The 72,089-nt window shown below is 43.1% G+C and overlaps 9 protein-coding genes across 9 annotated transcripts in view; 6 read left to right on the forward strand and 3 right to left on the reverse strand.

Annotated features, from left to right (window-relative positions):
- Positions 1-845, forward strand: part of LOC311051601 (glutamyl-tRNA(Gln) amidotransferase subunit A, mitochondrial-like) — a gene marked incomplete at its 3' end in the record, with an annotated part of 1,574 nt that extends 729 nt beyond the window's left edge. The window contains 1 exon segment of the mRNA XM_084066181.1: positions 1-845. This exon segment is cut by the window's left edge and continues 523 nt beyond it. Coding sequence (XP_083922307.1) covers positions 1-845 — 845 coding nt within the window.
- A 5,740-nt stretch (positions 846-6,585) lies between these two features.
- LOC311051602 (1-phosphatidylinositol 4,5-bisphosphate phosphodiesterase delta-4-like) lies at positions 6,586-8,892 on the forward strand (the record flags this gene model as incomplete). Its single annotated transcript, XM_084066182.1, has 1 exon — positions 6,586-8,892. The coding sequence occupies one exon, from the start codon at positions 6,586-6,588 to the stop codon at positions 8,890-8,892; it is 2,307 nt and encodes a 768-aa protein (XP_083922308.1).
- Positions 8,893-9,332: 440 nt separating this feature from the next.
- On the reverse strand, positions 9,333-9,608 carry cox19 (cytochrome c oxidase assembly factor COX19; the record flags this gene model as incomplete). Its single annotated transcript, XM_084066183.1, has 1 exon — positions 9,333-9,608. The coding sequence occupies one exon, from the start codon at positions 9,606-9,608 to the stop codon at positions 9,333-9,335; it is 276 nt and encodes a 91-aa protein (XP_083922309.1).
- A 1,285-nt stretch (positions 9,609-10,893) lies between these two features.
- LOC311051604 (phosphomevalonate kinase-like) lies at positions 10,894-11,490 on the reverse strand (the record flags this gene model as incomplete). Its single annotated transcript, XM_084066184.1, has 1 exon — positions 10,894-11,490. One exon carries the CDS (start codon positions 11,488-11,490, stop codon positions 10,894-10,896), a length of 597 nt encoding a protein of 198 aa, XP_083922310.1.
- A 19,583-nt stretch (positions 11,491-31,073) lies between these two features.
- Positions 31,074-31,847, forward strand: LOC311051605 (large ribosomal subunit protein uL29m-like; the record flags this gene model as incomplete). Its single annotated transcript, XM_084066185.1, has 1 exon — positions 31,074-31,847. One exon carries the CDS (start codon positions 31,074-31,076, stop codon positions 31,845-31,847), a length of 774 nt encoding a protein of 257 aa, XP_083922311.1.
- Positions 31,848-33,343: 1,496 nt separating this feature from the next.
- Positions 33,344-34,480, reverse strand: LOC311051947 (1-acyl-sn-glycerol-3-phosphate acyltransferase gamma-like; the record flags this gene model as incomplete). The annotated part of the gene is made up of 1 exon (XM_084066683.1): positions 33,344-34,480. The coding sequence occupies exon 1, from the start codon at positions 34,475-34,477 to the stop codon at positions 33,344-33,346; it is 1,134 nt and encodes a 377-aa protein (XP_083922809.1). The 5' UTR covers positions 34,478-34,480.
- Positions 34,481-40,987: 6,507 nt separating this feature from the next.
- LOC311052111 (uncharacterized protein) lies at positions 40,988-45,888 on the forward strand. Its single transcript, XM_084066922.1, has 4 exons — positions 40,988-41,081; positions 43,386-43,451; positions 43,999-44,130; positions 44,644-45,888. Exons 1-4 carry the CDS (start codon positions 41,048-41,050, stop codon positions 45,615-45,617), a joined length of 1,206 nt encoding a protein of 401 aa, XP_083923048.1. The 5' UTR covers positions 40,988-41,047; the 3' UTR covers positions 45,618-45,888.
- Positions 45,889-65,831: 19,943 nt separating this feature from the next.
- LOC311051606 (peptide chain release factor 1-like, mitochondrial) lies at positions 65,832-67,194 on the forward strand (the record flags this gene model as incomplete). Its single annotated transcript, XM_084066186.1, has 1 exon — positions 65,832-67,194. Exon 1 carries the CDS (start codon positions 65,884-65,886, stop codon positions 67,192-67,194), a length of 1,311 nt encoding a protein of 436 aa, XP_083922312.1. The 5' UTR covers positions 65,832-65,883.
- A 1,030-nt stretch (positions 67,195-68,224) lies between these two features.
- Positions 68,225-68,925, forward strand: LOC311051607 (superoxide dismutase [Mn], mitochondrial-like; the record flags this gene model as incomplete). The annotated part of the gene is made up of 1 exon (XM_084066187.1): positions 68,225-68,925. The coding sequence occupies exon 1, from the start codon at positions 68,242-68,244 to the stop codon at positions 68,923-68,925; it is 684 nt and encodes a 227-aa protein (XP_083922313.1). The 5' UTR covers positions 68,225-68,241.
- Positions 68,926-72,089: the final 3,164 nt, after the last annotated feature.

The raw sequence follows: 72,089 nt of genomic DNA on the forward strand, positions 1-72,089 counted from the left end.
CCACTGTATTAAGCATCCTCCAAGGCCTTGATGTCAGAGACTCCACAACGGTCCACAGCCCTTCATCATCTACAGCGCTAACAGATGACTTTGATGTGAAGAGCATCTGCATAGGCATTCCTAAGGAATATCACGCCCCAGGACTGTCCCAGGAGACACTAGAACAGTGGAGTCGTGTTGCGGACATGTTTGAGAGTGCGGGGGCAATGGTGCGGCAGGTCTCTCTCCCCCACACCCAGCACTCCATTGTGTGCTACCATGTGCTGTGCCACGCTGAGGTGGCGTCAAACATGGCTCGATTTGATGGCCTGGAGTACGGTCACCGAAGCGAGGTGGACAGCTCCACGGAGGCCATGTACGCCACCACCCGTCACGAGGGCTTCAACGACGTGGTGAGAGGAAGAATACTATCAGGGAACTACTTCCTGCTTAAACAGAACTACGAGCACTACTTTGTGAAGGCGCAGAAGGTCCGCCGGCTGATCGCTGAGGATTTCAAGCGCGTGTTCAGTTCGGGCGTTGACGTGCTTCTGACGCCCACCACTCTGTCTGACGCAGCACACTACACTGACTTCGCTCAGGAGGACAACCGCACGCGTAGCACACAAGAAGACGTCTTCACACAGCCGGTCAACATGGCAGGCCTCCCTGCTGTTTCCATACCAACCGCCTTGTCAAGTCGGGGCCTTCCCATTGGCTTACAGCTTATAAGCCCCGCCCTGCAGGACAGGAAGTTGTTGACTATAGCCAGGTGGATGGAGCAGAGAGTCAAGTTTCCTCCCATCAGCTTCCATGAAGACTGTGACACGGAGATGATTAAAAGAAAGCAGACTTCACCTGCATGAGGCAAAATCATTGAGCTGTGGAGAAAAGCACTACAGGGTCATTATATTTTAAGATAGTTAGAGTACATGGTATCTACAAAATCAGCTGTTGATGCTTTTTAAATAAATCAATGTTATTTGATACCCTATAGGAAACATAATTAGTTTTTCTCATTAATCGGACGTCTGTGGTCGGAGATGCTTATTGTTGGTATCAGCCACACCCAAGCCGTGCTACTCAATCGCTGTGTTGGCGGTGCCCGGGATCGAACCCATGACCTTGTGGCCGTAGCTCTACCGACTGAGCTACCCGAACACATTGTTCGTTTGCCACCAAAAAATTAATTTGATTTGTATGACGTTCAAAGGCAAGATCATCCCTAACATAAAATTGAAGGCTGTTATCAATAGCCTATACATTGACACACCACCTCCCACTCTCTGATCTATAGGAGTGCACAACATTATATACAGACATATTATATAGCATTTCTGTTGATTCTGAAAGCCATGTTTCGGGAAGAGCAATGATTGAAAATTCATGACTCAGTGAAAATAGATAATTCATACTTATTATGGCTATTAAGGCTACATACATTCAAGTGAAAAGTATAGAAAACAAATGTGAATGGGACTTTACTCTCATGTTTCAACATTGCAATATTCACTAGTGATCGAATAGTTTGTATATTTTAAACAATTCGGGTCAGGATCAATGCAGGCGTTGCATTAATCATTAACATCAATTTCAATAGGGTTGAATATGTTATTACAAAAAAAACATAAAAACATATTAATGACCCCCTTGGATCAATGTACTCAAAAAATTGAACATCCACCTTCTGCTCAGTGTGTAACTAGGGGGAAAAAACGCATCTGTGTCATTTTAGATTTTAGCTATATAAATTTATATACTGTAGCAACATAGGTTTTTCAGAAAACTCTTAAAATTTAGAACAGTAATTCAGAACAGTGGCTCTCAAGAATAGAATACAAGCTCACAGCGCACTGCAAGCTTGTACATTTGCTATTTTTTAACATTGTTTATATTATTTACATCCTCCTATAATTTGACAAACCTCTGTAGTGCATGGGTGCGTGGTGTAGTGGTGAGACCAAAATTGTTTTGCCCGGTTCTCCTCAGCAATTGATCTGAATTTGCACACAGCACCCTTACCATGTGCACCTAACTGCACCTAACTAAAATCTCAGCTGTTTATTAGCGTTTTTTTGTTTGCTGGCTCCCGGGTTGCCAGATCATGTGCGCATATCCACCCACGGGTATGGTCTAGTTGTATATAATTTTGGGGATCCTTGGCACGAAGTTTGAGAACTTCTGATTTAGAACACACACACACACACACACACACACACACACACACACACACACACACACACACACACACACACACACACACACACACACACACACACACACACACACAGGGAACTCCATATTTGGGCATGGTGACATCATAGTAATGCCGTGAGAGCCTACGGAGCTTGCCTTAAAGCCGGACTACACAGAGTGCAAATTGACAGTATCGAGAGAGGCACTGAATGTTCATCATAGTCTATAAGAGCTACCTTTCATGGACCTTTCAGAGATTGAAGGTCAGTAAACGTGTAATCACACTATAATAATAACTGGATTCCTGGATTGCAAGTTCAGACACTGTTAATTAAAGGCTTGCTAGACCCTGCAGTGTTGCCCTTCACAGTGAAGAGAAGAAGCTTTTACGAGGAACAAAGAAAGTACCAATCTTCCCAGACTCAGGGCTGCTGTTGTGAGTCCATGTCTCGGACCTTCCCCTATAAACACATGAAGAGCAGCCACATGGACGTCTACTACAGAATGGTGAGGAACGGACAAACCCCCTCAGCAGTCTGTCGGAAGACCGTCAGCCCTGTAACCAGCCAGAAACAAGGTGACATTGTCACTGACCAACCAAGATCTTACAGTCCTCAACAGTTGACCAGGACCGTATCTCATCCGAGAGAAGCAAAGACACGTCGGCCGACTTACACAGGAAAGAAACCCCACACTGGAGCGAAGGCTTTCCACTGTAAACAGTGTGGCAAGAGTTTCACCAAGTTGGCTAATCTGAAGGCTCACCTGCGTATCCACACGGGAGAAAAACCATTCCAATGTAGCCAATGTGGAAAGTGCTTCAACGAGTCACGCAATCTGAAGGCACACGGGCGTATTCACACTGGAGAAAAACCTTTCTACTGTAAAACATGCGACAAGAGTTTCAATGAGTTGGGTAATTTGAAGGCACACCTGCGTATCCACACGGGAGAAAAACCTTTCCAGTGTAGCCAGTGTGACAAGAGTTTTAACGAGTCAGGCACTTTGAAGGCACACCAGCGTATCCACACTGGGGAGAAACCTTTCTATTGCACACGGTGCGGCAAGACCTTCCGTCAGTTAGGTTCTCTGAAGAGACACCAGCGTATCCACACTGGAGAAAAACCTTTCCGCTGTAACCGCTGTGGCAAGAGTTTCAATTCAATGGATCACCTGACGACACACCAGCACATTCACACTGGAGAAAAACCTTGCCACTGTAAACAGTGTGAAGTTTCAGTCAGTTACACCTGTGTAATCCGTATAAGACCAAGGAGCTGACTGTGGACCGATACAGCAGGCAGAGAAGAGAAAGTGCCCCTGTGTACATCGACGGTGTCAGTGTGAAAATGTATCAGGCGCGAATTGGCCTCTTTTGACATCAGACACAACAAAGCGGCTTTTCAAGGAAAGATCAGGATAAGTGAAGAGAAGTGTGAAGAGGTCAGATGTCTGTATAAGACAATTTCTGCTGCTTTGAGATTTATTATTTATTTTTTGGAGTTAAATCAGCTGTTTTCCTCTTTCTGAGCTGAAAATAAATATTTGGTGCTACTCATTTTTTGCTCACTTGGTAAGTTTGCCTCACAGTGATGTAGGCATGTTTTGTATTATAATTTTTATTTTATTTATATTTTTTTATTGATAGGCTGTGGTTTCACTGTTCTTACGGGGCTCCGTCAGCAGTGCAGTGGCACTTCAATTCCTGGTGGTTGTTCGCTCTGTGCTAAAAACACAGGCTACAAAGAACAGAGACTCCTCGTCTCTCGGTCGTCACACAAGATGTATGACATCTTGTGTTTGAAAAGAGACTTTTAGTCTAGTTTTAGTTGACTAAATATCATAAGATTTCGGTCACAAAATCTACAGTTGATTTAGTCAACTAAAATGGATTTTGGAAGGCCTTGATGGCATAATGTCGGGGGGTGACACCTGCGCACAACCAAGCATAACATGTCTTAGTTTTACTGGATCTCTTCTCCACTAGTCCCTTCCTAATATGTTAGTCTAGTTTTTATTTGAATACATTGACAATATATTTAGTCATAGTTTTAGTCATCATAGCTGAGTTTTTATTTTGTTTTTGTTTAGTTTTCATCAGCTGATAAAGGTAGTAGACACATTTTTTTCGTCATAGTTTTAGTCGTCAAAATGAACACTGGGAGCACCAGTAACACCACTGTAAATCAGCACACACGGTTGCATAAGCCGACTCGGAGCTCCGCTTCAACCCACTGAGGCGCACAGCTTTGCTTGCATCTGATCTCTTCACACTTCCCTGAACTTGCCCTGATCCTTCCCAGTAATTAATGTCCCCCCATTGTCGTGACTGGTGTGAAATGAGACCATTTCACACCTGACAAATGCCCCCCTTTCTCTCTGACGAGGCTTGAGCTATCCACTGTCTTTCCACTGAAGTGCCAATGGCAGACTCTTTGAAACTTTGGAGCGTCACATCTGTAGTTGCTCAGTCTATATTGATTTCCCACCTTCAACTGCTGGTTAAAAATGTTCATATCAGAATGTATATCTTCCGCCATACAGTCTTTCTGGGCTGTTGAGTGTGTGTCTAATTATATGCCTAGTCCACACTCCGCTCCGCCCCCTTCCCCTCCCTCACATGGCTGACCACACATACAATTCATGTTTCTTTTTATAACTGAATTAGGATTATTAAAAAAGCCAGATCAGGCAGAGGGTCTGATAAGCAAATCAGAGAATCAATCAAGCCGAGAGTCTGATCACTGATCGAGGTGGTGTAAGATGCCTAAAACGTAGCCAGAGCTCTGATCAACAGTCTTCTGTGTCTGTGGCGGGTCTTGGAGGCATGTGGAGTGATCCTGTGCTTGCGAATCCCGGACGAACTTTCTGAGCTTTTGTCAATTATATAGTAGTTGTAAGATAGTAAGATGAGAACAATAGGTTTGGCTCAGAGCTGTCTGGGGGACTTGTTTTGGTTCACACCTAGACCTGAGTCCTCCAACTTGACACAATGGCCAGGAACCCTTGAAGTGTTAACTCATTAAATCAAAATGCAGACACCAGTCAACCCAATAAACCTGTTTGGTTGCTATCTCCCATGGCTCCACTATGTCTCTCTCCCTTCAAATATAATCAATTAAAATGAGTTGGTATTAGTTTAGACTTCATAGTTCATGTTTCACAAACACATCAAGGACCCGAATACACGACAATTAGTCAGCATTTTGATTCAAAATAAAGCACAGCTTACCTTTAGTTATGATAAACTTGTTAAAAAAAAAAGTCCTACTCACTGTGTCTCATAGGAGGGCTGTGGACAGAAATAGAAAACCCATCGATGATGTCACTGGTAGGCAGGTTTCTGAACTGTCCACAGCCCTACTTTGAGACACAGACGAGAAGAATGTCTTTTTACCATATTATAATGAGCATTAGTGAGGACCAATTATGTGAAGATTATTTGACAATGGGTGTAGTCGGGCTTTAGCGATAATACAAACAAGTGGAAAGTTGATGACAACTCCACACATTGTGCAGCCAAAAAAGTGCGATTACAATTTTCTAGAAAATATGGAAGTGCTGAATTATCGATGATCGATTTAAATTGGATTGAAAATTCTTCCGTAAAATTAAAGACGATCACATTTTATTTTATTAACAAGTTGTCTCAAGACACTTTACATGTAGAGCAAAGACCCACTATTGTCCCACCCTGAGCAAGCCATTTGCAACAGTGGCAACGAAAAACTCCCCATTAACTGGAAGAAACGTCAGGCAGACCCAGGCTCTGTACTTGGGACTGCTTTTTCCGTATACACTGACATTTTTTTACCAATGTACCCCAATGCCCCCCCCCCCCTCCCCCCAGAATATGGATACTGGGGTTAGGTTTTTGGTCTTCAGGCAGAGGCCCAAGCGAACTGTTAATTTAACTGTGATTGTTCAAATTGGACCCTTACCACACATGGACCCCAACCACACAAAAGACATTCTCTGCCACAAGGTATTGCCATTGATATGTCACTCACACTCACACACGCACACACGCACGCACGCACGCACGCACGCACGCACACACGCACGCACGCACGCACACACACACACACACACACACACACACACACACACACACACACACACACACACACACGTCCAGTTGATATGTACCTTCGTCTACTGTGTCTTGTGAAACCAAATCATTGTTTGACTTTACTTGACCTATACTTACTTTTGAACTGTAATAAAACTACACTATTTTAAGTACAAATATGACGTAAGCATCCGTTGTCAGAGTACTTAAGGGTCATGGCCGTCATTCACCGGCAGTGAAAAGCCACAGACAGTAAAGCGGCCAATGACAGGCCAAACATCTGTTTAGTTTCAGTCGTTCCCTCAGGGAATTCCCATTGGCACAAGTGAAGGACAACGATGGATTCACCAATTTTAACTCTCCAAGACGATGAAGATATCAAGGTGATGATGGCGGGGTCCACCCTGACCAAAGTCAGGTTAAACTGGAAGAAGAAGAGACATTTCCGCCTCCTTGAAGACATCATGACCATCTTGTGCCGGTCCAGAAAGGGCTTCTTGGGAAGAGGCCATACCACCATCTCTGCGACTGACGTGGAGTCGGTACGGGAGGGTCACCAGTCTGAGCTGCTGGCGACGGCGGAGATCGTGGCAGAGTTTCCCGCCGACCTCTGCTTCACCTTGGTTCTCCATGGTCGCCAAGGCACTCTGAACCTGGTGGCAGAGTCGCCTGAGGAGGCCCAGTCTTGGATCTGTGGCATGCGCAAGCTAATCCACAAGAACGAAAACATGGACGAGAACGAGAGGCTCAACCAGTGGGTGTGGGATTGGTTTCAGAAGGCTGACAGGAATAATGAAGGGCGGATAGAGTTCAAGGAGACGTGTAAACTGCTCAATATGATGAACATGGACATGGACGAGGACCATGCTTACCGCCTCTTTACGATGGTGGACAGATCGGCCAGCACCGGCCTGGACCTTGATGAGTTTGTCAATTTCTATGGGATGCTGACCCAAAGAGACGAAGTGTGGAAGGTGTTCCAGGACAATTCTGAAGATGGAGAATATTTAACCCCGGAGGAGCTGGAGAGCTTCCTTAAACTGGAGCAGCAGGAAGGGGAATGCAGTGCAAAGTACGCCCAGGAACTGATTGACCGCTACGAGCCATCCGATACAACAAAGCAGCTGGGAGCCCTGTCTCTAGATGGCTTCCAGATGTACCTATGCTCCCAGGATGATGGCTCTATCTTTATATCTGGCCATCGGGACCTCTACCAGGACATGAGCCAACCACTGAGCCACTACTTCATCTCCACCTCCCATAACACCTACCTCATGGAAGACCAACTCGTCGGGCCAAGCAGCCAAGAGGCCTACATCCAGGCTTTCAAACGCGGCTGCCGCTGTATAGAAGTGGACTGCTGGGACGGCAGCGATGGGCAGCCAGTGGTTTATCACGGTTTCACCCTGACGTCTAAGATCCCCTACAGAGATGTTATCGTCACAATCGGGGAGTACGCCTTCATGGCGTCAAACTTCCCCGTCATTATATCAATAGAGAACCACTGCAGCGTGGAGCAACAGACCATCATGGCTCAATATCTAGACCAAATCCTAGGTGATGCGCTTCTGAGGAGCCCACTGGATGGGGAGATCCCTGAGAAGCTACCCTCACCACAGGAGCTCCAAGGTAAGATTCTGGTGAAAGCCAAGAAGATCGGTCGCCTGGAGCCCAGTTCGGATGATACGGCGTCAGGCGAAGGTAGTGACGAGGAAGAAGACGATGACACCTCTGAGGACGGAGACAGTGAGAGCGAAGATAGAAGGAAAAGTGACAATAGGGACACGGCTACATTGTCCAGCGAGCTGTCAGACCTGGTGGTGTACTGCAAGAGCGTCAGCTTCCACGGTTTTGAGTACGCTCGCCTGCATTCCAAATGCTATGAGATGTCATCTTACTCAGAGAACAAGGCCAGTAAGCTCATCAAGAACGAGGGGGCAGACTTTGTACGACACAACTCAAGGCAGCTGAGCAGGATCTACCCCAAGGGCATAAGGACAGACTCCTCTAACTACAAGCCACATGAAATGTGGAACGCGGGATGTCAGCTTGTGGCACTCAACTACCAGACGCCCGGGCTCTCGATGGATCTGAACGACGGCCTGTTCGGTCAGAACGGCGGCTCCGGCTACATCCTCAAACCTGATTTCATGAGGAACAGTGGCACACCGTTCGATCCAGAAAGACCAGACGACCGCCCGGGTTACCAGCCACTCAACCTGTCCATCCGGGTGATCAGTGGACAGCAGCTTCCCAAGGTGAAACAACGCTCCATAGTAGACCCGCTGGTCAGAGTGGAGGTGTACGGAGTGCCACTGGACGAGGCGCAGCAGCAGACCCGTACCCTGAAGAACAATGGTTTTAACCCGGTGTGGAACGATACTCTGGACTTTGTCATCCACACCCGCGAGTTGGCCCTGGTTCGCTTCGTAGTGGAGGACTATGATATGGCGGGCATGAACAACAACTTCATTGGACAATTCACCCTTCCGTTTGATTGCATTCGAATGGGATATCGTCACATAAGTCTACTGTCCGAAGATGGAACGCCCATCCCTCAAGCCAGCCTGTTTGTCAATGTCCTCATCTCAAAATACACAGTGGAGAGTGAGGGAGGGAGAAACGGTGACGAATGCAGTAGCTAAGCAATGGAATGTCGGTGCTTGAGACTTGAGTCTTGGAATTGAAATAGAAAGAAAGAAGATAGATTTATAATAAGTCTCTTGTCTGTCATCTTGAAGATACCAGGGATACTGTATCAGCATATTTCTTTGTGTACATCCTGGGTTGAAGTTATATTGTGTTTTAACTTGTATTTATTTAACCAAAATCAAGAGAACTTGTGTAGGGTTTTGTATTATTATTATTATTATTATTATTATCATTATTATTATTATTATGTTTTGAATGCACCAGTCACTTGTTTTATTTGTGAATTCTTTTTTTATGGAGTCATACGTGTTTACTGTATATTTATTATATTGTTATTACTTACTTATTTCATCCACGTATGGCATTGCTTTTATTAGCACAGCCCGTGCTGCCGAGTTTTTCACAATGGGTTCCCCACAAGGTCATCGTACCATTACTTGACCTCTTGGCTGGCAGGTGGGTCCATCAGGTCCTTGAAGCCTAGCTTCTCAAGAGGCTCCCTGGCCATCAGCTGGTTATCCATTCTGCATTCCAGGAACTCTTTGGATTGCAGTCGGCACTTGCCGTTGTCAAAGCTGTTGTCTCGTAGGCATCTCATGAACTTCTCTTTGAAGGCTGTACATTCCCCAAAATGGTCCAGAGGGAAAGACCCTTTGTCCGGTGGCCGAGGCTTAAAGGACTTTGATCCGAAATGCATAGCAGTGGACATGTCAACATTAAGAGTTATTTGACTTTTTCTGATAAATCGTTATGGACGAGACTGGTTAGATATTCTCCGCTACTCCCACGTCGGCAGATGAAGTGACGACCTCATACTGCCTTTGGTGCATTATATAGCATCTTCTGTTCGTTGCTATGACAACGTATGTATGTCATATGACAACTCAGACCCTCATGGGTCCATTTGGGTCCGTGTGTATACACTCTTATGAGTTTAATTAACCACCGAGGATGTGTAGATAGGGGATAAACAAAAATGTGTTGACCCTTTTGGAGTTACAGACCTGTAAGGGTCCATGTGGCTCTTAACTGTTTAGCTGTGGACCCCTGGGGGTCCCTGAACCCCACTTTTGAGAATCGCTGACCGGAGACAGGTAAAGCGTTTTGCTGACTGCACTGACGTCAACGTCCTTTAGCCTGGCGACCCCCCCTTTCTTACAGTCATCCCTCCTCTGCGCCGCGGCATAGATATCAGTTATGTTGTCCATCGAGTGGAGTGGAGCGGTACGGCACACGTTGACGCCAAACAGCAGCGCTACCAGGACCGCCAATGCAACCAGAAGGTAGATCGGTACCACAAGGGCCCAGTGTTTCTGGGGCAAGAAGGTAATGCCTATTGCACTAAGCCACTGGTCTGGAATGTATGCCCATAGACAATACAAAAAGAAAGCCAACTGGGAACAAAGATAAAGAACAAAGCCATAGATTGCCCTCTCGGGAAGGGGAGAGGGAGAATTATCCGCCAACGTCCACATAGCTTTCGAAAGAAGTCCCACGATTTCTTCCCAGATGTCCAGTTGGTAGACAGCTTCACTAAACTGATGTGTACCGTTTACAGTACTCACAGTAATCACAACCAATCTCGTACAAGATCATATTCTGCTGGTGATGCCCTTCATCGGTATCTTGATGACCAGAGTTTTATGTATGTACGTATGTCAAGATACTTTACCAACTCGTATCCCTCCCAGAGGAAAGTGCACCAGATAGCGGAAACTGTACAGCACGCTGGACCACTTGGAAATCTTGATTATAGGCTAATCCCAAATGAAAATACCTTCCCTAGAATAATGTTCCATTATTCCTTTGATGAAATGATGGCCTCATGTGTCTGCACTATAATATATAGCACCTCTTTTCCATAATTTACATTATCGCCGTCATTATCATCATCACTTGGAGGCGAGTCTGGAGCTTTATGGAACTCCTTATTTGGCCATATCCGGGCACAGACAAACAGACTTAAGACCTAAAATGGTTTCAGCCCCCACGGTTCAGCGATGTCCTGCTGCTGCCGTTGCAGCCAGAGACAAAATGGGCTGAAGCTGTTCGCTCAGCGTCGGCTGAGCGTCCGCCTCGTTCCTGATCGTCCAATCGAATTCTGCGCCGCCGTCCAAGCCGCATTCCGATTCCACGTCGTCTATCCCGGCGGTAAAGACCCAGCCACGGCCCGCCCTGGTCTTCTGCGAGGCGTGCACCCTGACACACCGGGTGCGACCCGGGTACTCCCTCCGGAACCACTGCAGGTCCGACGGCCGACGGGCGTCGCTGACCACCCACACGGGCTGCCGCCGAGCAGCAGAGCCTCTAGTGGCCGGCCGGCAGAAGAACCCCGGATCCTGCTCCCTCCGTCTCTCCCCCCATCGGATCATGTCGGCCCGGTGACTCTCTTTGTACTCGCCCGCTCCCAGGAGCTCCCCGAGGTCCAGGCCGTGTTCCTGGGCGTATTGTAGCTTGAGAGGGCCGGAGAGGCGCAGGACGCAGCACGCATCGGGGCCGAGTCGCTCCAGGATCAAATTGCCCACGTAATCCTTCCCGGATTTGCGTTTCCCGCTGAGCAGGAGAATCAGTTTGGGTTCTGCTGCCTCCATTGTGTCAAGTGACCACACATAATAAGATTAATTATAAAGATACACTTTGCCTGGAGCCTCTCTCTCTCTCTCTCTCTCTCTCTCTCTCTCTCTCTCTCTCTCGCACCCATTATGAGTTGTATAGTGGTTGGTCTGGAGCCATTTGTAACTCCATAGTAAAGAATAACATTGTATTGATGACATCATATTTTTGACATCAGTGCGGAAACCCATATTTGGGCAAGTAGCAAAGGACAGATGTATTGTATTGTGTACAGGCCAGGGATGTGTGGAATGTATAGATATATACAGAACACTGTTTCAACGTCAAGTCAACATTGAGGATTTTACAGTGTACATTGTGGTTCCATAGTTTGGTTAAGTGAGTCTCTACCCCCCCCCCCCCCCCCACTGTATATCCCCCACTGTATATCAAACATACCAGATGTACAAGCTCACCTGTTTTCCTCAGTTCCACTGGATAGTGGATGAAGCTGCCCGAAGGGCATGCTGTTCCCTACAAGTTTGGTGGCTCATTGACCTCAAATTACACACACTCACACACACACCTATTATACGCAAGTGCGAGTGCTGGCCAGGCATGTAGTTAATTAACCCATTTAGACCGATTCTACTAACGCCTTCTAAATCCTGACCTAAGTTTTCTGAAAAACTGATTTTAACCCTTCCATAGTGTTAAGGTCTTTTTTGACCCGTTTTCAAGTTTGAATAGGTAAAAAGTACCCTTTACATTTCTTTATTGGAACGAGGCTTCATGATATCCTCAGAAATAGACCCGGCAAAGAAGTGTGGCTCAGTTCCCCCCCAAATTGTCAATATTCAATGCTTACATATTTGAGAGTGAGACACACGCATGCATGCAGACACACACACACACACGCACGCACAAACGCACGCACGCACGCTCGCACACGCACACACACACACGCACACGCACACGCACACACACAGACACACAGACAGACAGACAGACAGACAGACAGACAGACTGTGTTGTTGTGGTATACATACATATTTGTACTTATGTAAAAACAAATCTGAGTGATTGTTCCACCACTGATTGCAATCACACTTCACTGTGCCTCCCATTGCCTTCTGCACACCCTTACACACACACCCTTAGAATTCTGCTGGCAGCCCATTATTCACCAGGTGCTATTTGTAGTTAATTACTTAGCTTAACACTCAATGCAGCCCCCAACCAGGTTACCTCCACTTTGTGTGTGTGTGTGTGTGTGTGTGTGTGTGTGTGTGTGTGTGTGTGTGTGTGTGTGTGTGTGTGTGTGTGTGTGTGTGTGTGTGTGTGTGTGTGTGTGTGTGTGTGTGTGTGTGTGTGTTTTGTCAGGCTGCGGGGTCCCCAGTTCAACTCTGATTATTTTGGGGGTTCGTTTTATGTTGTGATTTATGTTGTGTTGTGTACATATGTACATATCTTAGATTTAAGCCTCTCCTTGACGTGTTTTTGTTCTTTACTGCTAGATTTTCTTCCTTTTCTCAGCTTTTCCTGGCCAGCAATGTGTCGAATATGACTGGTCGAAGTGTCCTTGAGCAAGACACTTACTTAACCCCAAACTGTTCCGTGCCCCTCTTTGGAATTCCCCCCGTGGGAGCAAGTAGGTCAACGTTAATTTAAAATGTTTAGAATCACTTGGTTGAATGGTTAAAGGAGTAGTTCACCCAATTTATTTGTATTGATTTATTTTGATTTATTTTTTGTCGCATTCCTGAGCCAATAATTATTTATTTTTTTAGATTTGTTTTTGGTTTTCTGCCTTTATTGATAGATGTTTTTAAAGTGAAGATTGACAGGAAAGAGGGAGAGAGACACAGGAGTCGAACCCTCGACACACTGTCAGGCTATTTTAGAGCCCAATTATTGATGATAATCGGTCAATAGGAGACTCAGTAGGAGACTCTTACCGGAGACTTCGCCGGTCATTAAATTATTGGCTTTAAGGAATACGACAAAAACTAAAAAAATCTCCATGAATTCAAGTCTCCATTGGGTGTGTAATTGATAGCAAATAAGTCATGTTTTGGGTGAACTAGTCCTTTACACTGTTGGCCCACAGACTTGCAGTGATGTAAAGTAACTAAGTACATTTACTCAAGTACTGTAGTTAGTTATTAGTTACTTTGCAGATATAAATTATTATATTATAAAACATACATTAACCACTTTAGCCCTATTTTATACGTAGGCTATTTGAAAATACAAGCTACAAGCTACAAGCTCACTGCACGTCGCATTAATACGCATTCTGAGCTTGTAGGCTATTTTCAAACACTTTATTACTTTTACTTTTGGTACTTTAAGTATATTTTGATAACAATAATGGACAATACTTTTGTACTTTTTACTCAAATAACATTTTGAACACAGGCCTTTTACTTGTAACAGAGTATTTCTACATTGTGGTACTGATACTTTTACTTCAAATATCTGAATACTTCTTCCACCACTGCAGAAATGCCATGGTCATTTTCAGCCAGTACAGTTTCCATTATTCTCCCAGTGCAGGCTATGATAATAAAGCACCGGGTTTGACGCGAGTATGGACTGTATCTTGTCACATGATGTCACTCGTACCAGCTGCTCCCGTCATTACAGCAGCTTGACATCGTAATAAACACATCAAATAAACAACGACTGTTGTACGGTCTCCTGGGAGCTTCTCATCTAGCTGGGAGCAGAGTGACATTTTAATCATGCCCTCTACATGTAAACATCCATGACGGATGGTTTGTTAAACACACATCATTCAGAGGCAGTTTTATGGTTTCATCACAGATTTGCAGTTGAAAAGAAGCGAGTGAAATGTATTTTTGCGCAAGCTCCATCGTTCGTAGTTTTCAGAAAAGAAAGAAAGTGGGGTGACAGAGAGAGGGAGAACAAGGAGAAAAACTGAAAAGATATCTAAGATAATCAAAGCCTTAATGATGGTTATTACGTTGTTATTACTGTATGCATAGGCCTATTTGATATGATACTGTAGGTAACCCTACATGCAAAGTAACATTCAAAGTTAAGTGCTGTGAATATATGTCCCCTGACTGAGGGATGTTGGGCAGAAACCTTGCATCTCCATACTTCAACAAATGCCCTACTTAATGCCCTACGATTTCATCATACAAGAGTGTCGCACAGAAGTAAATGCAATAGCAGCTCTACAAGCTCACAACGTGCCGCGATGTGACGCGTTGTGTGAGCTTGTAGATCATCCTTTTGCACTATTTGAAACAATGAAAAATGATGGACATGTTTTCCACCCGACAGCACCGAGAAAGCCTCTGTGTCATTTTGTGTCTGCTCATTTGATTGGATAAAATTGGTAACCCAACCTGAAAATGCATTCGCTGTTTAATAAAGAGCTGGAGAGACATATCTTTTAAATTTTTCAATATCTTTTAAATCACTCTTAAAAAACGCACATGTTCCAGAAAGCATACCTGTAAATAACCTTTTCTTTCATTCATTAATGCATTATTATTATTATCATTATACGTGTATCTATCTAAATTGCATTTATCAGCGTCATTTGTGTAGTCTAATGTGACAGCCATGCATGAAAGGAAGAAGCGTTGACATTATAAGCCACGGTGGTGGAGACTGCGTTTGTACTTGAAAAGATTGGCCAATTTATCATGATTATGTTCTGTTTAATCGCGTCGCTTTGTCATTATGTCACATACATCATGGTGTGTATTAGTGTTACGTTGGAGCGCCACAAGAAGCACATTGAGGAAGATACAGTAGGCATGTGAGATGAACATGAAGCGTATTGTAAATACACTACAGACTAGCGTTGTACATGGGAACATGTAAAGTGTCTTGAGACAACTTGTTGTGATTTGACACTTTAATAAAATTGAATTGAATTGAATTGAATAGCGTTTTAGCTTGAGACCCCAAATAAAGATGTTAGGTCTCCCCGGGACCCAAACTAGCAAAATTTGCCGATCTACAAGCTCACTACACGTTGTGAGCTCATACTGTAAATTTGCTATTTTCACTACTTTTTTTTTTTTTCTCATGAAATTATTTTGAAAAAATATTATATAATGTTATATTATATGTTTTTGGGTTGGATTTGTTTTTGTTTTTTTCAAATTTTTGAAATAATAATCATGAAAAACTAAATGCAGGACCCAGTGCTTGGGAAATTCGGGCCCTATCTTACCTAGCCTTACTCCTTATCCCTATTTCTTTTTGCCATTAACTATTTTGAAAAAATTGTTCAAATAGCCGATCTAATGTACAAGCTCACAACGAGTCAATGTAGATCGTCTAGTTGAACTATTTTAAAAGGTTTTTCAAAATAGCAAAATATGGCTAATAAGTTTAGGGATAAGGGGTAAGGCGGCACGAAAGATAGGGCCCTATACCTCCTCACATTAAAACAATGGCATTTAGGTTCGAATTTGACTCCATTTACGTTTAACAGTGAGGCTCTGTGAACAACACACATTATGACTTTATTTGTCTCGGTTCTGTGCAGTGGAAACCCGGAACATATCCCCCTGTAAAGCCTTGGTTTTAACTTTTTCAGTTTACCTCATTTTCACTGGGATTTTGAGATTATGTTGGACTTTTCCTAGACTTCGGGGAATAATAACAAGTAAGAAGCGCGAACGCTGGAAGCGAACGCAGTTCTATATTTCAGCCACACTGTAGTAGTGAACTCTGGCGCACTCTAGCGGCTGCACACAGGTAGTGCAGCTGCTATATTTCAGTCACGGAGTTTTGAGTCACATGGGGGCACGAGCCAATGAGAGCGTGAGTCACATGGGGGCGCGGCTGCACACATACTGCACACAGACAGACACACAAGCCGAGCCGAGTTACATAGTAGTAGGCTCCACTTGGGCGGAGTCGCGGCTTCGCCGTGCCTCCTTCCGCGTTCGCAATAATATAGGCATATATATATATATATATATATATATATATATATATATATATATATATATATATATATATATATATATATATATATATATAGTCAGCCTGTCTTCCAAGCTGCTGACTATGGCCAAACCGAAGTACAGACAACTGTGAATGCTACTGATTGACCATAATACCTCATAACACACACACACACACACACACGCACGCACGCACACGCACACGCGCACACGCACACGCACACACACACGTACTTCTTTTATTGAGACAGATTACTGGGTATAAGCAGAAAGGGAAAACGATGTAGGATAGATAAGGAGAGAGAGAGAGAGAGAGAGAGAGAAAGAGAGAGAGAAAAAAAGAGAATCCAAAAGGGTGTTAACCTCCATCTGTGCTATATTACATTTGAAATGCTCTGCAACCTTATCTCACATCGCAGTTTTCCTCTAGGAGCCTTTTGTGGAGATACAACACAATATAATACACAACATGATGCAGCATGGTCATTGTGGTCAAACATTTAACATGATGGTCATTGTGGTCAAACATTTAACATGATGGTCATTTGTGGTCAAATATTTAACATGATGGTCATTGTGGTCAAACATTTAACATGATGGTCATTGTGGTCAAATATTTAACATGATGGTCATTTGTGGTCAAATATTTAACATGATGCAGTATTTTTAGCCTGAGGCACAACAATGTGCAAGTCAAAATCTATAATAACCGATCTACAAGCTCACCATGCGTTGCAACGCGGCACATTCTGAGCTTGTAGATCGGCTATTTTCACAACATTTGACAATGCGTGGAAATGTAATAAATAGAATAGAGACGCCACATTTAAAGTAGTTAACATATGTTATGTATTTGTCACTGTATTGGAAAAAGATGTATGTATTGCATATAAAATAAAAGTTAAATTAAATTGCATGAAAGCATGTGAGCAAGTATGTTAACGTGTGGCAGTCAACGGCCCTTTTATTGCTGTTGTAGTGCGTGCGTGCGTGCGTGCGTGGTTGTGTGTATTGCAATAATAATTCTGAGAACCACTGCTATTACATTTAAATACCCACTATCCTCATCTCACGTCCCTATTTTCCTCAGTGTGTCTTTTATGGAGCCACAACGTAACACAAATACACACCATGATGTATGACATGTGAAATATGACAAAGCAACGTGATCAAATAGAACGTAATTATGATAAATTGGCTGATCTTTTCATGTACAAACGCAGGCTCCACTCTGGCTTATAATGTCAATCCATGCATGGCTGTCACATTGGACTATGCTAATGACGCTGATAAAGGCAATTCAGATAGATCACCAGAATAGTAAATTGCCTGATTACCGCACTCGAAGAGCACTAGTGCTTTAGCCTTATTTGTCTCTCTGTCTATTTTGTCGTATTGTTTTACTGGCAAATAATGACCCGGTCAAATGTAAATGTTGTCAAAGCTATTCCACCATTATTCATTTGTAGTCTATTATCTAAATATATTTATTCAAAGCAAAACTTTTTTTTTTTTTAAAAGATGCATGTTCAGTTGAGCCGAAATCCTTGTCAAATCTTTGAAGGCCTTTTTTCTCTCAGTTTTTCAACGTATGTGACTCTGAAAAGTGTAAGGGATATTTTCACTTTCAAACAGGTTTGGGGACATTTTAACGTCTACTCTGGCTTTTGATTAATTAATAAAATGTCTAAATACTGAATCAAGCAACTTAAAAACTGTCTGGTTTGCTCACAGAAGCTTGAGTAGACTTTAAAATCAGCCCAAACGTGTGAAATTAAATATCCCTTTAGTGCTTCCCAAGTTCTTGTCTGGTTCATTGATTCTAAACCTCTTTTTCATTTCACGTTCCCCCGGTTTGATATTAGGCCACATGCCGCAATTTGTTTCTCTGGGTCCCCGATCTACACACTGTATAAAATCCTCAGTGTTTATGTGACTCTGAGAGCGCACACATGGAACCAAATGGACCCGCAAGGCGGCAGGGGTGGAAAAAATACTCAAATGTTTTACTCAAGTAAAAGTATCAATGCTGCAATGTAGAAGTACTCTGTCAAGTTCTTTCACAGTTCAGCTCCAAACCCAAGACAAGGACACAACTCAGTCTTAAACTCAATCAACTTCTTTATTTTTTCCAACTCTTTCATTTCATTTTGGTTGGTTTCTTTTCGTTGATTGGTCAATCAGTCAGTCAGTCAGGTTGTAAACCTTAAAGACAGAAAGAAAATTGCCGTTTTACAACAAAATGAGGGTATTTTTTAAACAACTCATATCTCCAACTTAGGGTTTCAAACAATAAATGTTTCAAACATTAAATGTTTTAAAACAATAAATGTCCCAAAACAATAAATGCTTTAAAACAATAAATGCTCCAAAACAATAAATGCTCTAAAACAATAAATGCTTTAAAACAATTAAATGCCTTAAAACAATAAATGCTTTAAAACAATGACAGCCCTTAGACAAACAAAAGTGTCTTTAACCAATCAATGCCTTAAAACAAGTTATTTAAAGTAAATTATTTTAAACATTTTAAATGAATTAAACATTTAAAATGAATAAACCATTTTAAGTCCTTTAAATGGAATAAAGACGCATTTTAGGAAATAGCAGACCCACAAGCTTGTAGATGGCTATTTTTCACTTAGCATTTTAAGCATTTTTTAAACATGGCAAATTCATGAATTCCAAATTTTAGTAGTCTTAACTCAAATAAACCATAACATGGTCATTTCATGAATTTTCTACATTTTAGTAGTTTTAAAACATAAACAGAATTTTAACCTGTTTAACTTTGTATTATTCTTCTGTATTTCATACTTTTCTTTCCAAACACAAAATGAGGACAATGCTACTTAATGTGTGTGCAATGCTGCAATGCTGCAATGTGTTCCTTAATTTAAATTAGCCAGTTAAACATGAACACATAACAAGCCACATTTCAAACACATAAGCAGTATAAAAAAACAAAATAAAATATAGCTGCAAGCAGCGATAATACGGGGCCAGTGAATAGAGAGAGAGAGAGACATGGAAACGGAATAGATTGAAGAGAGAGAGAGTTTTGACAACAATACTTTTGAATAAGCATTTCATGTTATCTTTAACATGAAATACTCTCAAATTAGCATTTCATGTTATCTTTAACAATTGCACATGCATTATTTGATGCAGTTATGTTTTGTGCAATGCAATTGAAAAGTGGAATGACCCACCCACAGACAGACAGACAGACAAAAAGCAAAGTGCAATAATAGCACAATAAGACATGGAAAGGGAATAGATTGAAATTGAGACAAAGCAAATGATTCCAACAGGCGAATATTCTTTTCAGCCCAACCCAGCTGAGGTGGTCATATATAGGACGCAGGGGGGCAATCCCAGGTGAAAAACCTCACCCATTGACATCTCAACCTATTGCCATTGACAGGAATCAAACTCTCGACCTTTGGATTCACAGGCTGAGACACTACCTATAGGGCTATAGCTTTGTCCAGGCTGAGGTCATCTGTTGAAGATAAAAGTGAACCAGTGAAAGCAGCCGATCTACAAGCTCAGAAATATGTTGCTATCTGAAAAGTTTTGAGATTGTAGATCGGTTATTTTCACAATGAAGTTTGTCATACATTGCAAAAACATACTCTCTCCAAGAAGCATTTCATCATTACCTTTAACAGTTGCACATGTATTCAATGATACAGTCATGTTGTTTGCAATTCAACTTAAATTAAGTCTGCATCAAGTGAGGCTTGAACTGGCGACCCTGAGATTGTGAGGCCTTCATTTAAGGGAGACGCCATTGGCCCAACAGATAAGTAACTGTGAAAAAGGAGATCACACAGATGATACAGTTTCACGCAAATAGCTGAAAAATCCTGGGTTTAAGTGTTTTTCAAACTGCTCAAAATTGCGGACAATCTAAGGACGGAGCTTACTGGTCAAGGCGATAGATGTGTTCCTCATGAGTCAAGGCACATGTGTAAGCAAGTTTCACGACTTTCGGCCAAACGAGGCATGACTTATGCCTGTTTAAAGTCTGCCTTTTCAAAAGATTGCTGTAGCGCCCCCTTTTGGCCAATTGGAGTAAGATTGGTTTCAGTGATATTTGGAATGACCCTGTACATTTCTGCAAAGTTTCAAAGAAATGTGAGTCTGCATGTATGTTTTAGGCACAGATGAATAATTTTCTTTAAACTGTAATAGTTAAAATCTATCTCCTCCTGGGATTTTTGAGCAATCTGCACGAAACGTTTAGCACTTGAACCTTGGACCACTGCCTACAAAAATTTCCAACGGATTTTCCATAAGTGAAAAAATGCAGAAGTTAGGAGCCAATGACTGTTTTTCATATAATTCAAAATGGTGGGAGATCTAAAGGTCAGAGGTCAAAAGTCAGAGTGTGAAAGTTGTTCAGCATGAGGAGACGCATATGTGTATCCAAGTTTCATGGCTGTAGGTCAAACAGGGCATGAGTTGTACCTGGTCAAAGTTGGCATTTTCAATTGAGTGCTATAGCGCCACCTTTGGACGAAAGATTGTGAGAATTATTTTTTGATCGTTTTTCATGACCATCTACCATATGGCCGAGTTTCGTAAAAAGCGACAGCGCGGTTCAGCCAGAACTGCGAAAAGTGGCAGAAGTGACAGAATACTGCCAATAACAATACGGTTACAGAGCAGAGCTCTGTCCCCGTAATAAAACCAGTTCACCGACCATTGGCGTCTTTGGGCTGAACTTCTGGTAGAACTTGGAGTTCCTTCTCTCCTCTCTGAAGTGTGTTTGTATGACTGAGCACCTCCATTCCTTTTCAGGTGCTTCTGATCAGGTAATGAGCGGCCATTTTGCTGTTGCATTCCGGGAAATGTAGTGTGGAGCAGGGCAGTAGTAGAGCAGGGGTGTAGTTCAGTTCTGACTATACATGGGCCAGTAGGAAGAGGATTTGCCCTAGGCTCTCACCACTAAGTCAAAGCTCCGGCCCGTTCTGAGTCTTGACTTGACATACTCTGTTACAAGTAAACGTCCGGAATTCAAAATGTACTTGAGTAAATAATAACAATTGTAGTGGAGTACAATATTTGACTCTGAGATAGTAGTGGAGTGGAAGTAAAAGTATAAACAATTGGAAATACTCCGGTAAAGTAAAAGTACCTCAAAATTGTACTTAAGTAAAGTATTTGAGTGAATGTACTTACTTTACACCACTGCAAGGCGGGTCCACTTGGTTCCATTTGTACGAGTCACAGACCCAAAAGGGGCCGTAAGGACATGGTGAGATATAGTTCATTGTTGAAGGGGAATTGTCAGAATGACAAAATTGGGGACGGATGGGGGAAGAAAAAATGCTCTGAATCTGTTCTTCTGCCAAAAAGCTAGTGCTGTGGAAAGAATAGGGGGGGGGGGGGGGCATAACAAAGGCTGCAAGGCGTACTGTATGCCCAGCATTGGATTGCAGGCTGCATTGCAAAGAGGCTCTGTCTAATAGAGCCGTATTTTCAAGTTTTCCGGTCTACAAATTCAGCCTTCACACAGGACAGGACACCACCTCCCCACGCCTCTCCACCAGACACACTGTGTGTGTGTGTGTGTGTGTGTGTGAGAGAGAGAGAGAGAGAGAGAGACAGAAAGCAAAGAGAGACAGAAAGCAAAGAGAGAGAAAGCAAAGAGAGAGACAGAGAGATGGGAGCTCAGTAGCGGCTTTGAGTGAGCATTTCTCTTGTACACACACACACACACACACATGCACGCACGCGCACGCACGCACGCACGCACGCACGCACGCACGCACGCACGCACGCACGCACGCACGCACGCACACACACACACACACACACACACACACACACACACACACACACATGCTCTCATGCGCATGCGCATGCGCACACGCCCACACACACACACACACACACACACACAGACTCCAGATCACAAAGGCACAGTAGCACACCATGTGTACAGTGTTATTATACTACAATGGTCACTGTATTGCCATTACTGCGGCCTATTTATGTGCTTACACAGCACGCGTGCACGCGCACGCGCGCGCACGCACACACACACACACACACACACACACACACACACACACACACACACACACACACACACACACGCGCCCGCAGTCTCCCCATCGCACAGACATAGTGGCACATCACACCTACTGTACTGTATTGGATTATTATTATACTGCTGTTACAAGTACGGACGTACACTTGTCCCGTGTTTTTTTTCTTCTGTTTTCATCCCCTCTGCTTTTGGCCCTCCATCTGTCTCATCACCCAATCATCATTCAACTCCGCCTCTCACCACCCGATTGGTTCTCCAGATCATCGGTTGAATTATGCATGCAAGAGGTGACTGCGTTCTTGTCCTAATTATTGTTTGTGTCACAATAAAATGTATTTTTCACCTTCAAAGCACTTTGTTTGCGACCTCTATCTTCCGTTCTTTAGTTATCGGCAGTTGAATATGGCTTGTTTTCACCAAAAATGCAATCTGGGGAAATAAATCAGAATCATGTATCACCACCACCGGTGGAACCGGCCCTCTCTCCTGATCCCACAAATAGCTGATCTATTTTACAATATCACAACGCTTCGCAATACAACGCGTTGTGAGCTTGTAGATTGGTTATTTTTGGCTAATGCCCCCCACCCCCCCCCCAGAATATGGATGCTGGGTTTCAAGTGGTTAAAGCCTGTTATTTTTTGTTCAGTTTCATCTTCATGGGTTTACTTTCGTTTCACTGTTGTGTTCGACATGTGTTTTTGAAGATACTCCCTGCCTCAGCTTACTTTTGAGAAACCTTTGCTAAGTTTGTTTGCTTTTAGATTTGTTTTTGTTAGATTCTCCGGGGCGTTTGACTTACACAGTAGTTTATTCTATAGACTGGACTTCTCGCTTGAATAAAACAGTTGTTTTTCTCTGCACCTGAGCTTCAACACGTTTTGTAAATAGAGGGTATTGACGACCCTGACAAGGCTATACGGTTCATGTGTTTACGCCTAATAAACCGGTCTTGTGGTCGACCTCAATGTGGGACATTTTATGGTGGAGACAGCAAAACACTGTTTCTCACACACACACACACACACACACACACACACGCTGTCTGAAGAAACAGCGCTGTAATCTCATGGTGCGATGTAGAGCTGTGCGGATGCTGAATACATTTTCTTTTTATGCTTTGCTGCAGTTTTCCTTTTTTCGTTTGCCATTGCAGAGAAGTCGTGCTTTTCCACAGACAGCAAGGCTTTTGAGAGTCTGTATGTGCTTGATGTCGTTTCGTCTGAAAGGCTTTGGCTGAGGACAGAGCTGGGGCTATCAAAGAAGTTCTGTAACGAAACCAGAGAACTTTAATTAATGTTTCAGTTTACCAAGAGGCAGCTTGTATGTGTTGGAGAGTTGAGTGTTGCTTTAACCCATTCAAACCGGGAACACATCTGTGTAACCACTTTAACCATTTTATACTTTGGCTATTTAAAATTAGCAGATATACAAGCTCATAGCACTCTGAGCTTGTAGATCTGCTATTTTCTAAAACTCGTATATTTTTGTTACTAAGATCCTTGCTACTCGGGGGTCCCTGGAACAACATATTTTGAGATGGGAGTCCGCAGCCAAATACATATCATTTTGGGGCTTGACATGAAAAAGATTGAGAACCACTGACATAGAAACATAGGTTTTTTTCATGAAACTGTTAGGATTTAGGAGACATCTTTTGAATTGTCTTCAGGTCTTAACGGTTTAAATTGATGGACTGAGAGTGCTCCGACTTGCGCTTGGAGCTACAAGTGACACACTGTTCTGTTGGCACTTGATTTCCAGGCTACAGAAGAACAGGGAACAAAGGCCTCTGAGGCAACCTTCAACATGCACTGTGAAAGGCACTGCTGGAATAAAGTACCCAGATGTTGTATTATACTGCTGTGGGTAAATGTATCAATGCCACAATGTAGCAATAACTTGTTACAAGTAAAAAGCTAGTATTCAAAATGTAACTTGAGTAAAAGTTGTGAATGATTTTAATGACTTGATGTTGCTGTAGATTAACCTTTACTAATATGTCATCATTTATTACTTAGTATAATTCTGCAAAGTAACCGGTAACTATAGCTGTCAAATAAGTAATAGAAATGTAAAGTATAACAAAAAAGTAGTAAGGTTAGGGTTAGGGTACAGTTAACCCTAGGGGTACCCTAACCCCAACCCAAGTACAGTAATAGTACCTCAAAAAGTTATTTAAGTACTTCAGTAATTGTACCTAGTTACTTTCCACCACTAACCTTGAAGAGCATGACCAAAAAGTTAAGTTTTCCATCCCATGCATTTTGCTCTTCCATTATCCTCTCGCTTCTGTGTGTGCGTGTGTGCGTGCGTGCGTGTGCGCCTTGCTTAAGGCTCATACAAGTGGTCCCTCAGATCAACCCAAAATATAGAGTAACCTCTCTCTGTGAAGAAGGGACAGACCAGTGGGTGAAGGACTGTCCTGTAATTGAAAGGTTGCGGGTTCAATCCCCGCTGTGTCCGTGGGTCTCGTCCTTAAATTAAGCAAGTGCCTAGAATCCCTCCTGTCGTCTAAGTTTAGCTTGCCCTGGATAAAAGACACAGCTTGCTGCCTCAAAATGTATTAGAAGAGGACAGCTTTAGGTGTCATGGCACAGATCCGACTATAAATTGCTCTTCAGAGATGCCTCCATGCTGTTTTTCAGGTCAAGTGGCTATTTATACGTATTCACCCTGGGTCCAAGAGTGTTAAACTTTAACCCTTATCTGAGTGGATCTGAATTTTATTTTGGGTAGTTCAAAACCATAAAAACACAGTATTGGGATCACTGTTAAAGGGATAGATAAGATAGCTAATTTGATGACCAGCGGACCGCTACCGGTCATCAAATTATTGGTTTAGGAATGCCACAAAAACTAAAACATAACCGTGAAGTGCAGACTCAAAACACTCAGGCAGAATAAATGCAAAAGCTGAGTTTTATTGCCAAGCACAATAACACAAATGGACAAATAGCAAAAAGCAAAAGTCTAACAAAGGAACAGGCCAAAGCTTATTCCACACCATTTCTTATTATACTGCATTGTTTTTACACTTTGGAAACACATGCCCATTTAGCATTGAGCTGGCCACAATGTTTCACTCCGAAGGTCCTACGAAGGGAGATTTTTTCTAAATAAGTGACGGGTCGCACTCAGAATGACAACAGTGAGTTAACTTATTCTATTTCTTCTCCTTGTCTTTACAATAAAGGACAAACGTTGGCAACAAATGTATTATTGTCAAACCACAAGTTCAATACGATTCTAAACCTACCTTTAACCAAGTAATACCGCATAGTGCTTCACTACACTGTGCACGGCTGCACGCTGTGAATTAAAAGCAAACATATTTCACAAGTGCTGAGGAGGCAAAACGTGGCACAAAAAACAAGCTCTAGGTGGACCTTGCTGTGTGTCGCAGTAGTGATGCGCTGGGTCTCTCTCTTTCTCTCTCTCTGTGTGTGTGTGTGTGTGTGTGTGTGTGTGTGTGTGTGTGTGTGTGTGTGTGTGTGTGTGTGTGTGTGTGTGTGTGTGTGTGTGTGTGTGTACGTCCCTAGCATCTCTATTATCTCCCAGTCCTAATGCAATCAGCCCAGCTGTAATGGCCAATATTGCCTCGCATAACTCTCTCATAACTCATTTGCGGAATTAATTGCCGCATTATGCGCCGCCTGTCCCCCCGGCGGGCGAGTAAGCTTCCCCTCCCCTCCCCCGATAAGAGATTTTCATTAAGTTCACTTGTTTACAAGGCATTCCCTGAGACAGGCCATTGTTATTCATGTGAAGGGAAGGCACAACCACACACACACGCACACGCACGCACGCACACGCACGCACACGCATACGCATACGCTGTGGGGTTGTCAGCATGGGATGAAAAGAAAAAGAGAAAAAGAAACCTCATATGTCCTCATATGTCCTCGTATGTCCAAAACTGTTACTTTTCAGGATTCAGCCAAAGTAGCAGATCTACAAGCTCGAAACGCGTTGTGTTTCGAGCTATAAAACCCAAACCTTATGCTGCCACTAAGGTTTCTTCCTATATGTAATGTAATGTAATGTAATGTAAGGTATGGTATGGTATGGTATGGTATGGTATGGTATGGTATGGTATTACTGATGAATTGATTACAATTGACCTCAATGGGGGGAAAAGCCCCCTGGGGCTTTGTGTTGTCCTTTTAGCATAACGTTTGACTGTACTGTACTGTACTGTACTGTACTGTACTGTACTGTACTGTAAAGTATACAATCAATCAATCAATCGCACAATTATTATTTTTTCTTCTCAAAATTTGCAAAAATTTGCAATCTAAAAGCTCACAACAGGTCGCAATCGCGACCCGTTGTGAGCTTGTAAATCGGCTATTTTTGACTACTTTCGTGTGACACTGTAATCCATAAAACAAACAAAAATAAAACAAAAACAAAAAAACATACAAGTTTAAATATTATGGAGATACAAGGTTTCTGTCCGACAGAGACGGTATATATCTGTCCAGTCTCCATGGCTCTGTAACAGCCTGTGTAAACAGAGGTGCATGTTAATGGATAGCTGAGCAGAGACCTGCTTGTGTACAATAATACCACAGGAGACATGAATGAATGCCAAGTAATACAAACTCTCACTCACCCCATAAAGCCTTGACATAAATGATTGCGGGCACAAGTGTGTATGTGTGTGTGTGTGTGTGTGTGTGTGTGTGTGTGTGTGTGTGTGTGTGTGTGTGTGTGTGTGTGTGTGTGTGTGTGTGTGTGTGTGACATTGTGATGAACCATTTTCCTGGTTCCTCACAAGAAAAAAGGTTGTTTTATGGTTTAAAAAATAGATTTTTTTTGCGATCGGTTCACAATTAGAAAAATAATGCAGGTTGTGATTAGCGTTAGGATTAGACATTTAGACGTCAGGTTTTAGGGGTTGGAATTAGAGTTAAACGTGATTTATACTGAGTTGCCCGCCAGTGCCGAAAAATAGCAGATCTATAAGCTCACAACGTGTCGCACTGTTTGTGAGCTTGTAGATCGGCTATGTTTGGCTAATAGAATAGGGATGCTGGGGTTTAAGTGGTTAAACGTATAGTATAACGTCAATCTGTCCTAAATCCTAAAGGAAACTGATATTCTCTCAAGTTTTCTCTGTGACACGCTGTAGGGGGAAAGATTGACATATTTGCGTAGCGTAATTTGACATAAATGTAAGGTGCTATAAAGTAACAATGTTATTCAGGCCGTGCTGTGAATGAAAAGGTTATTTACAGGGATGACCTGAGACATATATATATAAAGTGGTTAAAATGATAGTGACACTATATTAACGGCGCATCTGCACTAATTTAGCTGGTGTGATGCATAGACATATAAAGGTAGACGCCTCATCCGGCTCTGAAGCGTCTGTATCTCTATCTCGGGCGCGCTTCCGGTTCCGCAGGGCTAGCGGGAAACTTCTTCTGCATCACAATCTCCTCCTCCCCCAATGTGCAGCATTGAGAGCCCTGACGTCACAACATTTGGAGCGACGCCCACTGCACTCTGGTTGGTTGTGGAAATTAAAGGTTGACTCCCACTTCCTATGCCAGGAACGTCAACACCCTGGTCCAGGCTATTATTTTTGAGCAAAACGCGTAGGAAAATAAAAGCCTGGAAATCGAGGCTACTGATTTACTGACTACACCTCACAGTATCCTTATCTCATCTGTTCAGTTATGCCATCCATTTATATCGTAGTTGATTATGTTAGGTTAATTCTTTAACAAATATTTGTTATTGATTTTACACCAAATGTTCCTTCCCTTATTTGTCATGGATTTGAGCCAGCCATGACACTGCTGTACACCCTGCCCCCCTGGATTCGCAATTTATCTGTGCCAGATTACATTATCTGCCATATGTGTTTCTTCAAAACACACTAGGGTCATGTGATCAAGATGTATGAGTCAGACCCCATTCCAATTGGCTATGACTGGCTTCCAAAGGGCCCTGGGTAGGCAACCCAGCCTGGAGACCTGTGCTCTGAGGAGCACACTTTTCTAGTTTTATGTTTAATTCCCTGGTTTAGTGTGTGCCGCCAGTGCTTCTTCAAGCAGTCTTTTCCTCTCCAACGTTGCGTTTGCCTTCCTCCTCTTCTCACGTTTCCTCTGCATGGACTCATTTTTACTTTTTACAAATTCACTTTCCTCTCCTTTACATAAAATGTCAAGTTTCTCTCTCATGATGTCCCGTGCTCGTTGTCGGTTTATGGCCACTGATCTCGTCTGATGACACTGTAGGGCGACAGAGAAAGCAAAACAAATGATTCAGTTGATATGAATAGTTATGTATCACTCATGCAATACTTTAAGAAATTTGTTTTGGATGATGGTGATTATTGAAACTACAATTTCACCGCTCCAACACCAGGGGGCGAACAAATGGAACCAAATGGACCCTTACAGGTCTGTAACTCGGACATACAAATGTATTGTATACTCTCAGAGTTATGGGGGGTCCGTGGAATTAACACGTTTTAGAACCACTCTACCCTTCAATGCCTATTGGTGTAAGTCATGTTTTGCAATTTCCTCTGTTAAGCACTTTGTGACTCTGCTCTTAAAAGGTGCTATACAAAAAGTGTATTATTATTATTATTACCCTTATTATTATTATTATTATTATTATTATTATTATTACAAAACCAAAGTGCAGTTACAATGTTATTGGACACACTGACTTATTTATTTGTCTCAAAAGTCAAATTAGCCTTCATGAATTTGGGGGATAAACAATTATGTCAACAACCATCACTGTTATACCAATAACCCTTTTGGTTCACCAATTGAAACACTTTGATACACTTTTTGTATCAGTTCAATTCATTATGCAGTTATTACTGTGCACTTTGGCTTCGCAGGGTAGCACTGTACTACAAGACAAAATGCACAAAGGTGAAATAAATGGTGAAAGGACAACGCACGTACCTTCACTACGGTGCCACTGGGGATGTGTTTGAGCACCACACAGTTGCTGGTCTTATTGGTGGCCTGACCGCCGGGGCCGGAACCTCGGACAAACTGCTCGTGAAGCTCATCTTCATTCAGGACCGGGAGGTCCTTCACCAGGTCCTTCTTACCGGCCGCAAAGATCCACCACGGCGTTCCAACCGGAGGCAGTCTGAAGAGTGCAGAGACACTGGACGTTCTCCCTTGAACAGTCCTTAAGAGTGCAGAGACGCCGGACGTTCTCCCTGGAACTGTCCTTAACAGAGGCAGTCTGAAGAGTGCAGAGACACTGGACGTTCTCCATGGAACTGTCCTTAGTGCCACGTTGTGCATGATGCTGTTGACGAAGGGTAAAACAGAGGGCCTTATTAGACGACGTATAGCCCCAAAATATCACCATCAGTGGTGGAATAAGTCATCAGATTTTATACTTAAGTAAAAGCAGCAGTACCGCAATTAATAATACAAAAGTATTGGCATCGAGATACACTAGCACCAAAGTAAAAAAAAGACACTTTGTGAGCTTGTATATATTTTTCTAATAGCCAACGTATGAAACAGGGCAGTGGTTGATTTATATTTTGTATTTAATAAATCCCCAAAGTCAATATATTAGTAGCAAATAACTGTAGTGGAGTGAAGAAAAGTGCAATATTTGCCTCTGAGATGTAGTGGAGTATAGAAGTTTAGAGTGTAAAAACAATTTTAAACACTCAAGTAAAGTGAAAGTGCCTCCAAATTGTTCTGAAGTACGGTACTTGAGTAAATGTATACTTAGGTACTTTCCACCACCGTTATCAGACTATAGCCCTAAAGTACAGCGTAAAGCTGGGATAACGCACTTGTGACGATGAGAAACCGACCAAGACTAAATGAGAATCATTTAGGGCTTCGATGAGGGTTGGTTGTAGTCTCTCACTGACACTGAGGTTGTTTATATTCGATCCAGCGCTGACTCTCTGGTCATCACGATGAGGTCACCGTCAGTTATCCATGCCCAAACATGGAATTCCAGGTCAGGCCGAGCCCTAAATATGGAGTCCATGATTTCAAACCGGTCATTAAGTCAGTGGTTTTCAGGGTAGTCCCTAGGTAAATCTTTTAATATAGCATCGCAGTAATTTTAACCATTATCTCCTTATGTTATGCTTTGGCTACTCAAACGTGTCACTTAGTGACACGCTGTGAGCTTGTACATCTGCTATTTAAAAAAAAAAATTGAATCATTTTCTCAAGCGTTCATTTATTGGTGTGTGCCAATACAAAAGTGAAAATATGAGTACTTTGTCCTCCATTTATTTGAAATGTTGATTGTGCTACCTTTTTGGGATTTTTTAAATTCCTACTTTTGATGTACCGTACATGATGATTTAATATTAGCAAGCCTGGAGACTTTTTAACACCCTCAGAGCACTGACCAATCAGAATCGACCACGTCACTGTGATGTCAGAGCACTGTCTGTATAGTGTATTCTCTCCAAGCATTATTAAGACCTCCTATATATGGAGTTAACCTGTTCAAACAAAGACATACATTATATGTTCCTACATACTGTATGTCTTTAACTCCAAATGCGAAATGGATCCAAAGTATCTGACCCAATTGGTCTGTTGATGCAGTTGACACGGCATCAAAGATGGCAGTGTCCTCAACGCGGCGCGTTTCGACACTTTGCAAGCAGTTTCAAAACGTTTTTAGGATCTCCTCAGCAACATCAGCTCAACACTCGGCTGCTAAAGGCTTGACCAAATGTCATTCCTATCTAAATGGGCAAACTTATTCGTTCATCTCCCTGGCTTGGCACTGTCACATGGGTGCTGTCAGGCAACGCAGACCCCTGCACACAACCATCAATCGAATGGCACTGGAGGAGTTCTTCGACTTGCCCGTGAACTGGGGAGAGACCACTGTTAAATCAGGTGCACCGTGGGATGCCAAACAACTGAGGACAAAAAGCAATGAAGACTTACATAAACTCTGGTATATACTCTTGAAAGAAAACAACATGCTCCTCACCCTTGAGCAGGAGTCAAAAAGGCAGCATGTCCCGATGCCCAGCCCAGAACGATTAAAAAAGATTGAGCGGTCAATGGCTAGGCTGGAGTCAGTGGTGATGGAAAGAGAGATGGCCCTACGCTTGTTACAGACGGGCCAGGAGGAAGCCCAGCCAGGAGCCTGGAGAAACGATGTATTTGGACGGGTCAACTGGTACACATTCAGAGAGTATCCAGTTCCTTGGTACATGAACAGAGGACACAAGAAGAAGAGGTTCTTCACACCACCATTCGTTGAGCCACACATACAGCTCCGTATAGAGAAACATCGTAAGGCGAGGGCCAGGAAGATCAGCCACGAGAGGAAAGAGCTGGCCCTACTCAAGAACAAGTTTCCTCACATGAAGGTTTCTTAATGAGTCATATAAATTAATTTGACCATTTTATATTTGACTACTCAGTTGCTTCATTTGAAAATAAAAAAATCCAAATACACACACACACACACACACACACACACACACACACACACACACAGCCACACCCACACCCACAGCCACACCCACACACACATCAATACTATTTCAATGGAATCTCTGTCTGCCTGCCTGCCTGTGTCCTTTTTGTGATCAGATTATTTTAATATTCTTAATTATGTAATTGGAAAAAAATGTTAAAAATAGACTTAGAAAAAAAGATGAATAAATAAAAGTTGACTCAAAGTGTCACTAAGTGGCTAAGTTACTTAGTCAAAACATCAAATCACAGTGTCATTTATTTTTATTAAAGTTGATTAATTTGCCCCTTGTCCTTAAAAAAATCACACCCTGTGTGAAGAGAGTGGTGCCTTTGATGAGCCCCGTATTGATGTTGTCATCAATGTTTGTTTATTGGACATACATACATACATACGGACGGACACACGGACAAAGTCAGATATAGGAGTGGTTGGCACCACTCACCACTAAAAAATGCAAAAATGAAAATGTTTCAATAAATGGTTGAATTTCCACATGTCCATTTTGCTCTGGAATACGCACCTTTTAACTCTGATACAAACTCTCTCAGATACAGTCACACGGAGCTATCAAAGATGTGTTAATAAAAAGAATGGGGGGTGGAGCAATGCAAAGGATCTTCCATAAGAACGCGCCTCTGACCTTCAGGCAAAATTGAGGAACAACTGTGATCCGCACATGTCAGGGATTTACACACCACTTTGTGAACTGCACGTCGGTTTTTGCTACATACATACACCCTCCTTTACTGATATTTACAACCAGCTTAGTGAAACTGACCCATGGATGTGCAAGTGAAAAAATAAAAATAAATAGACATTTTATAAGTAGGTACCTGTATCTGTGGCCAGGTACTAGATGATGTCATTCTTGTTGAGGGCAGCCTGTTAAAATTCAGGTTAAAACACACACCATTCCATCATTTCTATCTCCAAAAGCCATTTAGTGCATCTGTCTCTGCTGCTGAACACAGTTTCAAATCAATCAAATCAATCTGTACTTCACACAATTAAGTAAAAGCGGGTGAAATTGTCATTTGTGCTGGCTCATCAACGTTGCAGGGAAAAAATACAATAATTATAATAAAAAGGGGGAACACATGAGTGCAAGAAAAAAACCTGAGCTCCAACCCTATCAGCATTGCTTGCACGGTGTGGCATCAAACCATGAACTTTCAAAAGTAGAAACAAATACCCTCCACCCATCAGATGGAGGGAAATGAGGACAAAGAAGTTGTTGATTGGCTGGGGCTCCCAAGGGCAAGAAGATGAACGCTTCAGCTCTGTCCCTGATTGGACGATGACAAGTGGTATTCACAGAAGTGGAAGGTGGGGGGGAGCAACCAAAATGTGAGCAGTATAGATACCACCATGCACTGGGAGGAAGGGGTGTTACTACTTTTGTTTCTTGCCCTCTTGGTCACCGTAGCTGGAGCCGGTTTTCTTCACCTCGGTGACGCCGATCAGACGGCGGGTCGCTACGTTGGCCACGACGAGGAAGAGTATGAAGCCGATGATGAGGAGGGGCGAACCGCTGACGGCCACGCCGCAGGCAAAGTTGATGAGTGGCGACAGCAGGAGAGTCGCCCAGAACAGGAAGTTGAGGCCCGTCCATGGCCGGCGGGCCGGGATAATGGTGGGTCCTGGGAAAGAGCCCTCCTTCTGATAGTGCTCTTGTAGTGCATCTTTCTCCTGGTAGAGCTTATGGAGCCAGTTGGCACACTCCCTCTCCCCGTCCGGGATCTCCTCCACAGGGAACCGCCTTACGCTCATGTCGGCTTTGTATTTCTTTCCCTGGAAGATGCCCCGCAGAGTGGGCGTTTGCTTGTCTTTGAAGTTTAGCGTCACGTCGTAGACAGCACTTACTGTGCCCCTGAGACACTTTAGTGTGGTGGTGAAGCCTTTGGTCCGGGGCAGGAGGTGGTACTTGAGTTTGGGCAGACCTTTACTCTCTGCCACCTGCATGCTGATTTCATGCTTCTTCTCCGTAAAGCGGGTGCCCTCACAATACAACAGGAACCACATGAATTCGGGATAGTCCTTGAGCCGGTTCAGGCCTCTGATGACCGTCTCTCTGTCTTCCTCCCACTTCCTCTTGCAGAAGACAATCTCCAGGAAATACCAGGTCCAGCCGACCAGGGGAACCTTCAGCAGCTCGTGTTTGGCCAGCACCTTTGAGCTCCCCAGGACCCCGTATCTTTCGCACATGGTCCAACCACAGAGGGAGTCTATCTCGAAGCTGTGGTTGAGGATGACGACGGCGTGTTCCTTGCCGAATCTGTCCACAGTGGCTCGATCGGTGTAGAGTGTGCATTCTGTGCCTGACCACCACTCAAGCAGCATCACCACCTGGCTCCAGAGAGAGTAAGAGAGCCTGCAGTTGATCCTGCGGTAGAGCTGCTTGTCGACGGGCCACAGGACGCAGGTGCACAGCTGGATGAGGTTAATGATGAGGCCGCTCACCACGAACACGAAGCCGATCAGCAGCTGCGGGAGGAACAGGCTCTTCAGGTAGGCTAGCAGTGGCATGAGTGGAGGGCCTGTGGAGAATGGGCTCCTCTCCACACACTCTTCGACCAACTACGGTGGCCGACCACAGAGGCCTTTTACAAGCCTCTGTGTCCCTTGTATGCCCGTATATGGAGATGCCTGATGTCGTCATTATGACGTCATAGTACTTGGTCGCAATCGGCCGGGCGATTCACACAGAGATTCTGAATGTTTAGAGATCTTCATATATGGAGATCCATTGCCACACTTTGGTTGGACAACCGACCGACTTCCCTATCGACATATCACACCCTTGGCTTGTAAAACAGCAGATCTACAAACGATCTACAACTGATCTTCAAGCTCACAACAAATCGCAATGTGATATGTTGTGAGCTTGTAAATGTGCTATTTTCCAAAAAAATCGTGAAAGAAAATGTGAAATATATGGAATATGTTTGAAACATTTTAAATACAGAAGTGTACAGTATGAGGTCCCTAGCACAACATCGTTTCAGATGGGGATCCGTGGATAAATACATATTAATTTGGGGGTCCAGAACGACTGTAGGAAGCAAGCCCAAACAAGCAACTATACTGTAGAAACAAACCCAAAAAAACACAACAGAAAAAAGAAAATCAGCAGCAGAAGTCGCATCCAGATGGTCGGTCCCAATAGATATATACAATAATTTCACACAATATTAATACGGTGTAATACAGTTGCACCAGGGCAGATTTGAATATACTGGCATGACTGGCATGTCCCTCGATAGAAGGAAAAGTTTTTGTCGGTTGGTTGAGTGATACAGAACAAATACCTGGGTACTGAGGCTAGTGCATGATACAGTGACAGCTGGCCCATTGAACTTTAGTAGACTCCTCACCATATCCACAATCCACCAAAAGATCAAATACAAAATATGGCATGGTTGTTACTGTCAGAAGAACTGTACAACTGAATCAGTTCTTCCACAACATCATCAAAATCCCTTTTTTGATAGCCAGGCCTTCAACTCTGAATCAAAATGGAAGCTGGGGAACAATAGCCTGGGTGAGGGGGGGAAGAAGGGGAAAAAAGGGGAAGGAGGGGGGAGGAGAAGCTGTGGGGGAGGAGGAAGGGGGAGCTGTGGATCGAAAGGTCACCAGTTCGATTCCCGACCGGAACATCTCTCTAACTCACCCAAAGTCTTACCAAGTGATATTAATTTAATATCACTTGGTATCAATTAGTGACACAAAGAGGTCAGTGTCCTGTTGAGATTGCCATACAGCCAAGTAGTTATATTTTGTATTGTTAAATACTTTACTGTAGTGATATTTTAATTGTATGATGAACAGAGCTGAATTATTAAGGACTGATCTTTATATGAAGTGTGTGACATAGATTATACAGTCTTTTGCTACTGTGTGTGTGTGTGTGTGTGTGTGTGTGTGTGTGTGTGTGTGTGTGTGTGTGTGTGTGTGTGTGTGTATAACTCAGTCCATAATTATAGTGTATGCATATATATATATATATATATATATAAACATACACCATATTATACACACACACACACACACACACACACACACACACACACACACACACACACACACACACACACACACACACACACACACACACACACACACACACACACAAAAGCAAATATATTTGCTTGACTGATATTTTTACAGATATCTTTGTTAGAAACAAGTGAAAAGTACAGCTGTAGAAATAAAGTGCAGATTTATTGCAAAATATACACATCTTCTTTTCAAACATAAACATACAAAGACATGAATGAAATAATTGCTATTAAACTCTGCTTTACTGGAAAAGGGCAAGGTTTCAGCTCCATTGGAGCCCCTTTGATGTCATAGCAACTTGCAAGCAGAGTTCACCATAAGTTCAGCTGTAGCCTAATCAACACACCTGTGCTTGAAGAGAAGCTGGAAAGAACACTTGCTGGTTGGTTGCAGAAAAACAAATCAGGTGTCTCCAAATTCTTTATCTCCACCTCCATCTTTTCCCCAGCTAATTAGAATCAAGCATTTCCATTAAATGGAAATGAGGAGGTGTGATTTGAAAACAGCAGTCAATGAGAGTGTAGCTTTCCCATCTTATGGGGGAATTAGGAAATGCTGAAGCGTGATTGCACGTTAGGTAACCAGACTATCCCTCTCCCGGCAGAGCTATTTCGGCCTACACAAAGGTCACATCCAATATTTTCTTTTGCTATGACTGTGTAATGAGGTAGCGCTAAATATTACAGGCATCATACAAACCACTCTTATCTACTGACCATTTAAAAGGTTGCATATTATTGTCATCGTCATTTTTTTCCCATTTGAGTTTAGCTGTAACAATCAGAGATTCATCGTGTTCAGTACCTCATTGCAACCATAGACATATAAAGGTAGATGCCTCCTTCGGCTTTGAATCGTTCGTATCTCGGGCGCGCTTCCCTGTTCCTCAGGGCTAGCCTATCACTTCATTCCGCTTCAGCAGGGCAAGCTGGAAACTTCAATGTGCAGGCGTTCGGTAGGCCAATCAGAGGCAGGTGGGGCGGGTCTTCAGTCTACCGCTCTCCCAACTGGCAGGCTACTAGTCCTACATACTTACACCTAGAAACCCCATTCAAACTTTAAAATGCTCATCTTACTGTGGACATGTTTGCCTGAAAAGGAATCTTTGAAATGCTTCATAGTGTTAGAATTGTACTCCTTTAAAGGTTCAAAGATTTATAATGGAGGCCGATGGAAGATTTTGGGACCTCAAAAAAACGTCCTTCTTCTCTTTTTCTTCCTCCCCCTCCTTCCACCTTGAGCCCCCCCCTTTACAATTCAATGTTCCCCAGCTTTAGCTCAGTTGGGAGAGCGTTAGACTGAAGATCTAAAGTTCCCTGGTTCGATCCTGGGTTTTGGCAGTTGCAATGAGGTACTGAACATGATGTATCTCTGATGGTTACAGCTAAACTCAAATGGGGAAAAAATGACGATGACAATAATATGCAACCTTTTAAATGGTCAGTAGATAAGAGTGGTTTGTATGATGCCTGTAATATTTAGCGCTACCTCATTACACAGTCATTGCAAAACAAAATATTGGATATGACCCCTGTGTAGGCCGAAATAGCTCATTTGGGAGAGCGTTAGACTGAGGATCTAAAGGTCCCTGGTTCGATCCTGGGTTTCGGCAGTTGCAATGAGGTACTGAACACGATGTATCGCTGATGGTTACAGTTAAACTCAAATGGGAAAAGTTGATGGCTTTGGCCTCCGGCCACCTCCACCCATCCTGTGGGCTCTGTTGCCTCATGCCAGCCTCCCTCCAGCTCCACCGCCGACCCTGCTGCCTCTGCCACCTCCACCCATCCTGTGCGCTCTGTTGCCTCCTGCCAGCTCCACCGCCGGCCCTGCTGCCCCTGCCACCTCCACCCATCATGTGGGCCCTGCTGCCAGCTCTAGTCAGACTGCTACACAGCTGGTAAGAGCTTGAACAGCATAAATCAAATCTTTGAATGTCTTGCTTATACAACTTGTGTAAAGTTTCATTTCTGATGTTTGTATTCACAGGCTGTGGCCTCCTTTCAACCCCCTGCCACCTCCACCCAACCTGTGGGCTCTGCTGCCTCATGCCAGCCTCCTGCCAGCTCCCTTCAACCTGCTACCTCAGAGGTGCCTGAGGTACAGCTGGTAACCAGCTGTGGAAAATAATGAAATTGTATTAAAATTGTTCCGTCTTGCTTATATATTGCTTATTATAGTGTAAATGTAATTTTGTTATTTGTATTTACAGGCTGTGGATGAGCGTAACATTCCAGGCATGGATCATGTGGACAGGCTAGCAGAGTATCTGGTGGAGTTGCACAGTCAAACCACTTTAACTTTGAACCAACAACAAGTCGGCACCATTACGGGTTTGTGGCAGAACCTTCTGCCTTATGACCGCCAGCGGTTGGTCTTCGCTGCCAGACACAAGGACAGACTTTCTGTGGGGAAGTTCAAGTCTACTAAGAAAAGAGCAGAGTTCACACCTGGGGTGGACAGCCTTAAGCGGAGTGTCCTGGCATCGCCTGGTTCCAATGCCCAGTTTCCAGACTGCTGCCGGCTAATAGAGGCCATATTCATTAGACTCTGTCGTCTTCACAAGAGTCCAAAGAAACGTGGACATGGATCAGTGAGTAGGTGGACTCTTATGCTTGACAGCTACAGTAACATTCGAGCTCTGATTCATAATAATGGAGCGATTATGTGGGACACAGATTTGCATCTGATAAATGTCAATCTAGCCACCCTCAAAGCGTGGTACAACCAGCGGGCAAAACGGCAGGATGTCAGCCTGCTCCTGCAGGGAATCAACCTGCCTCCTCGTTTGCCTCTGGCTTCTGAGCCGCTTCGCCCAGCCACTGTTCGCCCTACTGTTGCTGTTCCGCTTCGCCCATCCACTGTTCGCCCTCTGCTTCCCTCAGCAAGTGTTCACAGTACTGCTGCTGTTCCTCTACCACATGGCCCTCAGCCTATGCAGGCACACAAGAGGCAAGCTGTAGCCCCCCTCCCTGCTGCCATACCCCCAATACGGCCAAGAATGTTGGGCCAGAGACAGATTCTCCCCAAACCACCCGTTTCTGGGCCTGTCATTATTCTTTCTTTTGCTCCATCTGCACCCCTCCTGCCACCTGCCAGTAGTCGCCCTGCCTCTAAGGCCTCTAAGGTACGCTTTAACAAGAGGAAGGTTGTGGCTAACTCTTGTAAGAAATGTGGCCAGTTTAGAATTGCAGCAACTGGGCACAGCCAGAACAAGGGCACAATTTATTGTCCAAATACGGAGACACTGTCTTTAAGGGACTGGCTTGATCAAATAAAAAACATCTAAAATGTAGCTACAATAACATTCAAGCTCTGATTCATAATAATGGAGCAACTACAGTAACATTCACGCTCTAATTCATAATAATGGAGCGACTACAGTAACATTCAAGCTCTAATTCATAATAATGGAGCGACTACAGTAACATTCACGCTCTAATTCATAATAATGGAGCAACTACAGTAACATTCAAGCTCTGATTCATAATAATAGATGACTATGCAGTACACAGATTTGCAGCTGATAACTGAATCTAGTTTTACTTGTTGTATCAAGCTTGTGTAATAAGTCGTGGCTTTTTTATGTTTTATGTTGCGTTGATGCTGCTACTATTTATGTCATTATTCATTTCAACTATCCACAGTATCTAAAACAGTATATGGAACCTTTCATCTCTACACATCAACTGAGACACTGTGCACAGATTTATTTTGAAGTTCCAAAATGATCTAACTCAGTTGGCAAAAAAAAATCCTTTAAGTTTAAAGCTCCCTCTGACTGGAACAATCTAACCTTAACCTGTTCATGCTTTGACCATGTGTGACCATCTAGCCGATCTACAAGCTCACAACGCGTCGCTTTGCAACGCGTTGTGGGCTTTTTGTCTCCGCCAGGCCGAAAGGCATGGCGAGAGAGTATGTTTTCCACCCCGTCCGTCCGTCCGTGTGTGTGTGTGTCCGTGTGTCCGTGTGTCTGTCCGTCCGTCCTGTCTGTGTGTTACCAGCTAATCTCTGGCACCGTTGGCCCGTTCGCTCCCAAACTGTGCACACACACTCCCTGGATGCCAATTCAGAACCTCTGCCCCAATTTTTTTCACATGGGCCTGTTATAGCGCCACCAGGAGGCCGATTTGTGCAAAACACATTTTTTTACATTACTCCTACAGATTTCCTCCAAACGTCATGCAAATCGGTACACAGTATCTCTATAGTCATGTGATCAACACGGATCTGTCCGATTTCCCATATTCCATCCTCATTGCCTATGGTTGGCTTCCAAAGTTTGCAGGATTGGTCTGTTTTGAACAAAAAGCCTCAAACTATGCACGCAGCTTGCGATTTCCGTGGAATTTCACACGCACATTCCCACTAGGCCGAGGAAGAAATGCCACCCTTTTCACATTGGCCTGTTATAGCGCCACCAGCAGGTCTAATTTAGCAAAACACATTTTTGGAACAAAATGCCTCAAATCATGAATGCAGTGTCTGATTGCCGTGAAAGACCTAAGAATAAATGGCACCCTTTTCACATTGGCCTATTATAGCGCCACCAGAAGGCCAGAATAACGTACCTGACCTGGCGGAGACCTGTGCTCCGAGGAGCACTTTTTCTAGTTATATATATAAAACTTGTGAAATGGGACCTTCTGTATAACGAGTACTTTTACCTTTTCCGCCACTGTGTATGTATGTGTGTGTGTGTGTGTGTGTGTGTGTGTGTGTGTGTGTGTGTGTGTGTGTGTGTGTGTGTGTGTGTGTGTGTGTGTGTGTGTGTGTGTGTGTGTGTGTGTGTGTGTGTGTGTGTGCGTGCGTGCATGCGTCTGGGTCCACTTGTTTCCTCTTCAGCATATCATTCACGGTTTCACAACTCGGGTACTTCCCAGCAACTGTCTGTCACACAACTAGGTCTAATGTCACCGTAACTATAGGGCCTATAACTCCTCCGACCGTTTGCATTTGGCTGTTCACCGCCGTCAGAGGAGGATCAGAGAGAGAGAGAGAGAGAGAGATCTACCAGACTGCAGAAAAACAACAATGCTGAAACCTGGAATGAAGTCACACGGATCAGGTACTGTTTCTACGACACTTTAAAGTTGTTAAGCTTCTTTAGCTACAACATGAGGGAATTACAAAACAGATGTACTGCTATATAACATCCGTCGGGTGGAAACCTCATATGTCCAAAACAGGGTTCAAATTCAAAAACAGAAAAATGAGCAAAAAAATTAAAAAAAGTTAGAATTATGGAGATAAAAGGTTTCTACCCGACAGCAACGATAAGCTGTTTCAACATGGGTATCACAGCAAAAAGTATTTTTTTTTCTTTCTTTTTTTTAAGTATTTTGTGTCAATATCTCTCCTTGGTTTCTGTAAGTTGTGGCATCTCTGGATTTAGTCTTACTGTAGGTGTTTTTTCACCGAACAGTTGAAATATTCCACATGGCAGTCTGTGGTTCTCTGGTCTCAGTCATTTTCATGTCAAGGACCAGCACATTGTCAGTGGAAACAAAATGTCATTTTAGATGTATGTGTTGGCTGAAGTGTTTGAAAAAGGGGGGGGGGGGGTGCACACAGGTCCCTGACACAAAATATTTTAACATGGGGGTCCGCGCGGCCAAATACACATCAATTTGGGGGTCCTCGGCACACAAACATTTGAGAAACACTGATTTAGAAGGCGTTTGTAAATTCGGCCTCAGATTTGTGCAAATCTTTGAATATATGTATTTGTTTAAAGCAAACATTTGCAACTCAAATCTGTGCTTCTGGGGGGTTTCTGGAACAAAACATTTTGAGATGGGGGTCCGCGGCCAAATACATATCTAAAAATGATAGTATGTATTAGTATTAGTATGTTGCTATATCAGTGGTGCTCCAACTTTTCTATGTCAAGGACCCCCAAAATGATGTGTAGCCTATTTAGCCAAGGACCCCCATTTCAAAATGTCATTCCAGGGAACCCCAGAAGCACAGATCGGAATGTTTGCTTTAAAACATAAAAACACTATTTTTTGAATGGCCAAAGAAATCAAAAAATGGCACAGATGCGTTCCCCGGTCTTAATGGGTTAATAGAATGAGGTCTCATGATGACCAGAAGTGTCGCAGGAACATTTAACCACGTGAACCCCAGCGTCCCTATTCTGGGCGAGTCATAATATGGCGCAATAGTTACACATCTGGCAAAAATACACAAAATCTACAAGCTTGTAGATCTGCTATTTTCACGATTGACTTACAACAGAGTAGGGTTTAAGTTGTTAAGATACAAAGTATGCTTGACTGCTTTTCATTACTCAATGAGTAAGTGTAACAGTCAATTAGATTTTTTAAGTAGTCATGATGTAGGCAAATGCTTTTTCTATATAATATATTAGACCAAGGACCCTAATGGAAACAAGACCGCAAGGACTTTTTTGGACGGACCTTTTAGACAAAATATTATAAATGTAATTGTGCTTTTTACATTTTTTGCCTAATAAAATATTCAATCAATCAATCAGAGCAGGGGTCTTCGACGTTTTTCAGACCAAGGACCCCTTAGCTGAGAGAGTGATGAAGGATGGACCCCCACTATATATTCATATTGTATAAAATTGTGTTGCAGATTAAACCTTTTCTCATAGATTAGCTTCATATACTTGTTTGACAGCACTATAATATGTTGAATTCATGTTAATGTGGATTTTCAGACATTTAACCACTCAGTAAATTGTGTTTTTTGTTATGAAGAATCAAACATTCTGTGTCTAATCAAAGTTGAGAGGCCTGACTGTGTGAGTGCTTCTGAAACTGACTACAGTAGAGGAAAAGAGGAAGTTCAGTTTAAGAGGATGTGCAACCGAGAAAAGGGGAAGTTCTGGTAGAGGATATGTGTCTCTCTCTCTCTGTGTGTGTGTGTGTGTGTGTGTGTGTGTGTGTGTGTGTGTGTGTGTGTGTGCACTCGCGTGTGCGTGCATCAAAGGAGCTCTGACACGTGGTTGCCAAGAGCCTTTTTTCAGCATTTCTGAATGTGCTGTTTCTTACATTTGCAGCCATTTTTTTTTACTGTAGTAGCCAATGGTGGAAAGTTACTGAGTACATTTACTCAAGTACTCTACTTAAGTACAGTTGTGATGTACTTTTACTTTACTTGAGTATTTCCATTTTTCAATACTTTTTACTTCCGCTACATCTCTGAGTCAAATATTTTACTTGTTTACACCACTACAATAATTTTACACCTTTAGTTACTAGTTACTTTAGTTACTTTGTATATTTATATTATTGTTAGACAAAATGCATTAGAACCACTTAACTGATTGGACCAGCATAACGAGTTACTGAATGCTAAATCTTTTTCTCTTTTCTTTATGTGCCTCTACTGGTGACAGCAATGGACGGAGACGTTATGGTTTCAGCTCGTCCGTCTGTCCGTCCGTCCGTTCTCGTGATTAGAGGTAAGGTGATCAAAGGTCAAACGGTAAGGCGACTCGCATAGGACCCACAAAAAATAAATAAATAATAATAACAATAATAATAATAATAATACTAATAATACTAATAATAAGAAAACAAACACATTTAAAGGTCAACCATTTTTCAACCTATCTTCTATAAGATTTCTGTCTACTCACTCTGTGTCTCAGAGGAGGGCTGTGGACAGTTCAGAAACCCGCCTACCAGTGGACAAGTTTGGTCATTTTAAACAAGATTTCAGACTTTTATTACTTTCTTAATGCAAGAACAGTGGCTTCTATTTCACAGTGCTAACATTCCAGGAAGAGAAACACACCTGTGATGTAATGTGATGTATTTTGAGCTTGTAAATCAGCTATATTTGTATGAAAATGGGTTAAAGTGGTTAAACTCATCATCATTTTTTCTGGGGATCCCCTGAAAACCCCTCAAAGATCTCTGGGGGGTCCCCGGACCATACTTTGAGGATCACTGATCTTATGTAAGGATTCTGGATGTTAACGTCTTTTCCGCTGGTGATTTCCATAGACCGCCCTGTGGAGAGGCCTACGGTATCCAGAGAGATGACATCAACAACGTCAAAGGAACAGCGAGAGATGGGCGAGGGACATGGACTGCTTCACGCAAACCTGAACCCTGTGGTACAGTTGAACAGGACAGGTACGTACTGTGTTATTTACTTGCGATTTAAACCGGTAGCAAAGTTGCACAGTGTATGTGCTGTTATGCACTATTTGGGTGGTTTAATGACAATGATAGGACAAAAACATGTCTTTCACACTTTTAGAGCATACTTGTGGTCATAATGAGGACATACCTATCGATAGATGCCAAATAAATAATAAAACAAGGGCCACAATGGAAATAAGTCTTTGATGTGTTATCTCAATGGAAAGCATGTATCTCATGTACTTTTACCCCCCATCTAAATCAATCGATCGATCGATCAATCAATCTATAACTGGATAAATGATGGATGAAACAGACTCTAGGCCTAGATCAATTTGCAGATAGTGTGAGGTGCTTATGAAATGCTTATACAATTAGATTGTTAGTCATGTTAGCCCTACTATTTTTAAGTCAGTTTCCAATCGAACACAGCTGGCATGTTATTTCCAAATGTTTTGTTTTATTAATGATGATGTCTTTATCTTCCCTAACTTTCCATCCCAGATGCATACCCTGCCCAGTTATCAGCGGATAAACAGACCTACTGTGACCAGGGTGGGGAGAATGTCTGCACAAGCAAGAAACTCAAAATAGACCAGCAAACCCCTACAGAAGAGAAGTCCTACCACTGTGACCACTGTGAGAAAAGCTTCCGCCAGAATTGTAATCTCCAACGTCATCGGAGAACTCATACAGGAGAGAAGCCTTTTGACTGTGACCAGTGTGGAAAAAGGTTCGGCAGAAAAAGCCATCTCAAAGGTCACCAGAGAATGCACACAGTGGGGAAACCCCGCCACTGTGACAAGTGTGGGGCAATGTTTACCACAACCTATGAACTCAAAAATCACAAGAAAATTCATAGAGGGGAGAAGCTCCACAACTGTGTCCATTGTGGGAAAAAATTCAGCCAGAGTTATCTACTCAAACGTCACCAGAGATGCCATACAGCGGAGAAGCCCTTTCACTGTGACCAATGTGGGAAAAAGTTCAACATGAGCAGTAATCTCATATGTCACCAGAGGTTTCATACAGGAGAGAAGCCCTACCACTGTGACCAGTGTGGAAAAAGTTTCAGCCGGAGCAGTCAACTCAAAAGTCACCAGAGAATTCATACGGGAGAAAAGCCCTACCACTGTGACGAATGTGGGAAAAGGTTCAGCACGACCGGTAATCTCAAAAGTCACCAGATAATTCATACAGGAGAGAAGCCCTATGACTGTGACCAATGTGGGAAAAGGTTCAGCACAAACAGTAATCTCAAAATTCACCAGATCATGCATACTGGAGAGAAGCCCTACCATTGTGACCAGTGTGAGAAAACGTTCAGCACAACCAGTAATCTCAGATGTCACCAGAGAATTCATACAGGAGAGAAGCCCTTCCACTGCAGTGAATGTGGGGCAAGCTTCCGTCTTCTAAATACTTACAAGTATCACCAGATGAGAATGCATACTGGAGAGACACCCTTTCATTGTTAACAGCATGGGGAAAGAGCAGTCATCTCAAACAACACCAGACAATTCATGCAGGACAGAAGCCCTATCACTGTCGCCACTGTGGGATCAAGTTCAGCCAGAGAAGTAACCTAAACACAACACCAGAGCATTCATACAGGAGAGAAGCACTTACACTAAAGCACTTAAACCATAGATACTGTGTTCCTAAGGGCTCAATTCATACAGGCCAGAAGCCCTATCATTGTCGCCAAGTGGGATCAAGTTCAGCCCGTGAAGTAACCTAAAACAACACCAGAGCGATTCATACAGGAGAGAAGCACTTACACTAAAGCACTTAAACCCTACATACTGTGTTCCTGACCCTGCGTTTTAACAGCGGGCAACTCTCGGGCGATGCCGGGCAACATCGCCCAAAATATAATGAAAGTCTATGAGAGCCGGCGATCGGGCGAAGTGGGCGGGGGGGCGATGAAAGATGGATTTTCTTTATCTTTTTGGGCGATATCGCCCAGCATCGCCCAGAGTTGCCCGCTGTTAAAACGCACCGTAAGGGCTCTCTACTAGGTAAAGCACTTAAACCCTACATACTGTGTTCCTAAGGGCTCTCTACTAGGTAAAGACACACTGGAGAGCTCCTCTTCTCAGCACAGAGCATCGGGTTTCAGCGCTGTCAGCATGCAGTGTTTTTTTTTTGACGGAGCTTCAAGCTGAAAATAGTTCACATTTTGGAGAGGATTGCCGCTCATTAATGTCATGTTTGATGCCCCTGACTGTGTCTGACAACCCAGTCATTTACCCAGTCATTTACGTTGTTTCAGCTAGGCTATCTTGTGCTTATAACACAGATGACAGGATGTTTGAGCATAGAAACGGTTGACAGGTTCAAACTTTGTGGGCATGATTTTCAACGCGCTCCTACACTCATAAAATGCTTTCTGTTGACACAACCCCTAATTTACAATTTAGGCATTTAGCACTTAATCCAGAGCAATGTACAGTTAGTAAGGTAAACGCTAGGTAATACATCAAATGCATAGAAATAGTAATCTAGGTAATCTAGTAATCATCAGCCTAAACAGTATAATATACCAAAACAATACATTGAAACTGTACAAACTATAGGATGCCAGGACAACAAATGAACCTTGTTCCATTTTGAATCCATTCATATGCCTTCTTCCATCCCTGGTTTAGAAAATATCTTACACTTACAGAGCCTACTTTGTCCTACTACAGTGTCAGACAAAACAAGCAAAAATAGCAGATCTACAAACTCAAAAGGCATTGCATCGTGACGTGTTTTGAGTGTGTAGATATCTGCTATTTTGGAATTTGAATCCTGGAAAAGTAAAAGTAAAAATGGACACACAGGGTTTCCACTTGACAGCTACTAAATTAATGCTCTAGTTTATACCTAAGTAGCCAATCTACAAAGCTTACAGCGTGGTGCATTGCAATGCATTGTGAACTTGTAAAATGGCTATTTTTGCTATTAAAGGAGCACTGTAACCAATAATGTTGATGTTGTTGTTGTTTTTTGGCATTGTTTTTAAACCCTGTAGCACTTTGAGATTTGTGAACATTGAAAGTGTTACATATAAAATGTATTGTTTAAATTTAAGTGAGTTACAAATAAAATGTATTATCATGATGATTATCATCATCATAATCATTATTATTATCAAGCACATTGTGTACCATGACAATGTCATGCAGTTGCACAGAACCAGAACCCAACATGCACCCGCACCTGCCAATTAGACATGTGTTTTCAGGACGCTTGTATCCGTCACACAGGTAATTGCAAACTTACTACACACTAAATACTATGAACACAGGTGTACATATTAATTTATATTCAGCTGTTGTTTATAAACATCATATTTTGAAATGGTCATCATACACAGGTGTGTTCTCACTGCCACCACAAACAACAGTGGAACAGCCAGTCCTACATTGGGAACACCCCAGCTTGAAATAATTAGCTGTCAGAAGCAGTGGCCTTCAATGGTGAGTCCTATGTTGAGATTCACAAGGTTAAAATATTTTGGTATATAACTCATTCAACTCAACTCAAACTTTATTTATAAAGCACACTAAAGTGCTATACAAATGGAGTTGATACAACTGAGGTTCGGGAGGTTGGACCAAGGGGAAATCAACCACACACAACTCTAACCAGCCAGTGCCACTGGCAACTCCACCCCGTGCCATCCTGTGCCAACCACTCACCTTTCTCCAATCAAGCTGACAACTCCTCCCCTGCCAACCCCCGCGGTATTTAAACCCAGATTTAAAAAATGGTGGTGTGCATAGTTTCCAGTATGGTGCATAGTTTCCAGTAAACAAGCACACTACTGACATTCGCTACTCGCTAAAGAATTTAGTAGAATACTTCTAGTCAACAAGCGTCAGAGCATGTGAGCGGAGCGGAGCGAGGAGCGACGCGATTTTGACGTGAGCGTGGAGCTGGTTTATAAAAAGGTTGGAGCGCAACTCGGAGCGAGGACCGCCTGCCGCTCCAAGCCGCCCCGGTGGGGGCCGCCCACCGAATGTTTGAGGATAATCCTGTACCTGGCCTGTAGACCCGTTCGCAACTTGGTGTGTGGAGAATTTCTCACTTGAACTGAGTCAATGGGTACCTAGACAGGAAAAATCAAAGAGGTGCTCGGCGCAATGGCCAAATAAAATATGGCCACCATAGGCTATGATGAAAATCCAACTTTTTTGTTTCTGAGTGTATATATACATGCAATACCTCCATTTTGACTAATTGTGGGGTGGGGAATTCATTTCTGATATTGTTATGACCATTTTGGGTGATTTTGACCTTGGAAGGGTCATGGTCAAGGTCATTTTGCTATTCTGAAGACCTTGCCATAACTTGCCATTGCTAGGACTAAAAACAGGTGCAATAAGTCTAATTAAACTCATTCTGACATGTATAATTCATTTCTGATATTATTTTGACCATGGGGAGAACTGGGTGAGAGATCACAAGAGTCTCTTCCAAATACTTGTGTATAACATTAACAGTGGAGTGATGCACACACTTGTCTCATCTACTGTGGTGCCGATAATGCGTGTTGGCTTCCTCCCTGTCATACCAAGACCCATCACTGAGCGTGCTACTGTCCTCACTGCTACCGTAGACAACAAAATCAGGCATCAATGGCGATGTGGTGCGATGAAGGCGTGTTCGCCCCGGCTGTAGATATTTACCTGCACGAGACAGAACAGTTCAAGGATTGCTTCCTCTGCATGGGCCCTTTCCATTGGACATACAGGCAGGAGAGGTTAGCCGAGAAGACCAAGAAAATGAGCACAACCATATCAAAGAGGAAGCTACCTCAGTTCAACGAGCAACCACAGAAGACACCAACAACCATTGTGAAGGAGCAGAAGTTAGTCTCACCCAAAGACATGGCTGAGGCAATAGGAGTATGGACATTGCTAAGGAGCGGGGCATGAACATCCGGCAGGTACTTACTCATGATGTGCTCCCAGCACCTGCACTGTTTGATGGTGAACTTCCAGCTCATGTCAACAAGTCAAAACTTGTCAGTGAGATTGAGCCTGGACTTGACCTCACCTAATGGAGTCCGAAGTCTACTCTTGCCACTCACGTTGTGGTAGACTTCATGTCGAAGATGCGGCAGATGCCACTAGCACGATTCCCTACTTTAGGTGCTGTCATCAACGCCATCATCAGCTCAACATCATCCCTCTGCCAAGATCCAGAGTTCATGCATCTTGTGCTTGATTCCTACATTGAGAGGTCTCTAAAGGAAGAGGAGCACATGTGGGGTACAGACTCAACAGGCATCGACATAATTGGCATGAACAGAGACACACCCATCCCTCAGAAACTTGACAAGTTCTGGGCATCTGAGGAGAACAAGCGGAATCTCCAGCTGTTTGTTCGGGATATGGTGTGCAATCAAGCCTGTGGCAATGCTACCATCATTGTCAGCTCTGTTGTCTCTGATGATGAGGTGCTCCCAGCAAAGGCGGCTGATGGCTTCTTCTTCTTCTTTTTTTTTTCTTGGCTTTTTATTGAACATTACAAAAGATACGGGTACTTTTGAGAACCCATACATGATTTTAACATTTGTGGCCATGAGTTAATCATTTTATAATTGAAATTTGAAGGTTTATGTAGATGTACGGGCCCCCACATTTTTTTTTTGTTGGGGGGGGGGTCCCAGATGACAGTTAAGTGACAATATAAGGACCAAAAAGAAGGGAAAAAAGAAATGAAAATATAGCTGCAAGCAGCAAATAAGCGGTTTCGAGGAGAGAGAGAGAGAGAGAGAGAGAGAGAGAGAGAGAGAGAGAGAGAGAGAGAGAGAGGCAGACAAACAGACAGTGACAGAGTGAGAGGGAGGCAGACAGACAGACAGACAGTGACAGAGTGAGAGAGAGGCAGTCAGACAGACAGACAGACAGTGAGAGAGAGGCAGACAGACAGTGACATAGTGAGAGAGAGAGACAGACAGACAGACAGACAGACAGACACAGAGAGAGAGAGAGGCAAACAGACAGACAGACAGACAGTGACAGAGTGAGAGAGGCAGACAGACAGGCAGACAGACAGACAGGCTACCAGGAGTATGTTTGTAACAAAGTAAGAATTCCAAATAATGATCACCTCAATGCATTGTTGGGGACAGGGATCAAACCAGCGACCTATGGATTCACAGGCTGCCTCTCTTCTTATTGAGCTAGACATATGGCCTCCCTGATGGTGTCTGTTGATATCTATAGGTTTTTCAGTCCGTTATGAACCAAGCCTCTGTTTTGCTAACTACTCTAGATTACTGGTTGACAAATATTTAGCAATAAAGTTTTGTTTTGTGTTCTTGGAATGGAAACTAGTGAAAATAGTTGATCTACAAGCTGACAATGTGTTGCTATCTGAAAAGTTGTGCGATTGTAGATTGGCTATTTTCACAAGAAAGTATGTTGTACATAAAAAACAACTAGTCTCAAAAAAGCATTTCATGTTATTGTTTAAAAGTTGCACATGTCTGAATTAACAGGGTCATGTTTTGTACAATGCAATTTAAATGTAAACTGTAATGAGTGGGATTTGAACCAGGGACCTTCGGCACATGAGGCTCACACACTACTGGTGGAGCTATTGAATCCACAGCATCAGACAGTGAGAAAGGAGAATCCAACAAAACAAAACAAAAGGGCGAATGAAGTACGTCATACATTGAAAATAACTACTTTCAAGTATGCATTTCTCGTCATCTTTAACAATTGCACATGTATTCATTGATACATGTTGTGTGCAATGCAATTATAATGAAGTCTACATGAGGTGGGATTCGAACTGGCAACCCTGTGGTTTCAAGGCAGTTGATTAAGCGATCAAGCTACTGAACTAACACACCTGAACCTGTGAAAAAGGGCCTCACACATTTATTTGACACAGTTTCACGCAAATTGCTCAGAAATCCTGGATTTAAATGTTTTTCAAACTGCTCAAAATTGCAGACAATCTAAGGGCAGAGCTTACTGGTCAACACAAGTGATACATGTGTTCCTCATGAGTCAAGGCACATGTGTAAGCAGGTTTAACGGCTGTCGGCCAAACAAGGCATGACTTTTGCCTATTTAAAGTTTGCATTTTCAAAAAATTGCTATAGCGCCCCCCTTTGACCAATTGGAGTAAGATTGGTTTCAGTGATACTTGGAATGACCCTCTACAATATTGCAAAGTGTCAAACAAATGTGAGTCTGCATGTATGTGTTAGGGGCAGATGAATAATTGTCATAAAACTGCAATTTTCATTGGCTTATAAAAGCTTAACGTTTTCACTTATGGAAAATCCGCTTGCTCACGTCTGTCGGCATTGGTCCAAAGTTCATGTGTATACAGTTTCGTACAGATTGCTCAATCTGTATGAAAGGAGAGTCTTTTTTACTGCTTTTTACTGCTTTTCATAGAATTCGAAATGGTGGGAGATCTAAAGGTCAGAGGTCAAAAGTCAAACAGTGAAAGTTGTTAGGCATGAGGAGACGCATGTGTGCATCGAAGTTTCATGGCTGTGGGTCAAACAGGGCATGAGTTGTACCTGTTCAAAGTTGGCATATTTCAATTGAGTGCTACAGCGCCACCCTTTGGCCGATGGTTGTGAGTTTCGGGTTTTCGCCGTTTGGCATAGCCCTCTACCATATTGCCGAGTTTCATGAAAAGTGACCACGCGGTTAGGCCAGAACTGGCAAAAGCGGCGGAAGAATAGTGAAAGCCTAGTATCCCAATAAGGCTTCGAGCCTATCGGCCTCGAAACCTTAATGAAATGCATAAAAAGTAATCAAGAAAATACTATACAAACTGGTCAAACATTGACCAAATTGTCAAATAATATAAGAAAGAGGAAAATATTGATCTACAAGCGTTGTGAGCTTGTAGATGTGCTATTTTCAGTTTGTTAATCTTTGGAACCGAGTCAAACTAAATGTAACGCCTCAACAACTCCTACATTCCAAGTGCTTGTCAGGGTGGGGTGTCCCCAGTTCAAATATGATTATGACGATTATTATGATTATTATAGAGGGTTTTGTGTTATTGTTGGGCTATTCTAAAATAGCTGATCTAAAAGCTCACGATGCCTCGTGATGATGTGTTTGTAGGTCTGCTTTTGGACAGTATGAACCAGTGTAGGATATAGCATGTCTTGAAGGCTGTTTACTGTTTTTTTATTTCTCTTGCAGATTACTACTGATTTACCTACCTACCTACGGAACAACCTACCTACGGAACAACCTACCTACAGAACAACCTATCCACAAACCAAAGGCACTTTTAAGAGCCACGTTTATTCTCTCTCTCTCTCTCTCTCTCTCTCTCTCTACTGTTGCTGTGTGTTTGTCTTTTTGTCCGTCTCTTGTCAAAATGACAAAACCCAAGTACAAAACCTGCCCAGGAACAGAACCAGGCCAACAGCAAAACAGAACCAGGCCAACAGCAAAAGCTGTAAAATGTGTTCTGTAAGCCTCTTCTCCAAAACCAAATGGGAAAAGACATTTGAGAAGTTCCAGAGCAGCGAGTGGAGCACATCTGTGAAAAAACACAACAACACTTCACGAGAGTACGATGCAGCCGCAATTACCGTAAGTAAACACTTACTGTACGAGACATTGTGTACTTTACATTACTGCTACAGTTTTTCTCGATTGCTAAAGCACAATTTCTAGATCTCTGAGCACAATGACCAGTTGCCTAAACACATTTAATAAATCAGGCCCCCAGTTGGCTTAACTATAAACACATTTCACCTCAATCTCCAAAACTCTGAACACATTGGCATTTGGCAAAACACACGTTGCAGAACTCTAAACACATTTGCACTTAGTCTAAACACTTTCGCACTTGCTAAAACACACGTTGCACAACAATATGAACACATTCTCATTCACTCATTTTGCTCACATGATGCAAAATGGTAGACTCAGTCATCAAAAGTTGAACACAACGAAGGCACAGGTGTCATTGCTTAAACACGGTGACTCAAAATTGAAGACACCTGCCACTGATGTGACAACACCTATATAGGCCAGTTTAGAATGCACAGTTTGCTGAAGGTGCCAAACAGCAACACAATGGACAGAGGCAGAGTTCGTGTCAGAGGTGGACCTGGCCTGTGATGATGTGGCTGTTGGGGCTTACCCAGGCTGGGTCCGGCATGCCAGAGCTTTCTTCCCCCGCTGCCTGGCGAGGGAAAACATAGCCTGCGATGTCGACGAGGTCCTGTGGCCTGACCCCGCCCGACGACGTGATGCACAGGCCCCCGCACAGGCCCCATGATTGCAGTCGTGTGACCTTGCACAATATACAGTACCTCTTTACAAGAATACAAGAATTTTTGACATGTTTTATTTTGTACTGTATTTCCCCATTAGTTGTCATCAATAAATGGGATTCAATTCCCCCAAAAATAATCTGTGACTTACTATTGATTACTATACAGATGTGATTACTATACAGATGATGGGATATATAGAACATCACACCCTGAACATTGTGTTTTCAATTTTTATTGAAGTGTGTGATTGATACCCAATAGTGTTTACATTTTTGCAAGCTGTGAGGACGATTTTGTTGTCAAAGTTTTGGTTTGGCCATAGGAGCAACAGTTTTGTGGTGAAAGTTTGGGTTTTGGAGTGAGAGTTTGGTTTTGCAAAGAGAATGCGAGTTTTTGTGGAGCTAGCTTGAGTGTTTTGTGTTTAGGGTTTAGTGAAAACGGAGGGCAGTTTCCAGAAATGTGTTCTGACATTCGAGAAAAACTGTATTGTATTGGTTTTGGCTCGCACAAGAGACTGCAGAACCTTGTCATACACCAGTGGTTCCCAGTCTGGGGTCAGGACCCCCAGGGGGGTTCCCAAATTATTTTGGGGGGTCCCCAGATGATTAGTTTAATGTGCAACTGTGGCTGCGGTTACATGGACAATATTTATTCATTCAGAACTCATTCCGAACAGAGATTCATACCCAACTGTTTACATGGAACCTGAATAAAAGTATTCCTCGTTTACATGACCCAAAGCATTCATTTGGAATTTAACTTTTTACATGCGCAAAGTGGTCCCGCCTACGCCCGGGCATGGACCAGGGGTAGCAGATCTACAAGTTCAGACCAGTTTCTTTTATTGTATTGGTACCAGACACAGTAAAACTTAGGCTATTCTACTACTTGTCAAATTTCTCATGTAGGCTACCTTAATTTGTTGTTTTCGTTTTTTAACTTTACATTTTTTTTTAATTATTAGAAATAGTGACACTAGTGGTGTTAGGGTCCGAAATGACCCGTATACCATAGAAGGTAAAAAGTCATTTATTTTTCATGAACTCAAACTTTATTTTACTCCTGATAGCAAATGCTAATTGAGGACAAGTCTCGCTCACTCTCAAACATGTAAACATTGAATATTGACAATTTGGGGGGAATTGAGCCACACTTCTTTGCCGGGTCATTTCGGACCCTAACACAACAAGTGTCACCTTTTTTTTTTGAGACCATCAGAATGAATTAAAACTAGAAAATGTGCTCCTCGGAGCACAGGTCTCCGCCAGTACTGTTCCTGATTAATCCTGTCTTACCTATTTATATTACATATCACGTGTCACTTGACCAATGTTAGCTTGGCTGATGAAAGCTCACTTCAAAAAATATAAATAATTTTTCGAAGTGCGTCACATATTTATAGATTTTTATTTCATCATGTGTCTCGCTAGCCAATCAAAGCATTGGTGACAACATATTGTCACGTGTCACGTGAAGCTTGACCAATGTTAGCTTGGCTGAGACGGACACACACGGAAGGACGGAGACGAAAACATACTCTCCACCATACTGGCGGAGACAATGATGATAAATAATGTTGTTTTTGAAATGGTTCCCCATGCCCAAGTGGTGGAGCCGTGGCCGACAGAGGGACGCCTACTGGGACTCACCTGCCTTCATGGTGATTCACCGGCAGGGCGGCAGAGCACACCTTAGCGTCAAGGAAGTTTAGTCAATCACCACAAGGGTGATCGAGAACCTGGTGGCAACGGGATGCATTTTTAGATCCAGGGCAAGTTTCTTCATTGAAAATGGCTTTTTTAATTTTTTTATCACATTTACTTATTAGAGTTTGCTTTGTGTGTGTGTGTGTGTGTGTGTGTGTGTGTGTGTGTGTGTGTGTGTGTGTGTGTGTGTGTGTGTGTGTGTGTGTGTGTGTGTGTGTGTGTGTGTGTGTGTGTGTCTGTGGGCTCGAGGAGATGGTCAAATCCAAAAAGAAAAAGATTTATGTTGTATAGTGTAGAGAGCAAAGTGTATAAACTCACTCCAATCCAGTTGAAATCCCACCGATGAAGTTTACTTTAAGAATGACGCTCTGTTGTCAGACCTGGAGACAGTGTCCAGGAACTTAAAGACGGTGTCGTGTCAAGGACCTTAAAGACCGTGTCAAGTAACTTCTCAAGGAGCCAGGCAAGAGGAAAGTCTGTGCCAAGAAAACCACTGCGGATCATATCCTTTTTAACCAAAGAGCCTGCTGGGAATGTGAAGAAGATGCAAGATGTATGTCGGGAACTGTTTGAAATAATGCATTTCACCTGTTGGTTCCAAAGTCTAGCTGCAGTTGGGTGGCAAGGAAACGTTGTATGTATGTCCAAAACTGTTGCTTTTCAGAAGATGGAGAAAATAACCTGTGTTCTAATGGATCCAATGTAGTTGTTTAGTCACAAGCTCTTATACTTTTCTTACTTATACTTAACACCTAAACCACTTTCACTTAAAAAAGAGAAAATGTCACAGATCTACAAGCTATTTCTGCTACTTTTGTGTGATTTCATTCCATTTACGAAGAAACAAGTTACGTATGGAGATAAAAGGTTCCTGCCTTACGGCAGCGAAGTTCTTGTTGCAATAGTTTCTGTTAACTTTATTTTTGTTGCAAAGTTGCATTGACCTACTGTATGAGGAAGTGATACTGACCAACAAGTGAATGAATGACAATTATCCATATATATTACTTTTCAGGATTCAAATAAAAAAGTAGCAGATCGACAAGCTGAAAACGCGTTGCTTTGCGCTGCGTTTCGAGGTTGTAGATCTGCTACTTTTGGTGATCAAGCCTACTTGAGCCTACAAGACTACTTTAGTATGATCAAGTAGGGCGTTCATTTATGAAAAAAAACACATTCGAATATGGAGATAAGGGCTTTCTGCCTGACGGCAACGATATACATACATACGCTTACATTTTGCATCAGGCCTTAACAGAGAATCACAGATCGTGCTGATCCTGTTCACCTCAAACTTCATTGGCATGTGCTTCAGCCACTCGCTGCACTACTTCAACTACGTGTGGTACTTCCACACCCTCCTGTGGAACCCTCCCCGTGAAGCGGGTCTATGACCAGGTAGTTGCCGAAGCTGCAGAAGTGCGGCATATGCTGCCCTTTAATTCTATGCAATTGCGGCTGGAGAGACTGCGGGCTAACCTCATGCCTGACACACTGTCCATTGCTCCATCAGAGGTGGAGGAGTACTAGAAGGAAGAGTGGAGGAATAAGGAGGATAAGTGTGATCCCATTGAGCGTGAGAAGGAGGAGAGGATGGAGGAATGGGAGTCTCTTGTGGCAAACTTCTTTTCACTCCGTAAGGTGGCGAAGAGGGAGACGCTGCAAGACTGGGAAAAGAAGGTGGATGAATGGGAGGCCATTGAGGAGGAGAAGGTGGAGATGAAGGAGGAATTGATGCATAAGCCTGAACATTTGTAATTAAACGTCTGTCTGGTAATCATATGCAGTATAAGCAAATGCTGTGATGTGACCAATATGCCATTTATGTTGCCCCCTGGACTGCCAGGCAACATTCTGGATGGAAACTACACACTGTACCATGTTCAGGACGTGGTTCGCAAGGATCTCATTGAGAGGATGATCAATGAAGACCCAGAGAAAAGACCTAAAGTGAAGGAATGCTTGGCTCACCCCTACTTCTGGTCAGACAAATGGTACAAGAAACAGGAAAACATCCCCACTTCACACATTAATTACTTTTTAATGCATATTCACTAAAATCTCAATGTTATTATATTTAATATCATGGCTTAATCACAACCCCAGCTCATCTTTAACAGTTGTTGTAACTATGTTTTCCACCTACATATTATGTTTTACTGTAAGTACATTCATTTTGCTACACTATTTTTTTACCCCAGGAGAGTAGATTACTTGATACGGGTTGGAAATGAGAAGTTCAGAGTTAAAAACGATCGAAATGCAGACCAGAACCTCATCAGGGGATTAGAGCAGTGTGCTGAGAAGGGACTATTCGACAGGACAGGAACCTACATACACAGGAGATATGGGAATCCCTACTGGACTCCTCAGGGCATCTTCCCGCAGGACAAGCTGGACCCATCTTAACCACCGAAACTCCTGACATGATCGATATCCCTCCGATACCCGCAGGGGCATTGGCACCTATACCCCCAAATGCACATAACGGCGGGGACGATCACATTCAAAGAACGCGCTAACCTTTCATGGGTTAAACAAACAGTACACCACCATCGAAACGACAAAAGCACATGGACCCTCACCCCCAAACGTCCTATAATCATTATGGGGGATTCCAACATTAAATATCTGCCATATATCCCCAACCGCAGCATCCAGGTTGACTCATACCCAGGAGCCACCATGGCTCATGCGGCCAACATACTTAGCAAGCTGCCTGCCCCGAACCAGGAAATTAAGGCAGTAATACTGTCCTTTGGCCTCAACAGCAGAAACAGAGGCACAATCCCTTCTTTTGAAAAATATCTCACAAATACATACAAATTGGTAATGGCAAAATTTCCCCAGGCGACCATTTGGGTCCCACAAATTGCCTTCTCACACAACCTACCAACGGAACAACACACCCGCCTACATGCTATTAATCGCAGCATCGGGAGGTTCCAACACATCGCGCCAAGACATTCCCAGCTTTATATTGTAACCACTGGTGGCGCAATCAGCGCCTTCCGGGCACAACTATAGCATTTAGAACCCAAAAAATCACTCCTTTAATACATTTTCCTTATAATAAAACGTATTTTACAGAGGCCAGACCACCTTTGACTATTAAGACGTACAGTTATGAGTGTGGTTTAAAAGTGCTTTACCTACCTTTAAACTGTCATTGTTCAAAAATAAAACAGTACAAACAAGTATTGCTTTCTATTCTAACAGGGGGGAAACCTCATATGTCCAAAACTGTTACTTTCCAGGATTCAAATTTAAAAGTAGCAACAGTAGCAGATCTACAAGTTCAGTTGTGGATCGTTTTTGTGTGACGTTGTAGTATGATCAAGTTCATTTACGAAAAAACACAAGAAGTTAGAGTATGGAGATAAGCGCTTTCTGCCCGACAGCAACGATATACAGATCGGTTCATTAACACAACCTTTGTCAATGTTTAGCATTACACATAGAAGGTTGAATAAATGTTATAATTTTCCACTTCCTCCCACATACACTCTGTTGTACCTCTGCGTACCCATACGGCAGTGGTTCTCAAACCTTTACACGTCAAGGACCCCCAAATTGACACTTTTTATCCCGCGGGACCCCATTGATAAGATATGCCATGCAGGGACTCCCATAAGAACTCTAGCAGTGATTCTCAACCATTTTCTTTAAGGACCCCCAGTTTGACATGAATCAGGCTATGGACCCCCATTTAATGGCATTTCTATCTCTGGGACAACAATTTATATTGTAAAATAAGTGTTAGTTTAGCTCTGAGAGTGTACAGATGGAACCAAATGGACCCATTAGGGTCCACTTGGTTCCATTTGTACACTCTCAGAGTTACAGACCCATAATCCATTTGGTTCCTAACTACCCATAATTTAGCTGGTGACCCCTTGGAACTCCCTCAAGGAACCCTTGGGTGTCCGTGCACCCTACTTTGAGAACCACTGCGAAAGGGTATTGGTACATGTCAGAGTCTCTCCTCTAACTAATGACACAGACACTGAAATCACACTGACATTGAATGAAGAATCAAGAAACACAGGGGAGTTTAAGTAGACACAGCACTAACAGGACACAGGTGAAACTCAAAGCACAATCAACACAGGATTGGACAAGACTAACAGAACACAGGTGAACCAGATGACCAATAATCAGTGAAACGAGACAACACGGGTAACAATCTACAAGGGCAGACAGGAAGGCACAAACACTACTACAAAATAAGATACACAAGTAACAACTGTGGAATTAACAGACTCAGACCTGACACAGAACATGCTAAACACAGAGCTTCAGAAGTAAATGTAAATCAGGCAAACAAAACTAAAACCTAAACCAAAGTGGGAAATACATGTCCAAGTTGACAAACATTGTCCAAGTCCAAAGGTTGCGGAGCAGGCCTTGACACGCGTACCCTGTTGTACCTCTCTCTGCGTACCCATAGGGGTACACGTAACCCCGAGAAACACAGCATTAGCTAAACCCCTCTGGCTAACTCACAGCGTGTCGCATGTGAGCTTGTAGATCAGCTATTTTCAAATAGGTGATGTATATCCACAAGTTTCTTAGGCTGTGTGGGCATCACTTCCTGTCTATTTCATTGGATTTCATTGGATTTCATTGGATCAACTTGTGGATAGGGTTAAAAGAAAAACAACTTTGTTCATGTTTAATTTTTTATAATTGTTCAAGTTCAATAATTTGTGCAAGTTCTACCTCTGTCAAAAAAAAGGTTTACATACATAATTTCCCCTTGTAATAGTGGCAATAAGGACAATTTTGCACTTTATTATTGACACTGTTGGTTGGTTGTAATGTGAAAGCGACTGTGCCACTGACACTGGTTTAGCTGTGTCTGCATGCTCAATTCATTTGCTGGGGTGAACTGGTTTAGAGTAATTGGTATTGTACAGCATGGTCAAGTTGGACAATGTAGCTCTGTTTTCATCTTGTGTATCATGGATGAAAAGATTAAAAGTCTTATTCTTTATATGTTTGTAAAGTGACGCTAAATGGTCTATAGTAATGTACTATGACTGCTTTGAAGCAAGGACTTGCACACATTCACTAGCCTCGCGTAGCCAGACAATATCACACGACACACTGCTGCCGAGGGCTAAAGTGCATGCAATTTTGCAAAGGCAGATTCGTCTGGAACCAGGCTACACATTCACAATTAAGACAAGTATTAATCTGAAGAGTGTATTGAGCATTTCTACTCAAGTTACTTCAGTAATGATATGGGTTATTGTGGAACATCTTCCCTCCATTCGCATAAGACAATGTATACATTTCTGGTGTGAAATTGCTATCTGTTTACATACACTAATGCAACGTGGTTCTATGCAGTGTTGCCATGTCGGCTTATTATTAGAGACTTTGGGCTTGTTTTTCTGTAAGGTGTCTTGTAAATGTTGGTAGTTGCTGTTTTTGGGCTTGTTTCTAACCTGTACTTGCTTATTTAGACTTGCTTCCATTCGTTTTATTTTTTTTATTATTTTAACCAGTTGTCAAATATTGTCATGAAAAAGTTGTGCCAGGGAGCATTTGTGTTAGAATGTTTAAAACAAATAGTCAATATATTCCACATTTTTATTGCAAGAGTTTTTGAAAATAGCAAATCTACTAGCAAGCTCACAACGCATCGCGACACATTGTAAGCTTGTAGATCTGCTATTTTCAAATAGCCAATGCAGGCCTGGATTTAAAGTGCTCATGTGGCCAACAGTTCCTTCTTTTGGGCTTGTTCTCCTAGACCTGGTTGTGTATTTCTCACGAAATATGGCAACACTGGTTCTACATCTACAGTTCTGCACCAGAACCGATGTGAACCACAACGTCACACATTTTGTTGTTTCCTCCGTATTGTATGTTTACACGGAGCCTCAAGGTGGAGCGTTATAAAATATTTCCATTCTGGAATGGGTTTTCACTTTGTTGAGCTTTCAACCCCCTATAATGCAGATGCCATCTAAACAGAAGGCACATCTATATTTTATTTTGACGTTTTTTCCAGACACCATTGTCGTCTACACTGAGCATTAGAATGACTTAAATTGTAAAAGAACATTAAATAAATATAGGCACTCAGGGTCACCTATACAGGTGAAACCTTTACAAACAATACAGCCAACTTGGACACATTTACCATGTTTTGCAAACTGTGCCCTTAGTCTGCAGTCAAATTTATAGTAGAGGCCCCAATCAAGAGAGAACAGCTACAGGTGAGCCTCCCAGGTGAAATCAGTATCTAATCATGGCCAACAGGGAGGGGGAGAGAGGAGACATTTACTTGAATAGCGAGTGAGTGCACTTTAGTCATATTTTTGAACAGGTACTTTACCTCAGTATTTGTATTTCACTCCAAAACATTTGCACGACATGTCATAGTGGCATGCCTATATATGGGCGTATCAGGTTTGTTTATGTTTATGTCTGAGTCAGAGTGATGTGGCCGTGGTCCGCCCACCCTCCCATTAGCCAATTTTAATATAAGATATAAATTGATTTGTTGGGATAGTCAGTGTGCTTAGTACAATTTGAAGTGTAGCCAGGTGGAAAATAGGGTTCCCACAAATGACCACTAGATGGCACTTTACCGTTGTGGGTCTTCTCAGACTCAGGGTTCCTCAAGGGAAGCAGTAGTAGAAGAAAGAGGAAGTGAAGCGTCTGCCATCTTACTATCACTTACTTGTGAGGAGTTGTGGAGGAGTTGTTGATATTATATAAAGTGGTAAATATACCTAATCTGCTCATTCTGTACAAAATTATCAACAGATATGCAGTAACATGATTGTATGGAATGTAAAAAATGTAACGTTTGTCAAGGATGGTCATATTCTCCATTTGATGTTTACAGATTGTGTTCACATGCACTTTGAGTAAGTCAGCAGAGAAGTGTCATGCAGCTGTGTTCTGCAAGCATTGTAAGTTTATTTCTAGAGAATAATTGTTCTTGTTTATGTATTGTTTGGGAATGTTTCATTTTGTGCAATATGCTGAAAGTATATTTGTATTCATTGTATAGTGCTGAAGAAGATTGATGAAACCTGTGTTACATGTGCATCTGTGTGAGCACCAAGATTTCATGTAGTGAGTACATTCTGAGATTTGTTGAGCCACTTTATTTCATATTAATGTACCAAATATTTACTGTTCCGTGTAAAGTGACTGTATGTGATTTTGTTTGTTTTATTTTATTTTTGTTTAACAGGAGTTTCACTACAGTTATTTGTGCATTAGTCTAGTGAACTGAGAACTGTGACCAAGGCCTGTGGTCAAGGACTGTGTCCTATGAGAAATGTCTGAGACAGACCAATGTGATTTTGTTTGTTTTATTATTTTATTTTGAACACTGAAACTCTAAAAACCTTATTATATTAATATTGCTCTCACCTTCCGAGAGTAATCAGATAATAAAATAACCCCAAATACAGTCTTGTGTCCGGTGTCATCCATATCACCAGGTCACAGAAGCATAAAAGGGACACAGGTACTCTGACAAACCCCCCAACACTATGACTCATACATTGTCAGGCAGGTGTCAGGCTACGAACCCCGTAGAGCAGTGGTTTTCAACCAGTGGTCCTTGAGGGAGTACCAGGGGGTCCCCAGCGAAATTAGTTAACATAGCGTCACAATCATTTTAACCACTTAGCTTTGGCTATTCAAAAACAGCAGATCTACAAGCTCATAGCGCGGCACTCGGTGCCGCGCTATGAGCTTGTAGATGAATGAAACTTCCTGAGTTGATTACTTGCATGAAGACAATGATTTATCGTATTACAAGTTTTCTGAAATTGTGTATTTAAATATGCAAATTAGGCATTAGGAAAATATGCCCAAATGTGTATAACTTTCCAGAATCAACATTGGAACATTGGACAAAGCCAGAGTCAACATACTTATTTCATTTTGTTAAGATGTTGGAGTCAAAGGTTTTTAACGAGGGAATATTCAATATCTGGCTCAATTTTGGGGCTCTGGCTCATGGACTACATGCCTAATTTGCATATTTAAATATACAATTTCAGAAAACTTGTAATACGATAAATCATTGTCTTCATGTAAGTAATCAACTCAGGAAATTTCATTATGATAACTTTCGCCTGTCATGTACGTATGGGGAAAATAACAAAATGTGTGATAACCATGAAAAAGCTACTCCTGTGGAAAGGTTATCATATATTTATTTACTCGTATTGACCCTATGAACAATTTAATGGTTTGTGTTTAATGTTTGGTTTTGCCCACTCTTTCGATAATCATTGCTCAATTTTGAGGCTCTGGCTCATGGACTAGAGGCACTAGTCTCGTTCATTGCAGAGGACATGAGACCAATACACATTGTGGTAGGGAAGGGATTTAAACACGTAATAAAATCACTGGAGCCACTGTATATTTTGCCCAAGTGAGACAATATCTCTCATGCTCTTTCTGCAAAACATAGTTCCATTCGTGATCAGGTTAAAAGCGAAATTGATATGTGCTCTGCTGTCAGTTTCACAACTGATATGTGGACCAGTCTACACATGGAGGCATACATGACGGTGACAGCTCACATGATAAACAACGACTGGAAAATGAAAAACTATGTGTTGGAGACTAGGTCCATGGAGGAGGCTCACACAGGTGTAAACATCGCACAGACTTGGAGACGTAGCCGATGCTTACGCCATACCCACAAAGAAGAGAGCTGCAGTTGTTCGCGACAATGCGTCCAATATGACTCAGTGTCTCAATGCGCTGTGCGGGGCATACGCTCCAGCTGTGCAAAAAACACCATGACCCTGTAAACCGTACCGTGGGATGTGCAAGGAGACTTGTGTCCCACTTCAAAAAGAGTTCCAAAGCAACTACGGTGTGAAAGGCTAAACAGAAGTCACAGCCAGGCGAGCCAGTAGTCGATCACAAACTAATTCACGTCACAACTCGCTGGAACTTGACGTATTCAATGCTCCAGCGTCTGTGTGAGCAACGGTGGCCAATCTCGGCTGTCCGGTCTGACCGAGACATCACTAAAAGAGCGGACCGAGCTCTGGACCTGACAACAGCCCAGTGGGCCATCGCAGAGGATGCTGTAGCCATCTTAAAGCCCTTCGTCACTCTGACTGAGCTGTTGTCAAAGGAAGGAAATGTGTCCTTATCAGCAGTAGTACCAATGCTGATTAATCTAAAAAGAGAATATCTGACAGAGGAAGATGATGACAGCCCCGCCACAAAAGCTCTGAAAAGTAAACTGTCGGAGGAAATTAATAGGAGGTGGCGACTCTCAGACCCAACTGATGCTGCTGTCCTCTGCGCAGCCATGGACCCCCGCTACAAGAAATTAAAGTGGCTGTCCGACGAGGGAAAGCAACAGGTCCACACAAAGGTGACACGTCTGGCTGAGCGCCTGGCTCTCCAGGCTGCCTTTGCTGACAGTGACGGGGGGCGAAGAAGTTGCCGGCTTCACCGGCAAAGAGGGCTAAAACGGACCGAGAGATCGTCGTTGGCCGACTCCTCTTTGTGGACGATGAAGATGAACCCCACAGTGGCGGTATTGCAGAGGATGAACTGACTGACTTTTTAAGAGACAAATCCAAAGCGTAAACCGGCCCACTGAAATGCTGGGGGTTAAATCAGCACCGCTTTCCCAAGTTGGCAACTCTAGCAGCAGCGGAAGCTAATGGGGATCCGAATAAAGAATGAAGAATAAAGATTAGCGACCCGATCGAAGGTCAGCCCTAAGTACAATTATATGTTTAATTGCACCCTCGGTTGCTGTGGTTTTTACAGGGCTCAGGCTGAGGCTGGTTGGGCTACGACAAGGAGAGTTTCAGGCTCGGCATCGCTGCTTGTGCTAACCTCTGTGATTTACAAGGCTAATCTCAAAACTGGGAGGCATGCGTTAATCCGACAGACCTTTCCTCCGACTATGTGGCATCCGCGTGCGGTTAGGGTTAGGGTGCGGGTTTGGTTCGGGTTTAGTATTGGAAACGTCGGAGCGCTGCGCTGTCGGAGGAATGCGCTGTCGGACTAACGTACTGCACCCCTCCTCTGGTTGTATGTGGTTCCTACTGCGTCGTTCTCATAGAGTTAAAAATAATAGAAAGGGAACCGGATGGATATCCCCTCCCATCCACTTGCATTGAGTTGCTCATCCAGCGCATGAGGCGAAATCACCCCTTCTTCCGGGTTGGAAAGTGTGATGGGCGTAGCCTATTTGGGGCCACTGTGACACGTTCTGCGTCACAGAAGTGACACGTTCTGCGTCACAGAAGTGACGCGTTTTACGTCACAGAGGTGCGCTGAATATGGCATATATGCAGCATATATATACAGCTGATACATGGAATGGTGGACTGTTAACAGCCCATTCCGTGTGCAATGCGCATGTGCAAACTACATCCAACATGCCTGCGCCCTTGGACGCCGACATGACAACAACGGTGGGAAATAAATTAGCATCAACATCGCAAACATTTCATTCCTAAAAAGTAATTTGAATAGTTTATGAATGAAACTCATCGCGTGGTTGTAAGGTGCAAAGAGCCAAAGTACTAGTTGAAGAAGTATTTTAGGTCAAAACTAGGCTAGGCTAGACTAAACTGTTTATATGTGCTCTTTTCGTAATGTTGCTTGTTTTATGTATGGGGACTACGGATGAGAATTAGCATTCTTGCTAAATCCGGTGTATTTACACGGCATTGTATCTGTGGTGTTTAATTTAATTAATATGCGCTGTCCCTTCCAAATAACCATAAATAAAGTAGCATAATGTTCCACAGACGAGTTTCTCACATGTTTTCCAGAGGGAAGAATATTGTTGTGGGTCTGTTGGTGCCTCATTGTTTTCCAAAACCACCAACTGTCACGTTTCATCAGAGATTTGGATTTCAAAAACGGTCCTCCACCATAACTCTGCATACTGGTCTGCCATTGATGTTGACTAAATTACTGACTGTCGATGAGATCTTTGCTCGAAGATCTCTGCAGGACTATTGTAAGAAGCTGGAGAGTGATTATGGTGAATGTTTGAAACTGGTCAACAACAACAACAGTATGACAGGAGACCAGGGGGGTGAAGAGGAGCTGAAGGCAAAGAGGACTAAAGTATCGCGGCTGGCACCGCTCATCCACTGCATCAGAGCGCTGGAAACCAAACAGAAAGATATGGCAGAGACTGAGTCACTACTGAAAGATGAAGATCCAGACCTGCGTGAGCTGGCAGACCTGGAGAGAGAAGCCTGTCTCAATGACATTCATGACATCAGACATAGGATCCTGGGTCTGTTGATCCCTGAGGAGGAATTGGACCAGAGCGACCTCGTCCTTGAAGTCACAGCTGGGGTCGGTGGTCAGGAGGCAATGTTGTTCACAGCTGAGGTATTTGATATGTACCAGGGTTTTGCTCAGCACCAGGGCTGGGCCTTCGATATCCTTGAGTACATGACCAGTGAGATAGGTGGGTTGCGGCACGCTTCAGCCAGCATCAGTGGCCTCCAGAGCTACAAGAGGATGAAGTTTGAAGCTGGGGTCCATCGCGTCCAGAGGGTCCCCAAAACAGAGAAACAGGGACGCATGCACACCAGTACCATGACTGTTGTTGTAGTGCCACAACCAGCTGAGATCGCTTTCACTATAAACCCTAAAGACCTGAAGATAGAGACCAAAAGGGCCAGTGGAGCTGGAGGCCAACATGTTAACACCACAGACAGCGCAGTGAGAATAGTGCATTTACCTACTGGTGTGGTGGCGGAGTGTCAACAAGAGCGATCACAGATAAAGAACAGGGAAATGGCCATGAAGAGCCTGAGAGCCAAACTCTTTTCCATGAGACTGGAGGAGGAGACTAGCAAACGCTACAATGCACGCAAAGTACAGATTGGTACCAAAGCCCGGTCAGAGAAGATCCGTACGTACAACTTCGCCCAGGACCGGGTCACTGATCACCGTGTAGGGAAGACTGTCCATAGCATCAAGGAGTTCCTGATAGGGGAGGAGCTACTGGAGGAAATGAATTCCTCCCTGGAGGATTTCTCCAATCAGGAGATGCTCATGGACCTCCTTGGAGAAAATGAGTATTGACTGACTCTCTGTCAGTTAAAAAACAGATAAATCTTTGGATTATAGACAATGAATAGTCAAGGATCTTTGTAGTGCAACAGAGTGCATCATCTGTACTAGAAATGTGCTGGTTCCAAATGGTCAAATTCCATGTACAAACTGGTAAAAATCCTTGACCTCTCCTGAAACGGAGCACTTATTTCAGGAATTATGACCTGCCTTAAATTGTATGTAAAAACTTTATGGAAATGAACAGTATATATTCTATGGCAACACATGGAATGGAAGCTTCCTGGTGAATCTTGTCAAACCTATTGCACATGTTGTACTATTGTGTTTACACTGACCAAGGAAACCCGAAAATAACTTATTCTGATCTGGTAGCAGTGTTATACAATAAACAGCCATAAGGGATAAAAATTAAAATAAAACAGCCCATTCCGAAGGACTGTATGGACATTGCCACTAGTGGGCCTGTGATATTATCTAATAATTACATTGTTTTGCATTTGTTCTGTTGTTTTTTTTAACTCTGCCGTGGGGCAGCTGTTACGAACGTTCAGGGCATACTGGCCAGCACTGGCCTATATATGGATATTATAAATGGAGACGACCGACCTACGAAGTCGTCATAGAGACCGAAGACGTGTCATAGGTACGGAGTATGACATCAGCGAACCTTTCCCAGAAACTCCATATATGGAGATAACCATCACGTCCAGGACTGACGCCCTGGTCCCATATGTGGGCATAACTGACATAGGCAGCTCCTTATGAGGAGATGTCTGACACTATCTGACATCACTGCAGTGCTACCCACAGCAGGATAAAAGACGCTGTACGTCATGGTTGAAACCACTCTTTCTCCACCGACACTCGAATCAGCCTTAAACCCTTCCAGAGTAACCAGCATCAATACCAGACGGATTAATCACCAGCCAGTTAAACACAGATCACAGACCCCAAGGACGAGGAGCTGCTCCAGAGAATCAATACTACTAGCTGGCCGTACAACCCAGCCAGGCCGATTATCACTTAAGACAATGTGTGTTACGTGGGTGATATAACATGCTTTGCAGAGTTGGTCAATTACGCAGGTGCACAGCCAGCCTGTGTCAAACATTAAACCAGGTTACTGCATCAAGGCAGAAGCATACGATACCTGACCTGACGTATGACTATGGTGCCTTGGAGCCCCACATCTGTGCTGAAATAATGCAACTCCATCACAGCAAGCACCACGCCACTTATGTCAACAACCTCAACGTCACAGAGGAGAAGTACCAGGAAGCACTTGCAAAGGGTGATGTGACGGCACAGGTTGCCCTCCAGGCTGCTCTGAAGTTCAATGGCGGAGGCCACATCAACCACACCATCTTCTGGAAGAACCTCTCACCAAATGGTGGAGAGGAGCCACAGGGGGAGCTGATGCTGGCCATCCAGAGGGACTTTGGCTCCTTCCAGAAGATGAAGGAGAAGATGTCTGCTGCTACTGTGGCAGTACAGGGCTCAGGCTGGGGCTGGCTGGGCTACGACAAGGAGAGTTGCAGGCTCCGCATTGCTGCTTGTGCTAACCAGGACCCTCTCCAGGGAACCACAGCTCTTATTCCCCTCCTTGGTATTGATGTATGGGAGCATGCTTACTATCTGCAGTACAAGAATGTACGGCCTGATTATGTCAAAGCGATCTGGAATGTCATCAACTGGGAGAATGTTGGTGAGCGTCTCCAGAAAGCCAAAGGTGAACTCTAATAATCCTGGCCAAATTACCCCACCCCTACCCCTCGGTAGCAGCGGTAATCCTCTCAGTAGGCATCAGATATGGCTCCAAAAATGGTTCAGCAGAATTTTTCAATTCCCAATTCAGGGCTTTACATTGCCATAGCGTGCGCAAAAATGTCCCCGAAGCGTTCTGATCCCCCTTATCAATTACTCCCCCTCCCTATCTGCCCCCTCAAGTCCAAGCCCAGTTCCAAACTATGAACCTGGGTATCGCCACACTCCCCTACATACCCCTAAAGTACATACTCCTACTCCCCTCTACCCACTTCTTCACCCTTCACGACCAAATCCACTAGCACCCTGATACCGGAAAGGCCTTGTGGCAGCACTGGCACACCCTAGGACTGTAACAATAAAAAAGGATTTATTTAAATGTTTTTCCCCATATACATTGATTGTTCCTTTGAACGTGTTAAAATGATTAATGTATAATTGTTATTTTTGATGTTGTACTCTTCATGGCTGTTCTTGCCTCCTTTGCTTTCCACCCCGTTGGGACATCCGGCATTTTAAACATTTTTAATGTTTATAAGATAAAATTAAAAAAAAACATATACCCTAATGATGACACCCTATGGAGGACTTGTCCCGGCCTAGCGCCATGGGACTATTAGTGTACCATACCATTGTTGAAGGGTATTAGTAACATTAGTAACATACATAAATTCCTTCAAGGATAAAAATAATAACCCCATGGGAATAAGGTTGCCGAGGATGCAGCCTCACTCGGCTGCTGGGGTTACCCCATGGGACAAAGCGTTCACCAAGGACTAACAGCCGTTATCCGGCTGATGGGGATTTTTTTGCCTGGATGGACCAATGGAGGGGGTCGCATTGGGGCGAGACCCTGGCGGCATCTCTAAGCCATGCAACGCCTATGGGATTCCATAGATAAACACAATGTTTTACCAACAACAGGATGGGAACTCCTTCAGTGTCCCCGGGCCATAAGCCTAAAAAGAGACTCATCACACATCCAAAACTACCCTGGGCTACGCTGCCCCCTCTCTTCTCTTCTCCAAGCATAACCCATATCTCCGGTGGTACAGCTGGGGGTATGCTATGCGATCATAAAAGAAAAAAGCCTGACCATGACTCAGTCGAGCTGCTCCCTCGCTCTGTCCAGTCTCGCCATTCATGGAGCGCCTAGGCCGTGCCACCCAGCGGCTGGGATGTATGGTACATAGGGATGGAGCTCGTTAATTTTTATTGATAATGAGCACCTTATCGAGCCTGCTTATCGAACCGAGCTTTTATCGAGCCCACTATCGATCTTTTTCTATTATTAAGAAAAAAGACGTGAGGCGAAAAATTCTGAACAGAACCGGTATCTTTTTTTATTGGCCAGTTGTGACAGTGAGTTTGTGGCTGACCACTATCTAAAATTAAATGAAGATGACAAAAGTAAAAAATATTTTTGCCTATCATTAAAACAACCATTCATATAATGTGCAATAAGTGTTAAATGGCTTTATATTATGAATAGTACTGTAATAACTATAAAATCTCCATGTCTCTTCAACTTTTTATAAACAAAAAATGCATAGTTATTTTTTCTATTCTTTTGTCTTTGTTTTAACCAAAATATATCACTTGCACTACATTTTGCTAGGGCCTTCAAATACAGTACTTTTCTAACAGACAGAAGGCAAGTGACCTTTTTACTTTTGGAAAATAATATTGAAGAAACGGTTAATGGGTGTACTGTCGCTTTAAAAGCGCAATGTATACGTCATCATACGACGGTGTCACGCACCAAACATGGCCGATCTCCAAGCTCACACTGCGTCTGTTCGCACCACGTTGTGAGCTTGTAGATCGGCCATTTTCGGCAACGATAGACTGAGGGACGGACAGTGCTGTTTGGCACAACTTGCAGCTATCAATACACTTTTAGACCAACATGTTTGTGCCAGCGTGGGTGATTAGATTTATTTCTTGATCGCCTCTTGTTTTGATAGTTTAGACATGACGTCATGGGCCGCTACACTCGATAACAGGCTCGACAAGGCTTAAGTGCCCGGGTATATAATGGACCCGGTTTTCGAGCTCCATCCCTAATGGTACATTGGAACAATGGAACCTGGACGCAAGGATCTCGGGAACATGGGAACCATGGAACAACCACACGCTCACACGGAACCGTCTTAGAGCTGAACCCATGAAACGGTAGGGTAAACCAACCCTTGACCCATAGCTCTTGTGTGCAGTGGTGAGTGTTATAGGCTGTAGGCCACTTACGAGCAGTTTTACTGATCGGAATTATTTTTGGCCCCTTAATAAGCAGACCCTGGATTATTCTGGAGGAAAAGGACTGTGCTGATACATGGACTGATGGACTGTTAACTGCCCATTCCGAAGGATCGTATGGACATTGCCACTAGTGGGACTATTATCTAATAATTACATTTTTTTTAATCATTGTTTTGCATTATTGTAATATATTTAGTTAATTGCACCCTTAGTTACTGTGTTTTTTAACTCTGCTCAACCCTGGTGTGTGTTTTAGCATGCATCTACAATACATTAAGTGTTCCGTGGGTGATATAACATGCTTTGCAAAGGTGGTCAATTACGCTGGTGCACAGCACAGTGTCAAACATTAAACCAGGTTACTGCATCAAGGCAGAAGCACACGCTACCTGACCTGACGTATGACTATGGTGCCTTGTAGCCGGCTCCATGTGAAAGAATAACCTGTGGCACTCAGTTAGGTCGAACCAAGGAGTTCCATGTATGCCATGCATGCCATGTAAATGTTTCAGGGACTGACAACTTTAAGCCGTGGGGGGTCAGTTTGTACCTGCATGTTTTGACATTTATTTTACAAAGTTTGAGTGTACATGTTTGAGTTGGTGTGGTGATTGTTATTTTCGTGCACAGTATGTATTTATGTTACTGCCCCAAGAACAGTCTGCCCCACATCTGTGCTGAAATAATGCAGCCCCATTCACAGCAAGCACCATGCCACTTGTCAACAACACAGAGAAATACCAGGAAGCACTTGCAAAGGGTGATGTGACGGCACAGTTTGCCCTCCAGGCTGCTCTGAAGCTCAATGGCGGATGCCACATCAACCACACCATCTTCTGGAAAAACCTCAAACCAAACGGTGAAGAAGAGCCACAGGGGGA

Source organism: Gymnoscopelus microlampas (genome assembly GCF_963454915.1).
Source record: "Gymnoscopelus microlampas genome assembly, chromosome: 9".
Lineage (NCBI taxonomy): Eukaryota > Metazoa > Chordata > Actinopteri > Myctophiformes > Myctophidae > Gymnoscopelus > Gymnoscopelus microlampas.

Bases quoted from the DNA above. Each gene is read 5' to 3' on its own strand.
- LOC311052111 (XM_084066922.1), top strand. From the start codon at position 41,048: ATGCTGAAACCTGGAATGAAGTCACACGGATCAG. The intron at 43,452-43,998 runs GTAAGGTGATCA...TGATTTCCATAG, and splicing joins GTCCGTTCTCGTGATTAGAG to ACCGCCCTGTGGAGAGGCCT. The intron at 44,131-44,643 runs GTACGTACTGTG...TTTCCATCCCAG, and splicing joins GGTACAGTTGAACAGGACAG to ATGCATACCCTGCCCAGTTA.